Genomic DNA, 68,035 nt, shown 5'->3' with positions numbered 1-68,035 from the left:
AGCACTTTGAAGTTGGCCCCATACAAATAGTCATGAAACTTTTCACTGACCGCCCATTTAAGAGCGAGGAATTCCAACTTATGCACGGGGTAGTTTTTCTCACTTTTAGAGAGACCACGACTGGCGTATGCTACCACTCGGGTTTGGCCATCTTGGACCTGATACAGGGCTGCACCTAAACCGGTCATACTGGCGTCAGTGTGAAGCACATATGGGAGCTGCCAGTTGGAAAACGCAAGCACAGGGGCAGATGTTAATTTCTCGATAATGAGCTCAAATGCTGCATGGCAATCAGCGGTCCATAATGCACCAAGTGGATGTGACTGTTTTCTTGGCCAGGAGTTAGGGCCTTTGTGCCTGGGCGCTAGATCTCCTTTCAACAAATCGTTTAGTGGCCTAACAACCCTGGCATACTCTCTCACAAATCTTCGGTAATACCCTGTGAAACCTAAAAACGACCGAAGCTCTTTGGCTGTTCGAGGCCGGGGCCATTCTTTTACAGCAGCAACTTTGTCAGGATCGGGTTGGATTCCCTCAGCAGATATCACATGCCCTAGGTATTTCACAGAGGTCTGGAAGAATTTGCATTTGGAAGGGGACAGTTTGAGGCCAAAATCAGAGACGCGTTTGAGAACCTTCATTAATCTCTCCTCGTGTTCCTCCAAAGAGCTAGAGAATATTATGAGATCGTCGAGGAAAGCAACAACCTCTTGGAGGTTAATACCTTGCATCACCTTCTCCATGGTTCGCTGGAAGGTTGCTGGAGAGTTGGTCAGGCCTTGGGGCATTCTCCGAAATTGCCATGTTCCAAAGGGTGTTGTGAATGCTGTCTTTGGCCGATCAGAGGGTTCAACCTCCATCTGATAGTACCCACTCTTTAGATCCAGTACAGTGAACCATTTTGAGCCTGACAGCAGGGAGAATGTCTCCTCTATACGGGGTAATGGGTAGGCATCTTTTTTAGTCAAGTTGTTCAGTCTGCGGTAATCCACCACCATCCTCAGATCTCCGTTCTTTTTCCGGACAAGAACAATTGGAGAGGCGTAGGGGCTATGTGATTCCTCTATGATGCCTATGGCCAAAAGGTCTTGGAGATGCCTTTTTAAGTCATTGAAGTCGGCAGGTGAAACACGTCGAGTTCGCTCTTTGAATGGTACATGAGGATCAAGCTCTATGCGATGAGTGACTCCTGCAATGTTACCAACATCTAGATCATGTCTAGAAAACGCATCTGGCACTTCTTTGTTTATTCTAGCCTGTATGTGCTCCCTTAGTTCTGGTGCTATGGGGCTGTCGCTGAAATCAGGATAGAAGATTTCAGCTGCTGAATTGATCTTTTCATTTTGTGCCACCGACAGAGCATGTGTCTGTGGAAGGGCAACATCTGACTGTTTGTTCTGGTCAAAGTGTGAAACGGGCACTGCCCAGTCAATGGGAGAACACTCAGCAATGACTGTTTTGGGGTATAAGGTGATGTCACGCTGAGAAATATTTTTGACAGCAAGCTTAAATTTATTGTGGGATTGAGGCTTTACATCCACTATCTGGTCATAGACGATCAGGCCTCCTGGCGTGGGTATTTCCTCCGTACCACCCACAAGAGCTTGGACTTCACCTTCACCTGGTTTATTGTGACAGATGCCCTTTAAAGTACAAAGCTCGCCACGCTTCAAGCGTATGGGTACTTTGCTGCTGAGCCTTACACGCAGAACTTTGGCGTCTTTTGTTTGGGAGTCAGTCCGGTTGTCACACTCTGCATAAGCCATTAGCCAGCTGGCCTGGATAGGAAGGGTTTCCGGGAACTTAGTTCCGCCTTGTTTAATGCAGTCTTGGATCATTGGACGCAGGACATTAGTACCTACAAGCAAAGAATGCTTGTCATTGTATGACTGATCTGGGCTTACTAAAGCTAGGATGTGAAAACATTGGTTTGTGCCACATTTATCTTTAGGGAACTGCACATCCACTTCAACATAGCCCAAATATGGAACCTTTTGTCCCGCTGCACCTTCAATGTTTAGGGCATCTTTGATAGAGAATAACTGTCGGTGGGAAAGGTAACGGAAATAAAATGACTGGGATATGATTGTTACTTGAGACCCTGTGTCAATTATGCAATTGCATTGGACTCCATCTAACCATGCTTCACTATCACAAGGCTCTCCAACAAGTCCTGCTGGAATCTGAATAGTTGCTGATGCATTTGGGGGTTCATGCATGCACTGGCTCAAAACAGGGGAACTAGTTTGACACTGAGCTCCTGCTTGTCCCACAGCAGGAGCCCTTAACTGTTTAAAGACAGATTTGGCTGGGGGCTTGTCTGTTGGTAGCTTAGTGGACGTTGGGTTTGTCTAGTTTGATGTCTCTCACAAAGTTTCTTCTGCACAAGCACAGCATTAGTTTGGTTTGTGCATTGCGGCATCATATGTGACTCCTCTCCACAATTGTAACAAAACCTGCCTGCTTTAATGAGATTCTCTGCGGGCGCGGCTTGGAGTGGTGGAGCTGTGTTGCTGCCTTTTGCTTTCGGTGAGAACTTTCGTCCTGCTCTATCGTATCTGGGGTGATTGGCATTTTGAGTAGTGACACTTTGCCTTAGCTCAGCCTCTAACAGTCTGATTCTCTCCTCAAGCTGCTCCCTAATGTTAGCATCGCACACCGCTAGGACTTTGTTGCTAGGGGGCTCAGACTCATCAGTAGTTAGGTGTGTCTTAGTATGAACTTTGGTTGTGCTCCCAGCAGTATGTCGCTTTTTCCTCATTTCCTTTAGCTGACTTTCTTTCTCATAATTTCTTATTTTGAACAGCAACTCTGAGAAAGTGGGCGTGCTCTGGGAGTGGTCATTGAGTTGTTCTTTTAGGTGCAATGTGGTTATCATACTGTCTTCCCAGCAGCCTCTTAGGAACTGCTTTAAAAGTTGAGAATCACCATTTTGTTTAACCACACCTTTATTTTCAACTACTTCCTGTAACAGAGTTTGGAGTCGACGCAGGTAGTCGGATGCTTTCTCCCCACTGTCCTGATGGGTCTCTAAGAACTGAATATACAGCTCCTCACCTCCTGTAACGTTACCATAAGCCTTGTCTAGTTCATGGAGATAGTCACTTGGTGGGGCTTGGGCTCCAATAGAGAAAGCCACATTTAAAGCAGGGGTATGAAGGCTATCAAGGAGCATACGTCGCTGCTGTGCCTCTGACAGACTGGAGTCATTTATTACTTGCTTAGCTCTAAGCCGCCACACTTTGTAATCCACCTCTGTGGGAGGTTTAGGAGAATTTCCAGAGAATGGACGCAGTTCTCTTGCAGGTGGAATGAACACCATGGAGTCGTGTTTTACAATATGTTCCACGATTACTCTCTGAACATCTGCAGAGAGGGGGTCAACAAGCAGAGTGTCATTAGGGGCCTGTCTTGGACTGGAAGAATAGCTATCAGCAGTGAAGACAACCGGTCTTGGATTAGGGGTAGACGGTGCTTTAAATGCCGGGGCTTCAAGAGCAGATGCTGGGGTAGAAGTTACTGGGCCCTTGTCTTTATCCCCTTTTCCAGAAATATGATTCACTGCTACTTGATTCAAAGTAATGGGGCTCATGTTGTATGTTAGAGCTAACTCATTTACCTGCTCTCTGAAATTGACTGTCATGTCATTAATAGCACGCGCAAGAGGCACTACATCCTCTGTGGGTGGCTCACTGACTGACTTAGACGGACAGTATTCATCTATCTGCATAACCTTCCAATATGAGTCATCAGCTGGATGCTCGCGGTCTAGAAGCATTGGAGTTAAAGACTCGCTAAACTGACACAGAATGGTATTGGGAAGGCTGTCAATGTGATGCACTCCAACAACATCATCTAGTAATGCAAAAACCCTTTTTACATCTTCCAGTTTAACCTTAGCTGGGACACCCTTAAGCATAACTGTGCACTCTGGGTCAAAACCATACATGTCACAAAACTCCATTTTGTTTTCTCAATTAACCCAACCTTACAATTTTCAGATGATTATACTTTAAAGAGTTTTTATATTTAAGATCAAGTAGACACACTTCAGTCCCTGTTCGGGCGCCAATTTTCGTCTGTAACCAATAAACAGAATTTACTCGGGTTGTGATAGCAGTTTACTATCGGTCCAGTTTTATTTAACATTTGCTGAACTGAAATGCGTCTTACTTGATCACAATGTAGGTCAGGAACAACATAAAACAGTAAACCTCAAATCACATTGAAATGTGATTATATCAATTAGAAAAAAAATAAAAAATAAAAATATTTCCCCTTTTTTTAGGCAGTTAACCATATACTTAAATGTCTGAACAACACCCTGTTATTCAGTACAAAATACCTGAAGGAATGTTACTCGTCTTCTTTAATTAAATGTCTCTTTCTCAGTCCATGAAAACAAAGTGGATACCGAACGGTCTTCTTATAGAACATAGAACAAATCTTGAAGTGTCCTTATATTGTCTTTAGCACCAACAAAAAAAATAACAAAAGAAAGTAAAGTGCTGGCCAGCAATAATATTATAGAGCTCTATATGTGTGTGGTGGTTTAGTAATTTTGCCTGCAATCCTCGGGATATTCAGAAGATGAAGATGGCTCCTCACGATCTCGCTAGCCACAGGAAAGCACTCAGGAAACAGCGGCAGCGTCTCCTCAATGTTCATTCACTCGGCAGAGTTCCTTGCGAACGGTCTTCTAGTGGATAAACGTTGCCGACGGACTTCCGGATATTATCCAAAGAAAACCGAGTACTTTGTACGGTAAATATTTCACTTAAAATTACTTTAACAAGTTTAACTCCAAAATTAAACAGCAAGAGAATCACAGCTTCAACACACGTTGCTTGCAGGCGTTGAAGAAGATATCTACCCGCGAAAACTTCGTCTCCCAGGTAACAATAACAAACACCGTAAAACAGCAATCGTAAAGCTGCCGCAACATAAAGTGGTCGTAACCCTTAAAGAGACACACACCAAAAACAGTGATAATACAGAAAAGCATTAGCTGACTGAAAATATATCTGGGTTACATAACCACCGGACAAATTATAGGCGAATAAGTGATATGTGAGTCACAAGTGATCGCTTTTTTCAGACTGATGTGCATGTTGATGAAAGCTGTTCGACAGGTCTGACGCCGAAACACACGGCACCCGGAAAAGAGCTCAGCCGTAGTGAATGACGGCGCGACTGCCAGGAAGATGGAAGCGTTGCTGCCTCTCGTCAATTGACTGGCATGTTTTAGGGAATTTACAAAGTTACAATACAGTTTCTTCAGCAGTTCAGGAGTTCGATATACAAGGATGTCGGCTTCTGCGATATTTATATTGGACCTCAAAGGAAAGGTGAGTCGCAACCAAAGAATCAACAAGGCGGAGAAGTTGCAATATGTAGCTCTTCGACAGCGTAGCGAAGGACACCTGCTTAGGAACGTACTCAATTTTGTGCGCTTTAAAACACAGATGTTAAATTAGTTATGACTTGCAACGTTGAATACACGTGTAATATGTACACGTGATACACGTAGTGTAATGTGAATGATGACAGTATAGTACTGATTTTCACATCAACGTCACTGCACAATGCACAGTGAATGTTATCGACGTGTTATGAATAGAAACAAAACTTGCCAAACTAGTTACGCCGCACAGGGAGTAGCCTAGCATTCAGTGGATGGTTCCAACAGTTCACAGTTTCTTCCAGACTGCACCTTTTCTGTAAAATACCGTCTTCATTATCATATATTAGACTCTAAATGATTGTTAACCTGTCCAGTCAGCCTTCACTTTGCTCGAGCTTACTTTCATAAATCGTCGTGTAGTAAAATCAAATCACATCCTACTAAATCAAGATCAAACTGCGCCCCCCCCCCCCCCCTCCCTAGGCTGTATCGATCCCAAGCTATTGTAAAGTATGATAATGTTCGTTATTGTGTCTGGTCCTTATTATGTCTGGTCCCATCTGTGTGAGTGTTGATATGCAGATAGGAAAACAGCTCCGTGCCTGTGGGTGTCTGAAGGATGGATTATCCATCCACCCTGGGATTCCTTATCGTGCTGATTAATGACCCATCCCAGCCCTGGAGCAATCCAATACCTCCAGCCTTGGGTCCATTCCCATAACCTGGTCAGGTGACCCTCAGATGATGCTGACTGGACGGTGAAGGCTATACCGTCACACAGGGAAAAGACTTGGTCTAACATGCATAAGTTTGATGTTGATTAATAAGTGCTTTGTGTTGCACCATCCAATAATCGTACGGTATAGTCCAACCGGAGTCATGAATTCATCTACTGAGAGACTCACAATCAGAAGGGATTTTATTCGCCATGAATGTTTGCACAAACAAGGAATTTACTTTGGCATGGAGGTGCATACATTAAACATATAGGAATATTGAAACTTAAATATGTGGACTAACTATACAAAAGGAGCAAAGTCTAGCTAATACTAAGGGGGGTCTAGCTAATACTAAGGGGAATAAAAAATAAAATATAAGAAGCCATAATTTACAATCTAACCTAAAAAAACAGATAGTGCAAGAGAACGATACAATAGTGCAAATTGCAAGTGCAGGGTGTCATTGTGCAGCTTGTGATTTAAAGTGAGTGAGAGTCCTTGGCCATTAAAGTGGCCAACAGCGGATGGGAAGAAACTGTTCTTGTGGCGTGAGGTTTTGGTCTTGATGGACCGCAGCCTTCTGCCGGAGGGGAGTAGCTGAAACAGGGAGTGTCCAGGGTGGGAGGGGTCGGCCACAATCTTCCTCGCTCGCCTCAGGGTCCTCGAGGTGTGCAGATCCTCGAGGGAAGGCAGATTGCAGCCGATCACCTTCTCAGCAGTGCAGATGATACGCTGCAGCCTGCACTTGTCCTTGGCAGTGGCAGCAGCGTACCAGGTGGTGATGGAGGAGGTGAGGATGGACTCAATGATGGCTGTGTAGAAGTGCACCATCATTGTCTTTGGCAGGTTGAATTTCTTCAGCTGCCGCAGGAAGTACATCCTCTGTTGTGCTTTCTTGGTGAGGGAGCTGATGTTCAGTTCCCACTTGAGGTCCTGGGAGAGGATAGTGCCCAGGAAGCGGAAGGACTCCACAGTGTTGACTGGGGAGTCATACAGGGTGATGGGGGTGAGTGGGGCTGTGTTCTTCCTGAAGTCCACAACCATCTCCACTGTCTTAAGAGCATGTCTTAAGTGTTAACAAATACAAAGCCATGTTGATGGTGTCAATGTTGGTGACATTTAAAACCTCAACATTGGAAGATTTCAGAGCACTCCAGAGAACTGTATCGCACAGTTTACTCAGGCTTGTTCTAAATGCATCGATTGTTCACGGATGTTTGCCTCCCATGGAATGACCTGCCTTTAGCCTCAGAGAGATGTTCACTCTCTAGGTCAAACCGTATGCAGGCAAAATTGATTGTAACCCTGGCCTGCGGCTGTGCCTCATTGACCTGTGAGTCCTTTTTCTCCAGCCCCATAATTGCTGCAGAATCTTCTGGAAGAAAATAAACTATTACCTTCCAACCCTCGTTAAAAACGCCCCACACCCGAGAGATAGTGAAGGTGGATCCGGAAAAAACCCAGTCTAATCCCCTCAACGTCTCAGTCAGGATGCTTCGAGTATTAGCATCTCTCTTAGATCTCTGTGGTGTAGGGAAGCCTTACCTCTACCAGTGACTGCTGGGTGTGTGTGTGTGTGTCAGTCTCTCTGTGTGTGTATTCTGTTACTGTGTGTGTGTGTCAGTCTCTCTGTGTGTGTATTATGTTACTGTGTGTGTGTGTCAGTCTCTCTGTGTGTGTATTATGTTACTGTGTGTGTCCTCATTTTAACCTTACGTGTTGACTTATCAGCTGAATACAAATGTCTCGGCAGAAATACAGGTTTTGATGAGAAAGCTGAAGTTGGATGTCAGATGGGTGGTTATATTTAGCAGTCAGTGGAGAACACGCTTGTGAATGAGCATCTTTTCTCTGCCTGTTCAGATGAATGTGATAACAATAGGAGGAGGTGCAGGAACAGTAATTGGTGGTGGCTTGAAATGATTCCATAGTGAAGATTCAGTTAAAGGACCCTTTCGAATCATATTTCAGTTAACTGGATTGAATTCATTCACTCAAAACCAATATGCCATGACCCAATACTGAAGTTTTTTTATGACATGACATTCAATATGAGCATGTTTCCTTCATAGGAGACTTAATAAAGTGTCTGTTGCAAATGTCATGTCAGCAACCTGGATGGATTTAGCGGGAATACTTATCCACAGTGTCACTGACGGCAGTATGAACTCAGGTACCATATTTCTACCCAAAGCAAGTATTAAAAACTCGATCTGGTCACAATACTCCCCAAGCCTCACAACACACCACAGTACAAATGCAATTGTTGCAATGTTTAACCGTGAATAAAGTCTTCATGTCTCAATAAATCAGAAACGACACGATGTAACTAAACATAATTTCCCTTTGTGGCTTTCGGCTACAAATACAAATAGTGTTCTTTAAGATCCTTCAAGCCAGTCTTTGGTTTCACTTTTCCCTTTTGTAGAAACAGAGATTTGTTTCTCTGTCCGTTTCCTTTCCCTGTCTTAGATTAGCTGTGTCTGGCATTTCCCTCTTTCTTTATTTTCCTATTTCCTCTTCTTTGTTGTCCGCGGCCGGCCCGACCTTTTTGCCATGGAGGGCCTTGTGCTACCGGAATGTTCCTCGTCGCGTCTTCAGTGTCTGAGTTCTATCAAGCGTGGGCTTTGATCTCTCTCCTCGCTCCTTCCTGGTCTTGCGAGCGCCACCGACTCTGATCACTGAGTCATCTCTGTTGCTTTTGTTTTGGGGGGCGGCGGGGCGTTTGCAGTGCCCCCCCCCCGACTGTTTTAATTTAAGGGGTCCTCGCATTCACTTGTTTGTGTCGGTGTTTGGATGTTTTGTGAATAGTCAGCCTGCTGGCTAGCTGCAGCTCCAGTCAGGCTGAACACAGTACAGTGCACATCAGTGGAGGGGGGGCAAGCGGGGGCCAGTTGTACTGTTAGAGGGGCCCGTTACATTAAACCTTATTGTCGTCATGCATCTGTGTGTGGTTGTTTCCTGGGCCAGGTGCTGATATGCAGGAACTACATGGGGAACATGGACATGAATGAGATCGACCACTTCATGCCCATCCTGCTGAGGATGGAGGAGGATGCAGACATGTCCCCCCTGGTAGCCCACGGCTCCACCCACTTCCTGTGGATCAAACACAGCAACCTTTACTGTATCCTTCGCCACAGGAAGTCCTGCTGTGACTTCATTGTATGGATTTGAAAAGTGAAAGGAAAAAAAGGTATTTTCTACTTAACTGACTGTTTTCAGTGGTGGCAATGACCAAGAAGAATGCCAATGCTGGTCTGGTGTACTCCTTTCTCTACAAAATAGTGGAGGTTAGTATAACATGATTACACTTCTGTGTGTACACACATACTCACACACACGCTGATCACCTGTTTGTCTGACTGTCTGTAGGTGTTCAAAGAGTACTTCAAGGAGTTGGAGGAGGAGAGTATCCGTGACAACTTTGTGACGGTCTACGAGCTGATGGATGAGATTATGGACTTTGGCTTCCCTCAGACGACAGACAGCAAGATCCTGCAAGAGTGAGTGGCCTCACTTAGCCTGTCAGAACCAGCCACTGTTGCTCGGACTTGTCAATGCTAATGCAGGCTAGCATCTAGCATCCAGACTAGCATTTAGGCTAGCTTTCATACTAGCATTTAGGCTAGCGTCCAGGCTACCATCCAAGCTAGCTGTCAGGTTAACATTTAGGCTAGCGTCCAAGCTAGCTGTCAGACTAGCATCCAGGACACAGGGTTCAGTGGGTTTAGCTTGTTAGCCAGGCGAGCAGCTTGTTAGCCAGGCGAGCAGCTTGTTAGCCAGGCGAGCAGCTTGTTAGCCAGGCGAGCAGCTTGTTAGCCAGGCGAGCAGCTTGTTAGCCAGGCGAGCAGCCTTGTTTTTGTGTTCCCATCAGGACTCCTGGGAAATGTGCCATGTTCCCGGGTAGCTTTATCATGCTCTTAATGAGGGCCGCGCTGCCACGGTAACGCACACTTTATGTCTGCCCAATTACCTATCAGTAATTAGTGTTGCACCTTTAATTGAAGCCCTCATTGCTCAACATGTGATATCGTTCAGTTTTATGACAATCAAATAGCTGGCCGGCGTACTCCGACAAAACCGGCATTGATGAAGATCCGTAGTGAATTGCCTTTGCTCTTAGCATGGATGACTGTTTTTTTCTGTCTTGGTGGCTGAATAGTACTGATAACTGCCAGTCTCCGGCTGACACACACACACACACACGCAGACACACAATGCCACTGTCAGCTGGCTGCACTCCAGACAAACTGAGCTCCTAGTTCCCCAGCCCCCACCCATCCTCAGATTTCTCCAGTCTCTAACTCTCAACCTCCTCCCTTCTCCCCTCCACCTGCTCCACCACTCCACCACTCCACCACTCCACCACTCCACCGCTCCACCGCTCCACCTGCTCCACCACTCCACCACTCCACCACTCCACCACTCCACCACTCCACCACTCCACCTGCTCCACCACTCCACCACTCCACCACTCCACCACTCCACCACTCCACCACTCCACCACTCCACCTGCTCCACCACTCCACCTGCTCCACCACTCCACCACTCCACCACTCCACCACTCCACCACTCCACCACTCCACCACTCCACCACTCCACCTGCTCCACCACTCCACCACTCCACCACTCCACCACTCCACCACTCCACCACTCCACCAGCTCCACCACTCCACCACTCCACCACTCCACCACTCCACCACTCCACCGCTCCACCACTCCACCACTCCACCACTCCCAGCCTTCCCCATTTGGTCAGGCCAAACTTCCCTTGATAGTACAGTGAATGAATGTGCGTGTGTATGCGCATGCTTTGGAAGGTACAATCGAGCTGAGCAGTCAGTTCTCAACCCAGCGCTCTCTGATTCAGTCATCTGCATTTCAATAGCAGGAGAGTAAACAATCATCTCCAGCTTGTTAGTCTTTCATCTGTCCGAGCTGAGAGAGGCAGCGACACGTTGAGATCAGAGATGGGGGGAGGATGTGGGGAGGGGGGGAGGGGGGGGGAGGGGCTGGGTTCAGAATAGAATGCCACATGGTCGCCGTGTCAACGGTCTACCTCTGAAATAGACCCACCTGGTTTCTGCAGCGTCTGTTTTGGGATTGGCTTGTAGGCAGACGGGCACCTTCCGAGCCGACAAGGAGGGAAGGTCTGCAGGCTGCAGCAGGGTCTAGTCTGCAGGCTACAGCAGGTTTTATATGTAGAAGATTGGATCAATCCACCATTACCCCAGGGAGGACTGCTGGGCCTGGGGAGGGGGCAGGAGGGAGGGGGGAAGGGCAGGGGGGAGGGAGGGGGGAAGGGCAGGGGGGAGGGAGGGGGGAAGGGGAGGGGGGAGGGAGGGGGGAAGGGCAGGGGGGAGGGAGGGGGGAGGGAGGGGGGAAGGGCAGGGGGGAGGGAGGGGGGAAGGGCAGGGGGGAGGGAGGGGGGAAGGGCAGGGGGGAGGGAGGGGGGAAGGGCAGGGGGGAGGGAGGGGGGAAGGGCAGGGGGGAGGGAGGGGGGTGTTTACTTGCAAAACAGAGGAAAGATCTATCAAGGGAATACACACAGTTTGTGTGTGCCTGAGTGTGTGTCTGTGCATTGTTGTGTGTTGACACTTGACGACGTGTGGTGCACAGTGTCACCTGTCTGGGAGTCGTGAGGGGCAGGGGTCAGGTGTTCCCTTACTGGAATAACCTGGGTCACGTGTTTGCATAGATGCAACACAAAAGGATCTCAATGTCCCCGTGTCCCCATGGCCAACACACACACACACACACACACACACACACACACACACACAGCAGAATATGCTTATCATATACTGGGTGTAAAGGTGTATTGATTCTAACGGGAGCTTTGATGTTTGACTGATCGGAGATGTGCCTTAACACTGGGATTCCTGTAAGCTTGTTCTAATTACACACACGACCAGCCAGCTGGCTGTGCAAACAGCCCCTGGAAGTCCTTTTTCTCACTCAACACTCTGTATCCTGTCTCACGACACACTATCTCACTTCCTGACTGGGTGCTCTCCTGGTCCCCTAGCAGACACTGTCTCACCTGACTGGGTCCCCTATTAGATCTCAGCCTTAGTCACAAGTCCCGTTGAGCAGGTCAACATGGGTGCTCCTTCGCTATCCTCGCCCTCACACTGCACTCCTCTCCCTTCCTCTCCCTTCCTACCCCTTCCTCCCCCTTCCTCTCCCTTCCTCTCCCTTCCTCTCCCTTCCTCCCCCTTCCTCCCCCTTCCTCCCCCTTCCTCTCCCTTCCTCTCCCTTCCTCCCCCTTCCTCCCCCTTCCTCTCCTGCCAGGTACATTACCCAGCAGGGTCACAAGTTGGAGGTGGGGGCCCCGCGTCCCCCAGCCACCGTCACCAACGCCGTGTCCTGGAGGTCAGAGGGCATCAAATACAGAAAGAATGAGGTGTTCATGGACGTCATCGAGTCGGTTAACCTGCTGGTGAGCTCTGTCTCTCTTTCATTCAGAATACTTACCCTGGTCCTACTCAGTAACTGTTCAATTTAAATCTTTTTTTGTTTGTTGACACAACGCTGATTCGGATGCAACTGTGGGTCATTGCTACTTCCCTATTTGAGCTTCTCAGAACCTCTCTTTCCATCGAGAAGTTGTATTATTCACTGGCATGTTGATTGCTGATAGCACGTCTTTGTAATCAAAACCATGAATTAAAGCAATGGAAATGTAAATATGCCATTTGTTAAGCGTTTACAGGTATGAGACATATTTAGTTTAAAGGACCATTTGTTACACTTTTTGTTGTTGATTTAGTGCGCTGTATGTGTGGAGTATGTTGTCGTGTGTGTAGGCTTTTAATAACTCGCGGGTGACAGGCAGTAAAAAAGACAGATTCAAGTCATGTGAGCTGAGTTTTTATAGAGTATGTCCCTCACTACCTCCGCAAGCTTTAACAAAGGCCAAGTCCACACCGTTGTCCTCGCAAAGGCAAACATTGTCTAAATCCAGCTCAGTGCTAACTTGTAAACACAGTGAGAATGACCAGCCTCAAGTCAACTATTTCCTCCTGGTGGACAACCCTGCGATGTGCTTGGCCCTTAGTGGCCCCGGGCCCTCGCAGGCAGCCTATGAGGCCTGTCGTCGTGGTGAGGTCAACGACGGGTGGAGGCGAGGCCACACCCCTAGCTGTCGTTCCTGGTGGTGACATCACCGTGACATCACCATCCAGACATGCTCTGTAGCTCCTGGCTCGTCAGGACCCAGACCAGGTCTGCCTTCCGTCCCATTCTCACGGCCCCTCCTCCCTTCCCTCTGGATGTGCCATCCCCAACCACCCCTCCCTCACCCCCCCACCCCCCACCCTCCCTCACCACTCCATCACCCCCCCACCCCCCACCCTCACCCCTCCCTCACCCCCCACCCCCCACCCTCACCCCTCCACCCCACCCTCCCTCACCCCCCCACCCCACCCTCCCTCACCCCCCCACCCCACCCACCCCTCCACCCCCCCTCCCTCACCCCCCCACCCTCCCTCACCCCCCCACCCCACCCACCCCTCCATCACCCCCCCACCCCCCACCCTCCCTCACCCCCCCACCCTCCCTCACCCCCCCACCCCACCCACCCCTCCACCCCCCCTCCCTCACCCCTCCACCCCCCCTCCCTCACCCCCCCACCCCACCCACCCCTCCATCACCCCCCCACCCCCCACCCTCCCTCACCCCCCCACCCCACCCACCCCTCCATCACCCCCCCACCCCCCACCCTCCCTCACCCCCCCACCCTCCCTCACCCCCCCACCCCACCCACCCCTCCACCCCCCCTCCCTCACCCCTCCACCCCCCCCACCCTGCAGGTCAGTGCTACGGGCAGCGTGCTCCGCAGTGAGATCGTGGGCAGCATCAAGCTGAAGGTGGTGCTGTCTGGGATGCCTGAGCTCAGGCTGGGTCTCAACGACAAAGTCCTCTTCGAGATCACTGGCAGTGAGTGATTCTGTCTACATAGCTTTGTATCTCTGTATCTCTGTATCTCTCTCTCTCTCTGTGTCTCTCTCTCTGTGTCTCTCTGTCTCTCTCTCTGTCTGTCTGACTCTCTCTCCGTCTGACTCTCTCTCTGTCTCTCTCTCTGTGTCTCTCTGTCTCTCTCTCTGTCTCTCTGTCTGTCTGACTCTCTCTCCGTCTGACTCTCTCTCTGTCTCTCTCTCTGTCTGTCGTTTTTATTCTTACACTGAAACAAAGACAGTTTAAAAACAAACACACTTCCATTGACAGTTCCCCTCCTCCACCTCCTTCCCATCAGTTTCAGTATTCACCCCGCCTCCCCTCCCTCTCCATTTGCTTCTCTTCGTATTTCACCTCTCCCTCCTCCTCTTCTCGTCTGGTTGATAATCTCCTCCCTCCAGGCGAGACCCTCACATGAAAGATGCCCCCTGGACGGCAGCCTGCAGGAATATACAGGAGGAGGGGGGGAGGGGGGGGGGGAGGAGGAGGAGGGGGGGGGCGGGGAGGAGGAGGAGGGGGTTTTAGGAGGGGGGGTGGAGGGGGGAAGGGCAGTCTGGAGAGGTGGGGAAGATATCTGAAAAAATATACACTGACAGACAGATGGACGCAAGACTTAAACGTGCTTTGACTCTGCGGTTGATGGTGAAACCAGTTTTCTTCATGTGGGCTGAGGTCAGGCTGACCATGTGAACACACAGAGAAGGTAAACAGTGACCTCTGCTGGTGTGTGTGTGTGTTCAGGAGAGAAGAGCAAGACTGTGGAGCTGGAGGATGTCAAGTTTCATCAGTGCGTTCGTTTGTCGCGCTTCGAGAATGACCGCACCATCTCCTTCATCCCTCCGGACGGAGAGAGCGAGCTCATGTCCTACCGCCTGAACACCACGGTCAGTCCCCCACACACACACACACACACACACACACACACGCACACACACACACGCACACACACTGAGCTGTGCTGACCTTGCTCTCCCCGCCCGTGACAGGTGAAGCCCCTCATATGGATTGAGAGTGTGATAGAGAGGTTCTCTCACAGCAGAGTTGAGATCAAGGTCAAGGTCAGTCACGCTCCTCCCTGCTGTCTCACAGCCAACCCCTCGACTAGCTTCAATAAGACGCCATCTTTGACGTCCCACCCCTGACCCCTGACCCCCCAGGCCCGCAGCCAGTTCAAGAGCCGCTCCACCGCCAACAACGTGTGCATCCTGGTGCCGGTGCCCAGCGACGCCGACTCGCCCAAGTTCAAGACAAGCACCGGGAGCGCCAAGTGGGTCCCAGAGAAGAACGTGGCGGTGTGGAACATCAAGTCCTTCCCTGTAAGACCTCCGCCTCTCAGACGCCTCTCAGACGCCTCTCAGACGCCTCGCAGACGCCTCGCAGACAGTTTTCAGTCGATGTTCTCCACATGTACTTGTCAGGTTGCGGGTTTCTTGTTTGAGTTTTGTGAGTCATTTGCACGTCACTTCCATGTCTCTCAGGGAGAACAGCGAGGCATGACTCAGGACCAGCTCAGGGTCTGCCGTGCGTCACAGTCTACAGGCGCTCCACTAATTACTGATGAAAGCCGTTACAAAACGCTTGACGTGTGTGCCGGTAGTTTGAGCCCACCTGACAACCCTTTGTTGAACCAGGAAGTTGGCTGGACAGGTGTTTTAGCATGTAGCTGTGCTCAGCCTGACGAGGGTGTAATGGTTAGGTAGATCTCACACTGTTGATCACTTCTTACCATAGCAGGTGTTAAGTTACCATGGAGATGGAAAGATGCTCAGAGGCTTGGAAATGTCAAGGTTGTTGAGAGGCTGTGTGTGTGTGTGTGTGTGTGTGTGTGTGTGTGTGTGTGTGTGTGTGTGTGTGTGTGTGTGTGTGTGTGTGTGTGTGTGTGTGTGTGTGTGTGTGTGTAGGGCGGTAAGGAGTACACGATGAGAGCCCACTTTGGCATGCCGAGTGTGGAGAGTGATGAACTGGAAGGGAAGAGGCCCATCACTGTCAGCTTTGAGATCCCCTATTTCACCGTGTCTGGCATCCAGGTAAGACCACCAGGACTGAACCAGGTGTGTGTGTGATATCCAACTGGATCATGTCTAATGGACCTCTATCATGGCTTCCCAGGTACGCTACTTAAAGATCATTGAGAAGAGTGGTTATCAAGCGTTACCATGGGTACGCTACATCACACAGAGTGGAGGTAAGACACACACACACACTCACACACACACTCACACACACACACACACTCACACACACACACACACACACTCACACACACTGTATACCTACCAAGGTCTGTTCACTTCTGAGTGTGTACAAGGCCTCTGGACAGACGTGTGTCTGGATGTGAGGTCATCCTGATGTCACCCAGCCGTGACCCGGCCCATAAGATCTGTTACATCTGTCAGCATTGAGCCGTGGCTCAGGGACTGAATAATAATACCTTCCAGTGCCACCAGGTTTACTGTTCACTGCTCTGTACGCCAAGGTGCCTATCACCTTTCTGCTCATGCTGAGGGGAGGGAGGGAGCAAGGGAAAAGAGAGAGAGGGAGAGAGAAGGAAATGGGAGAGAGAGAAAGGAGACAAAGGAAGAGAGGGAGAGAGATAAGGGGAAGGAGAGAGGGAATGAGAGGGGGGATGAGAGAGAGGTAAGAGGGAAAGATCAAAAGTGAGGGGTGAAGGAGGGACAGAAAGTAACAGTGCACTCCCTCACACTGGCAGTGTTGACTTATTCAGAAGCAGGCGTTGGAAAGCCACAACAGCATATCCACTGACCCCAATGTGATCTCCAAGACCCCCCCCCCCCCCCCCACCTGCGAGTTTAAGATGCTAAACCTGCTAATGTTGCCTGTAATGGGATTGGCCCAGTACAGGGGGGGAAGGAGGGGCTAGGTGATGATGGATAGAACCCGTGCTCTCGCTAACGCCCTGACATCTCTCCTTCTGGCAGATTATCAGCTTCGGACGAACTAAGGGCAAGCGTGCTGCCAGACAAATGGATCCCCTCTCTGCCTCCCTCCCTCTCTCTCTCTCTCCCTTTCTCCCTCTCCCTCCCTCCCTCTCTCTCTCTCTCCCTTTCTCCCTCTCCCTCCCTCCCTCCCTCTCTCTCCCTCTCCCTCCCTCCCTCTCCCTCCCTCTCCCTCCCTCCCTCCCTCCCTCCCTCCCTCCCTCCCTCCCTCCCTCCCTCCCTCCCTCCCTCCCTCCCTCCCTCCCTCCCTCCCTCCCTCCCTCCCTCCCTCCCTCCCTCTCTCTCTCTCTCCCTTTCTCCCTCTCCCTCCCTCCCTCCCTCCCTCCCTCTCTCCCTCCCTCCCTCTCTCTCTCTCTCCCTTTCTCCCTCTCCCTCCCTCCCTCCCTCTCTCCCTGCCTCCTTTTGGAGGAAGGGACAGCAGAGGACAGGAAAGGGGAACGCAGCAAACTTTCAAACCTCTCCAAGGGAAGATGGGAGGACGGAAGGATAGTGCTGTCACTGCTTGACTCTCTCTCTCTCTGTCTCTCTCCTCAGCACCCAAAAGAAACATTTTATCTGTAGAATATTGAATTCAGTAGGGTAGACTTTTAGGATTGATTACATGTCATCGTAGCTTTGTGATTATTGGGGTTTTTCTCGTGGTATCTGCGTACCAGAACTATGTACAGTAGGTGCTTCTATTGGAACCTCATGTTTTATACAGCCTGATATCAAGCTGATGTTGTATAGTAAAGGTGTGTTTGTGGGGGAGGGGGGGAGGGGGGGGGGTTTAATGTGTTGTCTTGGTTGTCATTTTTCAAAGAGCTGTAAACAGATTCCTCTCTGTGATGAGATAAGCATATCACCGTGGCTACCAGTGGAACGGGTGTGTGTCCCTGAGCTGGAACACAGCCTCCTTCCCCCATGTGTCTGTCAAGTCATGGTTTTTGAAGTTGTGTACGTACCAGGACGTTGTGCACTAGACCAGGAAGTACTGTACTTGGATGGAGTTGAATGGAGTTGACTTTACCAGGACATAGTACTCTACCTAGACTTTGTCTCCTGTACCAGGAAGTAGTTAAGAGGCCAGGCCATGTGTCTGATACCCAAACAGCCATGGTGTCCAGCCATATGCAGGGGCAGGTCTAGGTCATACATTCTGTTATTCTTTCACTTTGAAGGCTAAATCGTAACCTTTCTGACACGGGTGTTTGTCTAAATCCCGCCTCCTTTGTGAATGTGCTGCCTATCAGTTCAGCAGCTTGATCTCTTGCACGATGGAATTCAGGTTGGAGAAAACGGCTCAAGTCAATTTTCCGTGACCACAAATGTTTCTTTTGTAATCAGGCATTGAGGACGCTCCTATTAATGGTAGACAACTGAATTTTATTTTCAGATAGCTTTTTAAATTTTCTCTTTTTTTTCTCTGTGGCTGTAATTATAAGTGTGTGTGTTTTCAATCTTATTCAATTAACACTGCTTGTCAATTGGGAAAGAAAAGGGAAATATTTATAAAAATAAACAACTTTGTACCATATCTTTGAGAATGGATCTTTGGTGAGAGAGGAGGCAGGCCCTCTCTCTCTCTCTCTCTCTCTCTCTCTCTCTCTCTCTCTCTCTCTCTCTCTCTCTCTCTCTCTCTCTCTCTCTCTCTCTCTCTCTCTCTCTCTCTCTCTCTCTCTCTCTCTCTCTCTCTCTCTCTCTCTCTCTCTCTCTCTCTCTCTCTCTCTCTCTCTCTCTCTCTCTCTCTCTCTCTCTCTCTCTCTCTCTCTCTCTCTCTCTCTCTCAGGGCACACATGCTTGCACCACCTGTCTCCATCCCATCATTGAGGGATTACACTTGTACTGGTGCAGTCGCTGAAGATGCCTTGTGTGTGTGTGTGTGCTTGGTACAGAGCAATGCCAGCTCAAGACCATGTGTGTGTGTGGCCCATTGTTCCCCGGCGGGACTGTCCGTCATCGAGCCACAGTGGTTGACTGTGTGACTCGTTTGTTCAGCTTCTCATATGCCTAACCCTGATAAGGTGTGACACACACACACACACTCACGCACACACACACACACACACACAAACACATACTGTTAAGACTTAACCATGGCAACAATGCCATATCCTTCTCTTGGGATTCTTGATTCAATTCAGTGAACGCTGGTGGAGGGCAAGTCAGCTCTGCTGAATGTGAAGTCACAGGACAGTCATAAAAACTACCGCGCAAGGCGACCTGCACTGACAAAGAATTAAAACACAACAAACTCTACAGTAGGAGAGTTTCAGCAGTGCTGAGGAACAGGATGTGAAGGCATGACAAAGACGTGTGTCATTAGATCGACAGGTACTCATTTAGTTTGGTCAAGGGGGGGTACAATTGTGAATGATTCAAGTCACATCATTTGATGGTTTAATCGCTCCATTGAGGACAGTCTACGTGGACATAGAGTAGATTCCATATTGCTGTGTGTCTGGTGATAGCAGGCCAACGTTCATCTGATGGTTCATGCCTGCTAGTGTCGGTGCAGTGGATCTCCCTAGTTCAGTTTATCCAGTAGTGGCAGAAATCACAATGCATCCATATACCGTGAGCCCCGCGTTTGAACTGTAGAAATACAACGAGTAGATCAGACTCTCCTCTCCTCCTCTCGTTGGCTTGTCAGCATTCGCAGTGCCACAGTCATCTTCCCAAGAGATTTAGTACCATGTGGCTTTATGATCAAGCAGCCAAACTCTCCAATCGTCGTCCAAGGTGATGCTTGGTATGGAGCGTGCGTGTTGGTCAGTGCCTCAAATGAGGTTGGCCAGGCTGGAGGTGGTCTCTCTCCGGGCGCGGTGGTTCATGTGACCCGAGATGGTGAAGACCCCCACCATCCTGTCTCTCAGCCTCCGCCCGGGCCTCCGCCCAGGCCTGCTCCCCTCCAGCAGGAACACCACCAGCGCGTACACCCCCGCCCCCGTCACGGCCGCCCCCCCGCCCACCAGCATCACCACCCCAGAGACGTACATGTCGTTGAGGGCCTGGCCTGGCTTGGGCATGTGATTGGCCAGGGCCAGCTTCAGAAGCACCGCCCCGCAGAGGACGAGGGCCAGCCCCGTGCCCAGCACCACCAGGAGGTCTGACAGCCCGCCGCTCTTCAGCACGTCGATCCGCTGCCGGCTGCGGATGCAGTTCATGTCCTGCACGGCCGAGCTGAGCAGCTGTTTGAGCAGCACGGCGAGCGCCAGCAGGCACAGGGCCGTGCCTGCGCCCAGACGCCACTCGCTGGACACGCTGGTGGTGGTGGAGAGGAGGCCCACGCCGCCCAGACCGCAGCCCAGGATCAGCAGCACCGACACGGAGTAGCACAGCAGAGACTTGCCCGGTTCGCGGAACCACCACAGCTCCACTTGCTCGTCAAGGACGCTGCGCTGGATCTGGGCCGGGTCGGCCCCCTGCTGGGCCCCCTGCTGGGCCTCCTGCTGGGCCTCCTGCTGGGCCCCCTGCTGAGGGGGAAAGTCCTCAAGCTCCGGCATCCTCCCAGCCTTACTGGGACACACACACACACACAGTGTGGGAAACCAGAAAGATGCTCAGTGGCTTCAGTGGATCCAGAAGAAACACCCTTCAGTAGATCCCCTCTCTCCTTCAGTAGATCCCCTCTCTCTTCAGTAGATCCCCTCTCTCCTTCAGTAGATCCCCTCTCTCCTTCAGTAGATCCCCTCTCTCCTTCAGTAGATCCCCTCTCTGCTCAGTAGATCCCCTCTCTCTTCAGTAGATCCCCTCTCTCCTTCAGTAGATCCCCTCTCTCCTTCAGTAGATCCCCTCTCTGCTCAGTAGATCCCCTCTCTCCTTCAGTAGATCCCCTCTCTCCTTCAGTAGATCCCCTCTCTGCTCAGTAGATCCCCTCTCTCTTCAGTAGATCACTTTCCTCCTCGGTGGATCCCAGATCTCCTTCTGTGTGGCAGAACCTAACAGAACCAATCCCTGCAGGAGGAGAGAGACAGAGCGCACTGAGTCAGACAGCAACACACACAAAGATGAACACACAGACACACAGACAGCATAGCATATGCATCTCTAAATGCAGTGTGTGTGTGTGTGTGTGTGTGTGGCAGCCTCCGGTCCATCCTCTCTCTGACGTGACGGTATGAAGATAGCGGCGCCGCGCCGCAAATCGTCCTCTCTCTTTCCACGGGGCTCAACTATTAATCCCTTTATCAATGGGCTGTCCCTGTAGTCACGGCGACCCTCAAGGTTACAGCCCACAGACAGCTTGTCTTTAAAAGCCTGTCAGCGCCTTTACTATCAACGTCAGCAGAGCGAGACGCGAGTGCGCACACACACACACACACACACGCAGGTCCTCAGGCCTCGGCGTACACAAACACGCTCCGCACTGCCTCTGGAACAGCGATGTTTTCATCCCGCACAGACATGAGAAGCAGAGCAGGCCTGGCGGAGAACTGAAGGTGACTTCATGACACAGACGATGTGCTGAATATTGGCTGCTCAGGGCAGGTTTTAATTTGTACCTGTGAAGTGTGTGTGTGTGTGTGTGTGAAGCTGTGAGTGAGTATGGCGGTCAGTGTGAAGGTGTGTGTGTAAGTGAGTGTGACTACAATATGTGAGTGTGTGTGAAGGTGTGTGAGTGTTTTGAAGCTCACTAATTAGATCTCAGTGGGCCTGGACGCAGTGTCAGTGATGAGTAACAGAAATAGCACACACACTGAAAGGACAATAACAGCCACACAGGTTCACACTTTCAACACAAGAGTTACTGGTATTAACCAACATTTTCTCCTGACTCATATCGCTCCAAACACATAAAGCACAACACAATCACAGCTCCTCATGCGCTTGCCTTCAGTCTTTATCTCAACAATGCCCTTTCAATAACAGCAGCCAGGGAATCACCCTGCTCTCATAAATAGTTCTCTCATCAGCTGGTGTTTTTGTTCTGCTGTGGGCCGTCCTCCAGTCTCTTGACCTCACAAAATGGCTTCTTCTAAGGAGAAGATAGTCTGTTGGTTATAAACACACGTGCGTCTTCCTCTATGCAGATTCTCTTTTTTTACTGTACTAACGACTCCAGAAGATTAGATGGATTTCTTTCTTTCTGGGTCTGAAGAAAGAAAGAAACAAATACCTCCAAACTCTTCTGCCATTACCTGCTGAGCTCCGAGACTCGATACTCCCTGTCGGTTATTAAGTCCTGCTGAATTCATTTGGCAAGCCATTACTGTCTCATTTAAAGTTGATACGCGCTGGAACACGCTGTTGTGCACTAATCAGAATGTTCAGCAAAAATTGCAGTCTTCAAAGAGAACCCCAGGAAAACAAAAAATGATGGTTTGGTCTTCGTGGTGTCTGTCTTTTCAAACAAGAGACAAAGCAAAAGTTCAGGGTGGAGAAAATTGGATGAACCTGCCTTGACCTCGAAACTGCTTCTGGTTTTGACCCTTGACCCCAGTCAGGACACGCGTGACCCAGGGATAATAAAAACGTCCGAGCTGGCGATGGTCAGGCTCACGGTGGGGCCCACAGGGCTACAGTACATTGCCCTTTTAATAATTCAGAGAGGCCAGCCAAGAGCCAGCAGGGAGAGATGAGCACAGCCCAGAAGGATGGAGTTTCTGTGGGGTTATCAAGCTCAAGTCACACCTCTGGATGGACCTCGTCAGCAGATTCCCAGAGAACCTCCAACAGGCACGGACGAGACGGCTAAAAATAATCTCTGGGATTCGGACTGGCGCTGTCCACTGCCTGCTATGGGCGCTGGGCTCCTGTGTGAACGGGTTTATCCTCTGGACTATGGCAGGATGCTGGGCTGTGCGTTGCCCCGACGACGCCGTTCCCTCCACTTCCTGTTCCTGTCAGGATCTCTCTCTCTGTGCCGGTGGTGCGGTCCCTGCGGGCGAGCAGAGGGGTCGGGGGTGGCACCATCTGCCTCTGTGGTGGGCATCCGTGCCAAGTGCCCCAGGGCCCATCAGGCTGGGGTGAGGAGGGGGAGAGGAGGGAGTCAGCTTCTCCACGCTGGTGTGGAAGACAGGATGGGAGAGTGTGCGAGCAAGATAGAGAGAGAGAGTCTGAATGGTTCTTTATTCACTAGGTGTCTGGGTCCTCGAGGGCTCTGCTCTGCTCTGTCATAGCACGCCGAGGGGACAATGGGCAGAGTCACTGTCAGCCAAGATGAGACCCAGGACGTTTTCTCCAGGCGGGCGGGCAGGGAGGGAGGGGAGTAGGGAGGGGAGGGGGTCGGGTTTGGGCAACTTTTGTTGCATATGTTATTATAGCTTCCACCAGCTGTTTCACTATGCCCGACTTTTCCCCCTTTTCCCTCTCACGTTCCTCCCTCTCTCCCTCTCTCTGTCTCTGTCTGTCACTCTCTCTGTCTCTCTTTCTCTCTCTCTCTCTGTCACTCTCAGATCTCTCACTCCCCATCTCTATCTTTGGCTCCCTTTAAGTATACACATCGACACAGGAGAAAGACAGGCAGACAGGCAGACAGGCAGACAGACAGACAGACAGACAGACAGACAGGCAGGCAGGCAGGCAGGCAGGCAGGCAGGCAGGCAGGCAGGCAGGCAGGTAGCAAGCTTACCTGAGCAAGCAGTTGTTTTCATCTCTCGGCGTCAGGTGAGAGATGACCGGGAGGTGATGTTATCGGGAGGTGATGTTACCGGTCGTCTCACATTGCAGTTTCTCAGACTGCCACCTCTCTTTACCTCGTCACCGGCCTGCCCCAAACCAAACAGCAGACAAAGATCAGATAAACAGCCTCGACCAATGCGCTTTCCGCTTACAGAGCTGTGTCTCTGATCATGTCACACAGCGCCTCATTGGCCTGCTGGTGTGGAAGGCATTGTCCTCATTGGCCTGCTGGTGTGGAAGGCATGATTGTCCTCACTGGTCAGACAGAGCCCACCTTCATCGAGCACAGCTGCAATATTACAACACTAATCAAATCAGCGATTAACATGCACATCCCCTCTGCTCTGCTCTGCTGACGAGAGGAAACTCACTCACCTTTCCCTTTTCCCCCTCCCTGTCCCCCTCATATTGGTTGTGAGGCAGCGTCCCCCTCATATTGGTTGTGAGGCAGCGTCTCCCTCATATTGGTTGTGAGGCAGCGTCTCCCTCATATTGGTTGTGAGGCAGCCTTCAGCATATTCAAATCCCCCAGCCTTGTGAAACAGGAGCCTAGGCCACAACCTGATCTCATCAGGGCAGTCTTCCAGAGGCTTGCTGCTCCCCACAACCACCGCAACCACACCTCCGCACCACACTGCACCCCGCAACCACACCTCCGCACCACACTGCACCCCGCAACCACACCTCCGCACCACACTGCACCCCGCAACCACACCTCCGCACCACACTGCACCCCGCAACCACACCTCCGCACCACACTGCACCCCGCAACCACACCTCCGCACCACACTGCACCCCGCAACTACACCTCCACCTCCGTACCACACTGCACCACGGTGTCTTCACACACACACACACACACACACACACCTCTGTAGACACACTGGAGACGCTGAATGGAACTCAAACTTGAAATCTGAATAACCGGACCCAGAACCTGTAAACTAACTTTACACAGTCCAATTTCCAGAACCTGTGATCGTGTGACTATGCTGAAGTTCCAGCTCAGCTATCGGTTTCACGCTCCTGACTCATGTTCTTTATGATACATTAACAGGGACACCTGGTATCATGTAAGTTTTACTGTTTGGGAGTTGAAGGCCTAAATCTCCTGGTCAAAGGTGAGGGTGTGACAGCTTTCGTCTTCCTGGTTTCAAATAAAAACAAACAAAACAGTATTGTCTTTAAAACAACCCATCCCACCCTGTCTGTCACTAAAAGTGAATATTCATGCCAGTTAAATCCAGTTATGATAAAGGTTTCAAGGAAAACTCAAATCCAATGTGAATGTAGATGCTAGTTTAATGTCTATTAACTGCCACCACAATGAGAAAGTGCTTAATACTTTTTTTGGAGTGAATCTCCGATAAAAGCCTAACATTTGAACAACAAATGGCCACCCATGATGGATGTTGACATCTTTATGGAACGCGTTTTCAATTTTCCACTATAAAAATGTGATAAACTATATAATTTTGAGCTATTCAACATTCACTGTCTACAGAGTTAAAGTGGAAGAGGTACTTCCAGACAACGGACAATTTGTATTCAATGTGTCACAACAGGATGATTCAAACAATCTATTTATTTCAAACCCTACTCCTGGGATATGGCTCACTGTCAGACATGCTATCCAAATTGCTTTCCTACTTTTAAGAGATACAAACCATAACTTATTATTTACATTTGATGAACATTGCTGGGAGGACATCGGTGTTTGTATTAAAGACATTGATTCATAAACATGTCTAGACTGTCGTCCGTGCACACTTTTTTGGTCATTTATTCCGTATAGATATTTGATGAAAGTTAAGGAGAAACTTCCTGTTACGTATGTCTACAGCATCGACAAAAACGCATGTATGGAATTAATGCGCTGACAAGAAAAATATTTTTCGATATAAACATGCTGGTGTTTTTGACTTACCTGTGAGCGCAGATATGCTGGCCGTCGCTTTCTCAAACGTCCGCTCCAGTGTGTGTCCTGGTCGTCTTAGAACGGTATCACCGCCGGAGAGTAATTTCCTAAACATATGCTATCCGATACATGGGAGTAGCAGCATAGCTTAACAGCCGGTCTCGGTTCAATAGTCAATATCCAGGTGCAAGCCCCTCAATTTCTCTCTTGTAATCGGAGTCCGTAAGAACTATCTCACTGCCTCAAAAAAAAACGGTGCGCAGTCTACCGGACTTTAAACGTTGCAGGTGTGGTCACGAATAAGCGACGACGTTTGGATGGCTAGAGAACCTGCACAGCTCGACTATTTATCGAGTCTCATGGGACAACACATTATGTTAGTGGGATAAAGGTTATTCATAAATAAGCTAATTTAATCAAACGCACTGTATGTGTATGTATGTATATTGATACGGTAACGTATCTCTATAGTTGACAGAAAACCTGCCGACACATATTTTACCTGTAAATGAAAAGTCTACAGCGCATTCATCATTGCCAGGCTGACATGTTTTTTAATCGATTTGATCCTGGCTGGCTGCAACAACTTAAATCCCCCCCTAGACTATATCCAGGATTCTAATTAAAAAAACACAATACAAAACGTGAACTCAAGCTGTTATTATTATTTTTGAAACGTGGCAAGTCAGGTTATGTAAATGAATTAAATCTTTACTGCTGAGGTGTGTTGAATACTGTATGTTTGTTATCATCAGTGTAGTGTAGCGCAGGGTCCTGGTTTATATGCTGGTGTCCAGGGAGGGGAGTTTAGCATCGGAGGGTGGTCTGAATGGCTGCGTCCTCATCAACACCTGGATCTCCCTCCTCAGTCTGACGATCTCCAGGCGCTGGAACTGAACGATGTGCTCTCCTTCCTCCTCTGGCTGCAGTCGGGTCACCATGGTGATGGGGTTGACCCTGGGTGACAGGAGGGCTGGGGACACCCAATGACACAGTTACCTGAAATCTGACCCGCCACACAACGCCTATGGCCCAGTCTCCTTGAACAGTGACACCCAGTGGCAAGAAATGTGAATGATCTTTGCAACAAAAGATAAGGATTACAACAAACAAACAAAAAAGGGGCCCAAACTACCTCGCTCTGTGCTCGAGCAGAGAGGTCATGGCTAGAAACCAGGAAGTAAACCAGGAACTAAGAGAGAGGGTTCACCTTTGAGGCTGGAGGTAGCATGGTCCTTGGTCTTCCTGTTGTGGCCCAGCATACTCTCGTAGTTGTGGACCTGAGAGCGAAGCCTGCACAGCTCCATCCTCAAGCTGTTGATGTCACTGATCAACATCACGTTCTCCTGCGCAGCCAATCAATCAATCAATGAACCCACCCAGCCTGGCTTCTTGCCTATTTGCTTCATCCACTGATGCAACTGCCTTGTTTTTAGTGATTCGGTCACCTGCATGATCTTGACGTTGTCGGCACCGTGGACCCTGGCATCGTCGGCCATCTTCCTCTTCAGAGCGGCCACGTTCCTCTCCAGGTGCTCCCGGTGGCGCGCGTGCTCCCTCTCCACCTCTCCGTCTACCCCAACCATGTCCACCTGGAGGGGGGGGGAATGAGCCTCACTGCCCCGGCTGGCGACCCTCCCTCCCCCTCTCTCTCTCTCTCTCTCTCTCTCTCTCTCTCTCTCATCCAGGATCATCTGGGAGGGGGTGAAGCTGTCTGCAGTTGGAAAGGCACCGCGCTGGCTCACAGAACTCTTACGTAGCGGCGGTTTGAGATTTGTTTTCCCTAACTCGCACCGAGGGCAACTCACCTGGTCAAACTGGTGGACGTAGAACTCATACAGGCCCCTGATGCTCCTCTTCAGGGCCTTGGGATCCTGGATGTGGCCCACGCATTTGTGGAGGTCGGTCTTGAACCTGCGCACAAAGGCCTCCCTGTCTCTCACCTGGGGGGGAGGGGGGAGGAGGCGCGAGAGAAGATTCAGGACGGTTTTAGATGTGTTATGTTTGCGGTCCTGGAGTTGGGTTATGTTTTGGTTTGAATGAACACCCTGCGGCTTCAACACACCTTCTGCATCTCCTTGTGCACCTCCTTGTCGGTGGCGGTCAGCTTGAGCTGGAGCTCAGAGATGTCCAGTTCCTGCTTGTTGTTCTTCTTGTGGAAGGAGCTGAGTTCTTCTTCCATCTGCAGAAGGAAACAACTCCAGAATATTGATCCCCAACCCTCTCTCTCCGCCGCACAGACTGATCCGTCCGTAATCTAGGACCTGATCCTCCTCAATCTATACCAACCACTCATTTCCATTTAAATGAACAGGACCCTCATTTAGCACATACAGGTACAAAGCAGCATTTGCTGACAAGGGGATGAACGGAAACTTTTTCTATTTGAGAGTTCAGGAAAGTAAAACTGACACAGTGACTTCTTTTAGTCACAATGGATTTTCCTTTCGTTGCTGCTGAGTAATTGGGACTTTTGGCTGAGGATCTATAAAACGCATCTATTTTCTCCCTGTTTGAGCCTGAGACGGCGAAAGCCTGTAGAGGCGTCTTACTGCCTTCTGACGTTCGTAAGAGTTCACCGTGGGGTCAAAGGTCGGATGGTCACCTCTAGGATCTGATCCTTCATCTCTCTGATGTCGTTCTCTCTGGGTTCAATCTGACCCTTCAGCTCTTTGATCTTGTAGTCCAGAACAAACTTGAACTTCTCCAGTTCCTGATTCTTTTTCTTCAGCTCGTAGATGCTTTTTTCCTGCACAAGAAGAAAGGCCTGGGTTTTCAACGTGTCTGGGATGTGTTAGTTTCGAAATCTCCTCCATCTTATGTTCAGGTAGTGACTCGTGGAATACGACTTGGTTATGCAGTGTAGTTATGTTACAGGGTACCATATGTTGTTTTATAATCCATGTAATTAACAATTTCCAACCTGAGGTCTGCTTTCAGAACTTCTCTAAAGTTCAATAAAGTTTAATGGTTCTTTTATGCAACTAAGGCTTTATATTATATGATATTGACTGAAAGTGGATAGAAATGTCACTTAATGTCGGACAATAAAGATATGGAGAGCCAAATCTAATGTTGAACTTAACTTCAGGCGATGCCTCTAATGTTCAGATGAATTATCATTAGAGACCGCAAAAACTAATCTGACAACAAACCATCTTGGCGGCAGATGTTGTGCCCCCCCCATCCCCCCTCCTCCCCCCCCAGCAGATCTGTATTCATGAAGAAACACGATTCTCATTAGTGCCCTCCTCCTCATGTACAACACTTAGTCAAATCAACGTTTTTGTTCATCCAATAAGCTTTTGTAAAATCCTTCCTTAGTTCTGGAGGTAATCTGACATTTGCACATTAAAGACTGCTATAAATTAGGGTCCGCGCCGCAGAAAGATTGCGCATGGGATGCAAATTCATATAACACTGATGATAAAGTCTGAACTTCCTGTGAGGTGAGCCTGCCTCATCCATCACCCAAAGCTGCTTTGTCGATGAGAGCGTTTCCACATCATGGATAGTAACAGATTTGACACTTGAAACTCAAAACAACACAGCAGCAATCCTCTGATAACAAGACAGAGATATAAATATGCAGAAGGAGGGTCTGCCATGATGGTAACCTTAACTAAGAGAGGGAGGGAGAGAGACATAGGGAGAGAGAGGATGAGAGACAGAGGGAGAAAGAGAGGGGCTGAGAGAAAGAGGATGAGAGTGAGAGAGAGAGAGAAAGAGGGAGAGGATGAGAGACAAAGGTAGGAAGAGAGAGGATGAGGGAATATGGATGAGTGAGGGGGAGATGGAGTAGGTGTCTGAGGCATATACCACAAGCTGGTACTGTGACCATTCATTACAGCGCCCCCTCTCTCAGGGCCAGCACTGGAGACAGCAGGACACCCTAACCCTAACCCTAACCCTAACCCTATCCTGGCCTGCTAGGCACTCGACAGGGCTGGAAATTGTTTCTCTATGACGCGAAAGCAGAGATAGTGAGGTCGGACGTCTTCCTGTTCAAATGTTTAAAGTTGAAATTGTTTTTGTGTCGTTTCAGGTTGTTCTAGCCAACACACACACACAGACACACACACACACACACACCTTGTCCTGGATGGTCTCGTCTCTCTCCCGGATCTCTTTCTTCAGGGCCAGGACATCCTTCTCCAGAACCTTGATGATGCCCTGCAGCTTCTCCAGCTCCAACCTCATCTTCTCTATGTTCACGTTCCTCTCATCTATGTCCTTCTGCAGACTGCTGAACTACAGAGAGGAGAGGAGAGGTGGAGGGAGGAGAGGAGGAGGAAGGAGAGGAGAGGAGGGAGGAGAAGTGGAGGGAGGAGAGGAGGGAGGAGAGGTGGAGGGAGGATATGAGGAGAGGTGGAGGGAGGTGGAGAAGGCAGGAGAGGAGAGGAAGGAGGAGGAGAGAAGGAGGGAGGAGAGGAGGAGGAAGGAGAGGAGAGGAGGGAGGAGAGGTGGAGGGAGGAGAGGAGAGGAGGGAGGAGGAGAGGAGGAGGGAGGAGAGGAGGAGGAAGGAGAGGAGAGGAGGGAGGAGAGGTGGAGGGAGGATATGAGGAGAGGTGGAGGAAGGAGAGGAGAGTAGAGGAGGGAGGAGAGGAGGAGGGAGGATATGAGGAGAGGTGGAGGGAGGTGGAGGAGGCAGGAGAGGAGAGGAAGAGGGAGGGAGGAGAGGTGGAGGGAGGATATGAGGAGAGGTGGAGGGAGAAGAGGAGGAGGAGGGCGGAGATGAGGAGAGGAGAGGTGGAGGGAGGAGAGGATTAGGAGGGAGGAGAGGAGGAAGGAGGAGATGAGGAGGAGAGGTGGAGGGAGGAGATGAGACGAGGAGGGAGGAGAGGAGGAGGGAGGAGAGGAGGAGGGATGAGAGGAGGAGGGAGGTGAGGAGGGAGAAAAAGGAACAGAGAGATACAATGACGAACAAAGGGAAAGAGAGAGGAACAGAGAGAGAGGGAGAGGGAGAGAGAGAAAGAGGAACACAAAGAGATAGGAAGAGAGAGAGAAAGAGGAAGGGAGGGAGGGAGAAACAGAGAGGAGAAAGAGAGGGACAGAGGGAGGGAGTGAGGGAGGAGAGGAGGGTCAGGGTGTGTGAGTGTGGAGATGGCAGCAGCCGGAAGAGAGGCAGCGAGAGACCAAAATGTCATCAGTCAAAGCCATAACTCATTTTGTCACTTACAACATAATGCCTTTAGTATACTGCATGGCTTCCCATAATAGGACCACATTCAATATCCGATCGGGTAGTAACACCGGCCCTAACACATGTAGTGAATGTAAAAATCGGCTCATAGAGCAGAAATCCAATAAAGGCACAACACAGGGAGCCAGCGTAGCACAGAGGATCCAGATCCGGTGAGTTTCCACAGGAATCTGAATGAATATCATCCCTCTAAATTACAGCAATCCATGGCCTATTGAGCTGGGGATGTACTGTGTATCGAGGCTGAGAGGGTGACCAGATGGACGGGCATGCTCCCAGTAAACAGGCCGTATGCTGCGTCTGATGGGCTGTAATCATGATCTACCGTAGCACCGTGGAAGTGCTGACTGTGTGTGTGTGTGTGTGTGTGTGTGGGGGTGCGGGATGGTTGGAGGGCGTTGATGAGAACTTGGGCTCCTTGAGATGGGGTGTGTTTGATGGAGGATAAAACGAGAGGCAGAGTCCGGGGGGAAGGTGGGTGGGTGGAGAAATCATCCCAAAAATCACTCAAATAAATCCCCCATTTCCAAGTTTCAGGTAGAATAAGGGGTCAACTCTCCAGCGAGTCTTTCCCTGAAGGTTCCCGACAGGAAACGATGCGTTAGCGGGCGTGTCATATCCCTGTACCTTCTTCTTCAAGATGCCGTTCTCTCCCTTCATGCGGAGGTTGTCGTCCCTCTCGTCCTTCAGCCAGTGCTCGTAGCGGACGCGCATGTCCTGGATCTCCCTGTCCCCATCCTCCTCGATCTGCTTCCTGGACTCCTCAAACTCACACACCTGCGTACGACACTCCTCCTGAGACTGAAGGGGGAGAAAGGGGAGGTGAGAGAGCGAGAGGAGACAGAGAGAGAGAGGGGGAGATGTGAAGGTAAGAGAAAGACCAAGAGAGAGAAACAGGTCAAAGAGAGAGAGTGAATAGAAGGGACTGAGGCAAACCCTACGTGTCCATATTAGCTTCTATAAACCAAGACGACAGGAGCTCTTCCACGACCATAAAAGGTCAGAGAGACATCCGAGGGCTTTTTTATGAACAGTCGATAATCCTGTTGTTATCTTGTTTATGCCCCTCCCACGCCCCCCCCCCTTCTTCCGAGGTGTCCCTGGGCTGAGCTTGCTGCCTTCGCCTCCCATCCACTGTTAATGACATCACATTCACAGGGATTTAATAAGGTGATTATGCAGGCCCCCCGGTCGCCCGTCGCCCCCGCTCACACGCTCCTCACGCCACCGTTAGCAGTGATGGGGGTTGACGCCGCTTTTCCTGAGCTATACCGCGGACATCCTCCACGGAGAACCTGCAGCTCCCGGATTAATTTGTCTCTTCTCTTCCAATCAGTGTCACAGCAGGGGAGGGAGGGAGGGAGGGGAGGGGGAGAGGGGTAGGGGGGGGAGAGGGAGAGGGAGAGGGAGAGAGGCGAGGAAGGTGCCACTAAACGCCAGACTAGAATACACGTTAGAGAAAGAGGAGTGCATAGGTAGAAGGTAGAGGGTTTAGGGGAGTGGTGGTCTGGATCCCTGGGCTAGTCCAAACACGACAGCCCGCTCGCCAGCCCTGCCCAGCTACGCGGCCCTTCCCTCCCGGCCCTGCCCTGCCCTGCCCTGCCTCGACCCAGCACACCCCACGGTCCAGGACCCTTCCACCCCAGCCAGCCTCCTACCTGTTCCAGCAGCAGCGCCTTCTCCTGCATCTTGCCCTCGTAGTGGAAGGTCAGGTCCTCCAGGGCCTGCAGGTGGCACTTCTCTGTGTTGTGCAGCTGCTCCTGGAAGTCCACCTGCATGCTCTGAGCCTCCGCCTGCAGCTCCTGGTACTTCTGATACTCCTGCATCAGCTTCTGGCTGTTGACAGCCTCTGGGGGAGCCCAGGAAAACAGACAAACGTAGAAAAGGAGAAGCCAGAAACACCGTGGATTGGTCTTAAAGGTGAGGGCTGTTTGATAGGGACGGGAGAGAAGATGGAATAGAGAGCGAGAGAGGGAGCTTTTACCTAAGTCCTGCAGCTCCTTGGAATGTTTGTCCAGCATCTCTGAGGTGTACTGCTGGTGAGCCACTTCCATGTTGCTGTTTTCTGTTCTCAGAACCTGCTCCAGCAGAGTGAGATGAGAGACAGTGAGGGGGGAAGGAGAGAGAGGGGGAGAGAGAGAGGGGGAAAGGGGGGAGGGAGAGTGGGGAGGGAGAGAGGGGGGAGAGAGAGAGGGGGGAGAAAGGAGAGAGGGGGAGAGAGAGAGGGGGAGAGAGAGAGAGGGGGAGAGAGGGGGAGAGAGAGGGGGAGAGAGAGAGGGGGGAAAGGAGAGAGGGGGAGAGGGAGAGGGGGGAGAGAGGGAGAGAGAGGGGGAGAGAGAGGGAGAGAGAGGGAGAGAGAGAGGGGGGAGAGAGAGGGGGGAGAGAGAGGGGGGAGGGGAGATGAAGTGCAAGTGGAAGAGAATAGAAGATTTACATTCAAGTGGTCACCTTCTGTGTCAGACACTTTCAGATCTGATTTCCATGTATTGATCCAGAGGTAACTCTTATCAGGTCTAACTTGGAAAGGAAAGTACACTCAGAGAATTCGATGAGGGGAGAGCGCCCCTGTGAAAGTGAATCTCCTTTGTGGCAGTGAGATGTGCTGAACACAATAAAGGCATGTCCAATCTTCACATGCATAGCGTGAAAACACTTTGGACCCGAGCCATTTCAAATCACTTCCACCCACAACGACATTGGCCCACAGTCTACTGTAGATCTGCACTGCCAATTTAACCAGACTCCATGACAAGTTTATGTGTCCACATATGTTATTTCCACATATGACAATTACATTTAGTCATTTAGCGGACGCTCTTATCCAGAGTGACTTACAATAACCACAGGGACATTCCCCCAAGGCAAGTATGAAGCGCCTTGCCCAAGGACACGCTGTCATTTTGCACGGCCAGGACCGAACCAGCAACCTTCTGATTGGAAGCGTGTTTCCCTAACCGCTCAGCCATCCGACCCCCCCCATATGACAATGCCTTATAGTGTAAGGTTCACGTGTCAAGTGAAGCCCAACCTGGATCTGAGTCTTCATTGACTCTGTCTGGTGGATGAATGAATCATTCAGCTCCTTCAGCTTCTCGTTGTTGTTCATGTCCTTCAGACGGAGCTGGTACTCGTTCTCCATCTTCAGCTCCTCCACGCGAGTCTTCAGCTCCAGCATGTTCTGGTTCTGGGGAGGAGGAGAGAGAGAAGAGATAGGGAACAAGAGGAGAGAGAGAAGAGACAGGGAACAAGAGGAGAGAGAGAAGAGACAGGGAACAAGAGGAGAGAGAGAAGAGACAGGGAACAAGAGGAGAGAGAGAAGAGACAGGGAACAAGAGGAGAGAGAGAAGAGACAGGGAACAAGAGGAGAGAGAGAAGACACAGGGAACAAGAGGAGAAAGAGAAGAGACAGGGAACAAGAGGAGAGAGAGAAGAGATAGGGAACAAGAGGAGAGAGAGAAGAGACAGGGAACAAGAGGAGAGAGAGAAGACACAGGGAACAAGAGGAGAGAGAGAAGACACAGGGAACAAGAGGAGAGAGAGAAGAGACAGGGAACAAGAGGAGAGAGAGAAGAGACAGGGAACAAGAGGAGAGAGAGAAGAGATAGGGAACAAGAGGAGAGAGAGATGTTGGTGGAGAAGAAGGCGGGGATAGATGTTTGTGACTGCTAACTTGTATGTGACTGCTAGCTTGTGTGTGACTGCTAGCTTGTGTGTGACTGCTAGCTTGTGTGTGACTGCTAGCTTGTGTGTGCTGCGTCATGCAGCTCACGAGAGGCGTGAGAGAGAGAACAGCGGAGAGGTTTACCTTCTCCTCCAGATCACACTTGGTGATGAGGATCTCTTCGGCGTACGAGACCTCCTTGTCTCTCTTGAGGCCTCGGCCCTCCTTGTCGATGATCTTCCAGATGACCAGGCATCTGTCCTCAGACACCGTGAGCAGGTACTGGTCATCAAACGTGATCGCCATCTGGAGGCGAGGCGCAGGCGTCACAACTCCATCGTCGTCATAACAACGACAATAATCAGAATCATTTAGCAGTATGTGTGGGGGATTTGAAACTGTGACCTCTCCCTCAAAAGCCCCTTTGAGCCACATCGACCCCCTCATCACCAGCCATCCATAGAGTTAAACAAGCTTAAACCCTGGCCTATGCATGGTTCTACAGGCCTGTAACGCCAGCCTGTGTTCAGCCATTCACTCGCTCAGAGCCAGACCTTGGCGACAGGGGCGGCGTGGGCCTGGTACTCGATCCAGTCCTTGTGGGCCGAGAGGGGGTACTTGATGGCTCGGACAGTGCCCAGGGAGGTGCCCACAAACAGGGTGCGTCCTGAACGAGAGAGAGCGATGGTGGTGTACACCACCTCGTCAGAAGAGACCTCCCGGAGGATCTGGAAGGGGAGGAGAGGAAGACAGAGAGAGAGAGCGAATAAGGTAAGATGATGTCACACCAGGTCCTGGGTTTTAGTTATTTACATGCAAACAAGAGCTGTGCGTCTGCTGTTTGATTTTCAGAGCATGAGGACTCTCATTCTGCCAGGAAAACTTTGTTTGCATGTCGCTTTGAATGAGGATGAACAGGCATATGGCAAAACCACCGTGGTGTAAGGGATTAGCTGGAAGCTCTCACAATTGAGATGTTTATGTTTGTTTGGGGCCTGAATCCCAGCAGCCAAAAATAGCTCCTGTTTAAGTCCAACCGACGAAGTGAATCGACACTTTCACTGGCTGTCAAAACTGACATGTCATTCCGTGAACGGAACTGACGGCTGAATGTAAATTTAATGGACTGCTCAGTCTCGAGTGATTATGCTGGATATGGAAATGCTCTTTCTCTATTTGAAAACTCCCCACAGCGGGAAAAACTGACACCATAAAAAATATATGATTTAAGCTTGATAAATTGGAAATCATCAATATTCTCTCAGAAACATCAGCAGGTCCTCGAGGGACGATCCCTACATGAAAAGACAGAAGAGAATAGCTCATGAAACGTGAGTTGATATCCCACTAAATTATTAACGTTTAAACTCCCTATTGAGAGACCAACATTTATCAGGACTGTCGCTGCTCATCGTTGACAGGGCCGCTAAGTATCATGGGAGATTTATCGGTCTTACCTGACAATCCTGGATCTCTTTCAGCGTACAATCGCCCCCCACGGCGAAGACAGACTTGGCGTCGGGGGACAAGGTCACGCTGGTGTAGCTGCAGGACTTGAGGACACACTCTGCCTCTCTCATGCCGGTCAGCGTGTTCCACTCGTAGACCGCCCCTTCCATCCCACACGACACCAGCCGGCTGTCGTCCACACTCCAGGCAACGCACCGCACCTGCATCACAGAGAAACAGAGCAGAGAAAATCTGTGAGCGTTCTAGAAGGTTCACCAACGGCAATGATGGTGATTCAAACCGAACAGAACCTGATGTTCTAACCTTCCCACTGTGGCCCTTGAGATTCAGGATGTTCTCAGTTGTGGTGGTGGAGTAGATATGGATGATGTTGCAGTTGGCCGCAGCAAACAGGTGTCCCCCATGACTGAAAACACACTGAGCAGAGGAAGGAAAACCGAGAAATCAGCAACACCACTCGCGGACACCCAGTCTCTCCGGTGTTCATATTTATAAATGTTTCATAAAAATATGATTAAAAGGCTCAGTATTGCTGGCAGACCGCTGGAGTAATGTGTGAGTCTGACCTCTCGACAGCCCCTGACGTTGAACTCTTTAAAGGTGCGGATGTCGTCGATGAGCAAGTTCATCAGACGCAGTTTGTCTGAGAAGCCCACCAGGAGAAACAGGCCGGAGGGGTGCAGCGCAATGCTGTACGCCTCCTCCTGGAACTCCTTATACAGCTCCAAGGTGCTGGGGGGAAGACAAAGACAGATGCACCCATCTAAACCAGACACTTGTCAAACAAAGATCAAGCCAATCCGTGACGTGGCCACGTCACATTTCAGAAGAGAAGATTTACAGTCCGATTAAGTAACAACTGTGAAATGAATTCTTACTTTGTCTCAAAGTTCCAGATGCGTACTGATTGGTCGAGGGAGCAGGTGGCAATGATGGGCTTACGGATGCAAATGGACAGGCCAGTGACGGCCGCCGTGTGGAAGGAGGAAGACAGATACTCAAAGTGTGTGTGCTCCACCTAGAGAAGCATACACACACACACACACACCACACACACACACACACACACATGACAAAGTCAGTATGTGGAGCATTAACAACACCACTACCTACACTTGATTCACTTTGACTATAAATAATATGGATCTTAAAAACGATTTACGTCAAGAGATGGATGTTCACAAGGGCCTACCTAAACACTGTGATATGATTTACAAAGTACTTTTTTTCTTTCTTTCTTTCTTTACAATACCTTAAAGAGACAATCAGGGGAAGCGCTCAGATTTTTGCCAATGACTGTCTATTTTAGACGGCCCACCACAGCAAATCCCTCATCTGTGTAACTCACTTGGAAATAAGCCTGATTGTGATTCTGCTATGTAAACAGCAGGGTGTGCGTTGCAGTGACCTTGTTGGTCTCAGTGGAGGACAGGGTGATGCTGTAGAGCTGTCCCTGGTCGGTGCTGGTCACCACCACCTCCTCCGAGGGGCTGATCACCAGAGACACGATCTGCTGCTGCTGGGCCTGGCTGGGCTCCTGGCTGCACGCGTCTGGAGGGATCTGGGTCACACACACACACACACACACAGATACATACACACTATGTTTAGAAGTGTTGGAACCAGCTGGTGCACAGGAACAGATAGGGTTTGTCCTTCTGGTTTCAGACGCTGATGGACAGTAGATCGTGTCACCCTGATCTGTCTGGTTTTCTTGTAGTTGTCCTTGTCGTCTGTTTTCTCAAACATCCACACGGCCCCGGGCCCAGCGGAGCAGGCAAAGCCTTTAGAGTATGCCGTGATCGCCGTGACTCGCGGCAACTGAGGGGCCTTGTCATCGCGTGCGCCCGCGGCACTGCCAACAAATAAATAAACATTATGACACACTTACAAATCTGAACGTTGAAAAGTTTGACGCTATACGGCTTAACCTGTTAGTGGACCTGACGCTCTGCTTACGACAAGCGAGGATTTCTTTTTTTCCCCTTTTCCTCTGCTCACCTTTTGTGCTCACGGAAAGTTGAGGTCTTGGAGATCACGCTCATCTCGCCGCGCAGGTCCCCGGACTCAAACACCATGAGACGGCCGGTGTCCGTGCCGGCGATGACCCGCTCGTCAGACATCCACGCGTGGGACAGGAAGTTGCAGGACTCCAGCTTCTGGGAGGTGGACGGCTTCAGAGCCCCTTCTGCGTAGCGGAAGAGTCGGAAGACGCCACTTCCTGTCACGCAGATCTGAGTGTTGTCAAAAGGATTGAAAGTAACCTGGGAAAACAGAGGCACAACAGGATGTGACATACACGCCCTTAGAAGACTGCTGTTTTGGACAATTGGCCTAACAATGTTCAGTTGAATCATTTCTCAAAAGGCTTGTCAGTGATGTCTCCTCTTCTCCACACCTGGTTGATAGGGTTCCCAGCACTAGTGGTCTTTACCACAGCCAGGACCTTCTGCTTCTCCCACATCCAGTAAAACAGCGTCCAGTCTGGAGATCCAGACTGTCCAATCAGATACTTAGAGTCGCTGGAAAACGCTATGGAGACGAACTCGCGCACAGGGGTGTCTCCCCCTGTCAGCACCTTCCTTTTGCGGTTCTGCTCGTGCTGCAAGTCGTACACGGTGATGGTGGCGCGGTCGGCGCACTCAGACACCGCGAGGTAACGGCGGTTGGCGCTGATGGTCAGGGCGTGCATGCCCTGACTCTTCTCGAGGCCTGAGAGGCAAAGAATCATGCTGAATAAATAAACGGATTTCTGAGTTCTCACGAGATACCTTGAATCTAGCTAAGGTCACTAAATAATAGCGTTTATGTCTATTAAATCAATTTACTGTAAAGATATATGGCAAGTCCAAATAAGATTGATAGATTGTGGATATATCCTACCTGGGATAAACCTCTGACATTTCTGATCAATATTGTAGCGTACACAGTTGTTTCCAGATGGAAAGATGACAGTGTGATCATCTAAATAGCACAGGTTATTGAATACTCCTGGCCGGAGTCCAAACATGTGGTGACACTGGGCAACCACAGACATTTTACATTCCTAGCACGCCAACGCTGGGGAATAAAAAGTGCCCGTGAAGAATTATAAGAAGAAGAAACCACGAAAGCCTTAAATCTTAAATATGTGGCAAACTCAAGCTATGAGAATTGATGTCCAGTAGCCTAGGCTATATTATAAACTACACAACAATTTAGGAAACACATTCTGCTTGACTTTGATCTGCATTTTGCCCTAAACCTTGCTAGTTCTACTGGTATGAGGAATTCGTAGCCCGTCAAGGAGCCAGCGGTTGCTTACCTTGATTTAAAATAAATAAAATAAAACTGACTACAAAACTAACCTAGCTAATTCATTGCATCTTCTATGTTTCTATGTTTTTTCTTGAAGACACTTTCCCCCCTCTGATCATTCTAAATAAGCAGGATAAAAGAACGTTAGACATTCTATCGCTATGGAAAAGCATTTATTTTGTGTCGGGTCTCTAAGGACACAAGGAATAGCTGCAAACGTGCAAAAACAATCGTTTTATAATATTGTGAATGATAAATAATGTGTATGTAATATTTATCTTAATTGCTGCAAATTGTTTGTGTGTTGAGTGTGAAATCGGCAAAACCAGGGGCCAAAAAAGTCCGGCATAGGAACCTAGAAATCTTGCAGTTGTTGTAGCTGACATTATGTTGGGCTGAACGTTTACAATGATCACTTCCTGCACACGTGAAACGCTCCATGTGTGAGAGATCAATTGCAAAGCGTACAACGAGGCAAATAGTCTGCCTCATCCATCCCATAACCTAAAGTTATTTGTCTCTAATGGTTATCATTGATAATAGAATGGATGTTTCTGACGAGGACGTGCAGTTGGGTGAAGAATCTGATGATGAAAACAGCGAAATGTCAGATGGAGCGGTAAGCGATAATAGCTTAGCTATGCTAACAAATAAACTAGATCGTACTGTGCTGCATTTGAACCAACACAAACTTCTAGGTTACCACATGTTATACATAAATGACTTAGCAATATAAGACAGCACGTCAGTTTCAGAAGTACAACTAGCTCAGAGAGTCATCCTTCTTTGTATTATGTTCTATTAGCTTCAAGAAGCGTTCGCGAAAGGCCTGCTTAAACCTGGAATGAACATCACAGTTGACAGACCAAAGAAATTCGTCAGCAATCATGTAAGTTCTCTTTTGATGTTCCATGCTTGGTAGCTTTATTGCATACACTTTGTGTCAAATCAAGGATAACAGAGTTGAGAGCATTTGCTTTCCCTCGCCCCCTCAATGTCTCTAAACACTTTGTTGTATGTTTGCTCAGGAGGGTTTGAAAATGTGCCTCGCCGACTTCCGTAAGAACCTTCCCTGGGTGGAGAGGTTAGACCTGGTCAACCTGCCCGCAGATGACATCATTGCCAAGGCTGAGGGCAAGTTGGCCAATGAGAGCAGTGGAGAGATCAATCCAGACGATGACTTTCAAAGGGAGATGTTTTTGTGAGTGTTAATACAGAATATACCGTGATCCGTTTGGATGTGTGTTGGTGTCTGTTAACGTGTAACTAATATTTATCTCTCATCCAGCTATCGCCAAGCTCAAGCATCTGTTCTTGAAGCACTACCACGTCTAAAGAAACTTAAAATATTCACCAAAAGACCAGAAGACTACTTTGCAGAGATGGCCAAGACGGATCAACAAATGCAGAAGGTAATGCACACTTTCTCTTAAATGAGATAAAGGTGTGAAAACGCACTGATTAAAATATAGGAGATATGTCTTAGTTCTAACCCCATGCTGATGCATCTACAGAGTGAATGGTTGTTTTATGAAATACACATTTTGTTTTCTCTGCAGATCAGGAAGAAGCTTATCAGTAAACAGACCATTTTGGAGAAATCGGAGAAGGCAAAGAAGCTGAGAGAACAGAGGAAGTACGGCAAGAAGGTTGGTCCATTCTCGATTTGCTTTCCCAACCAGATTCCTGTCTTGCTCTGCTCCTTGTCATAGCTCTACCTTTTCACCTCCATACTCTTCCTCTTCCATCACATTAACCCCTTGTCGTTCCAGGTGCAAGTGGAGGTCATTCAGAAGAGACAGAAGGATAAGAAGGCGATGATGACGGCTGTGAAGAAATATCAGAAGGGTGGGTTTGAACATTTCCACGACCTTTGACCCCTGGAGGCTTCAGTGTAAGAGAACGTGTGCTCCTGTAATGTTCATTCACTCTTCTTCTTCCCTTTCGTAGGAATGTCAGACAAACTAGACTTCCTAGAAGGGGATCAGAAGACGCCTAAAGGGGCCGCGAACGCTAAAGGATCCACACAGACGCCTAAAAACGCAGTCAACAAAAAAGGGTAAGAGCCTACACATGCTAGAAGTCCCTATGTGTTCGTGTGTGTTTTGTGTCACGTTATGATAAGCACACACACACACACACACACACACCATTTAGATCAGAATGGGCCAATAACTTGAATTGACATCTTCTCGACAGCCCTAACTCAAAGAACCCTAACTCCAAGAGGAAGCACAAGGACCAGAAGTTTGGCTTTGGAGGAAAGAAGAGCGGGGCCAAATGGAACACCAAGGAGAGCCACAACGACGTGTCAGGGTTCCGTGCCAAGACGGCTCACGGGAGAGGAGGGAAGGGAGGAAGGGGAGGAGCTAAAGGAGGCAAACAGAAACCTAACGTAAGTCACCGAACTCTCCTGTTTTAGTTACCTCAAGAGTGGTTTGAAATGTGCTCTGCAAAACAAGAACAGAGAAGAAACACTTTTTTTTTTGACGTGTTGCTTCTTCTGTGATCCTCAGAAACGACCCGGAAAGAACGTGCGCAAGAAGATGAAGGGAAGGTCTTAGTCGTTCTAGAAGGTTCTAGAGTGCAGTCTGGTGGACCGCTTGGTCTGTGTCCTTAGACTGGGTTTGGATATGCCACAGGGCTTCATACTGACACTGACCACGCTTCATGGAAGCATACTTCAGGTTTCACACAAGCATACATCTCTCATGGAGCATTTGTGACTATGAAGTAAGGGTTTGTCTTTTGACTGGGGGGGGGGGGGGGTTCACCAGCGAGACTGGCGTGCAGGCTGTGCTATGTGGACATTTTGTAATATTATATTTGTTTTGAGTGTCAGTGCAAATTTGGAGAGGAAACCTCCATTCCACCACAAGTTCAATATTGCTCCGGACATTTTTTCTCGTGCTGTTTTATAAGCAAACATGGAATTGGACAAGCAAGAGATAATTATTTTTTTGTTTGCTTTTATTGTTCGTTTTTGGAAAGACAAGGATTCCGTACTTTTGAATATTACTGTAATGACTAGTTTCCAGTAAACATTCTTCTAGTTTAAGGCTTGCTTCAATAGTGGATTTGAGATTTTTATGAATTAAACATTTTGCATTCAGCTCTCTCCTTAACCCTTATGTGGTGTGACATTTTGCAATATTGAACTTCTGTCATTTTTGCCCTTTCCCTTTATCAACATGATTAATATTCAATGAGAAAGGGTTGTATGGATCAGGATAAATATATATATTTTCACACATGGCAACATTAAAATACTTTACACCTGGTGCCAGTGATTTTCACCTGCATCTCCTTTGATAAAGTGTTCCCCAATCAAGCCTCAATGTTTCTGAACATTGATTTTTCCTTTAATCATCAAACATGCTTCACAGCCATATATTCTCAGATATGTCTCCGTTTATGTTGACTGATAAAGTTAGCACTTGTGTGTGATTGCTGTCCGATGACATCTAGCTCAAATTCTGGGTCTGCTCCTTCAGACGCCATGCTGCATCCATGTACTTGGTGATTTCCGTGTTCTGACGTGAAAAGTTCAGCCTTCGATCACTGCGGTCTGTAGCAATCTGATCGTGGATAAGGTCGTTTTGAGGTAAGTGCAGATGTCAGTCAAATACTTGGAATACTGTAGCACATCAATTAAAGTGTAGTATCTTTAGGGAATTTTATATTCGGTATATTTTGCGAATTTATATGACCTTTCACTACACACTTCATACCAGAGGATTGGATATCCATCCGATCTCTTGGCTCTCAGTCTGGGGCTGAGGGTATTTCTTGGTTGGCTCCAAGCACGCATCGTGAATGGCCTTCAGAAAAGCAGCTGGTGTAGATAAAAAATATATTATTTCGGCAGAGGCGGTATGCATTCAGGAAAAACACCGTCAACACGGCACATTGCTGATTACTCACGGTCTTCTTGTACCTCCTCGTGCGTGTTCTTGGACATGGGCTTGTCAGTCAAAACGTGGACTGAAACATGAAACATGACATGCACAGCTTGAGAACTGACGGTGACAGTAATGCAAGGCTACGGTGATTGATGTTTACGCTTTCTTTAAGATGCTTACGTTTCTTGAACGGGTTGATGCTAAATCGTGTGTACAGCTTCTGGCACCTCTGCTCTTTCTTGATGGTTTCGATGTGAATTGAGTTTTGATGGACGATATCCACTGTAGTCTTCTCATGTTTACCCGCCATCCTTGTTTTGTTGTCTAGACTTTGTAACAGTAAATCAAAAACCAAACCCAGACCAAAACGTCCCGTTTTAGCTCTGCAAATTTGTAGCTAGATGACCCCAGGCGTAGGGCTAAGAAGTAGTGAAAGTTTCTAGCGCTAGCTATCAATCGGAAACTTTATTTCAGTCTTGAGGTTGCCTAGCAACCGTAAACATAATGATTGAATGGATTGTACGGCGTGAGCCACAAGAGGGCGCACTCTATCAACTTTTTTCCATATAATTGTTCTTTGTGCAAAATGCATGGTCACCTACCCGTTTTGCTGCACAGCTACCTTTCCGTTTTTAGCTCCAACTTTAATCTAGCACACCGGATTTGAATAATAACCTTCTTAACCTGTTAAATCAGGTTATTTACAACTGGGGTTGGATCCATAAACCTACTGGAAGGTAGCCCTAGCTCTCCAGGTTGAACAAGATTGAACAATTCTAGTCTAGGCACCTGGATGTGATAAGCAAGCCTGTCATTTGCCAAATGACAACCGCCAACCGCCAGACAGTTTATTAAGTCTATTTATTTTAACGCAGATTTTAAAAAATATGTTACAATCAAGCAAATAGCAGCAAGGCTTACTGGATAGACATGTTCACGATTCTTCACATACTCAATTATGTATTTTTATTAAAACTTTATTTGGCACCTTTTAGGGTTTACAGACAGTTGTTTAAAAAGACAGAAGAACACGGTTCATCAAAAAGTTTTGAAATGTGCACACAGGGAGATGATACTTGGAGCGTCTGCTCCTCATTCTGTCCATCTGTGCAAGTGTTTCTTTGTTGCTGAATGTTGATGTAGTCTACAGGGCTAATGGCTATATTCATATTTAATCACGGCTGAAGGAAAACTTCGCGAATGAACAGTCACTGGTGACCTAACCGTGTGGGGTAACAGAGTTGGATCGTAATCGTGCAGAACTGCGCTTCACTTAGCCTGCCATCTGCAAAGACACACACGCACACACACAGTACATTTCCTTTACACAAAAGCATTCTTGTAGATGGCACTTTTCCTTGAGTAAAGCTACTCCTTCGGGAACTCGGGTGTGTTTTCCGAGCAGCTTGAACAATCTCGGGCTGTGGAGTCGGCACTTGCCTCTTCACATAAGGCCTTTTATTTTATTTCTTTTGATTTCATCTCCCCTCCAGCTTCCATTTATTCTTTCCCATCTGGCCTTCTCTGAGGTGATCACTCTGCGAGGCAGTCAGCATCAGAGTCAGCACCGTCTGCCTCGCTTGTCTTCTTGCCAGCAGTCCCTTCGTGCCGTGAGACAGGTTAATAAAGTCTGCCAACCGCTCCTCTTCCTTCCCATTCCATAACCTGATTTAAGAGTTATTGTCTCTGCCGAATAAAAACAGGAGTAATGAAAGAAAGAAGGAGAAAAAAACAACACTTAATAATAGGAAGAGAGGAAATAGCTGGATGTTTCTCTTGTCAGATAAGCTTGAGTGTAGGAAGAGAAGTGTTTGCATATATAAATATATATATATAGGGTGTGAGTGATGCAATGGGGGTTGAGGGCTTGTCTTGTCAGTCTGTTCCCTCCGGCCCATGTCACCACGTCCCTCTATGTTGACCCCCAAGTCAGACACTTCCTCCTGCTTTGCAGTCTGGACTGTGGAACCGCATAAAGGGCAAACTGTCGGTGGAATGTTATGAATAATAATATCCCTGATGGAATAGCACAACTGGATCGATACAACCTATTTTCCTGCGATTCAATCTGTTGAATATTGCAGACAAGCACTGTGGAGGAACGTTTTTTGTTGTCTGCTCTCTTTCAGTTTCCTCCGGATTCCAGTTCAGTATTCAGTCCGCATGTGAGCAACCTCGTTGTCAGGGACCAGGCTAACGCCTTAGCAACGACCTCTGGCCTGGACTAATGAGGCCACAGTTTAATTACAAAGTGTCCTCCAAGCCAGCTAATTAAACATATATATGTCATGTATAATTCAGACATTTTCTGCAAGATTAATCCAACCTTGTACAACATACTCATCCACACTCTTAACATCTAACCCACTTACTTATAAACACTAATGATGCACATTGATAGGCCTGTTTACGTAACAGAAGCAACAGCCAAGGTTTGTAGCCTACTTCAGAGGGAGTTGTGTAATTAAAACCAAACACTGATCCAAACATCTCAATTGATTTATTTGAACATAAACTCTATTTGCAGAGAAAACAAAATGCTTCTTATAGGAGAACGTATTTTCCTTAAAACCTCACAGAGGTTAAATATTTAATTTCACACATGACACAGATGTTGAAAGCTCATTTTAATAATGTACTCTTTATATTTCACCACTGAAATAGAATGTCTGCTTGTGCTGGCAATGACCCGAAATGGAAAATGTGCAAACAAATACTTACTACCACATCAACTAGGAGGACGGAGTATAGTACTGAGAGATATTCCAGTGTCTTAGACAAGTCTGTTCAATTTCAAATACACAGAGCGATCTCTGCATCCACTCTGACCTGACACACAAATGACGACCAACCCTGCCCAGACTCCATCTGGGAACAGCTTCCCCAGGGGGAGCACAGGCAGCACTGTGTGTTGTCGTCTGCAGCCAGGGTCTGGGAGAGCACTGTGTGGTATCCTGGCTGGATCCTGTCCTAGTCAACCAGAACAGGGATCTGGTCACTGTCATGACCGCGTGTCGTCGCCCACACCCACGAGGGCCCCTTATCTGGATCCTTATCGCCTTTGTGGTACAAGGCTGGTAAAGGTGTGTGTGTGTTTGTGTTTGAGTGTGTGTTTATCTGACAGATTGTGATTTTTCAGTCTCCACTTTTCTCCCATGTTTGGAGAAGTGCATGCTGGGATAGCCATCTAGAATACAGCCCGACCCTTGCTCTGGAGCCAGGTAGAGTTTATCTAGTCTCGCTCTCTCTCGCTCTCTCTCGCTCTCTCTCGCTCTCGCTCTCTCTCACATTGTCTTGATGCCCCATCTGGATAGTCTGTTTCACAGGACCCTGTGGAGACATTGTTGCCGTGGGAACCCTGTTCCTTGATCTGATTGGTGGCGTTGTGTCACCTCTGCCGCTTCGCCGAATCTCTCTGTTTAGTCTCTCTGGAGGGAAGAAGACTTTCTCAGGGTGAACACACCGATAAGTATAGACTAGGACAGACAGACTGTTCTGACACTATCTTTGCAAACCAGTTGCTTTCATCTCCATTGGCCAATAGCACCTTCTTCCTCCATGGTGGCGTTTTCATCGCTTAGAGCGTTCTTCCGCTTGCCGTTAGATAGTTACACCGTTTCCCCACTAGAGGGCAGTAGTGGGTGCAGAGCCCAGGTGTGACGAGGTTTCCACAGTGTTAAAAGTGTTATAATCTCATTTGTCTTCATATTTCCTCCAGTTAATATGAGCAGTCCAGTGTATGCATGCAAGTCAATCTGATCCAGTGGCTTCCAGTTGTCTTCTCACGCACAGTGCCCTCCAGGGCGGTCATGTCCAGTGCACCCTTCTCTCCCTCGGAGGAGGGAGGGGAAAGCCCCCTTTCACCCTTTGACCAGTCAAAACAACACAGACACGGTTTTAGATTGCACCTGTGCACACGAGAGCCTGTGGGTCAAAATGACCCTCAACATCATGTTTGTAGACAAAATCTACACAGACACAACACAGTGTGTCCACATCTTGCAGTTAGGTTCATGACCCTAAATGAGGAAAAGTCATTTAATTTCATGGTGAAAAAGAGAAGTTAACTAGTATTTTAGACAACTCTAAAGTGGAAATGGGTAAAATTGACCCACAACAAAATAGGAGGGTTAAATATGTTTGTCTGGCAGAAACCAAATTAATTCCAATCCAGGATATCTTGCCTGAGGCTAACCGGGCAAAAATGATTTCCCTTTTAGAAATACATATTTTTTATCTTCCTTTAAAAAGTGTCTGTGAAGCGCCAACTTACTGAGGGCGTGACGCAACATCAAGCAACGCCTTTTTTATTATTTCACATTACCTTTTATGTGTCAGTTTTCATCCGACTGAGTGAAATGAAGACAGCTTATCATCTGAGTCATAAAAGCAAGAGGTTTTTTCCCCCTTCTTTTATAAAGACTTCCTAGTGGAAATGTGGATTTAATTCAAGAACATTGCTATATGTAGCTTGGCAAAGGGAGATGGTCCATGACTATCCTTTCCATTTTATACGTTAAAATGTGCCTTTCTAACAATTGTTCTCAGACACCACATTATTGGGCTGAACCAGTGAGGAAAGCAAGTTTTCAGTGCGAGTATATTTTGTCTTCCATGAGAAGTTTCACAGGTGGGAATTGAATCCAACCATGGTAAACCCAAACACCTAAGCGCTCAGCTGGAGAGGAACCGTGTGGTTTGGTGAGCTGGATTTGGCTCTTTCAGGAGCAGGCTGGGACGGCTTATCTTGGAGGTGTGGTTCCAGCCTGCCTCGTCCACACCTGAGACGTTGTCATGACACCAGCCCCCCCGCCCAGCCCCCCCCCCCCACCCAGCCCCTCCGCACTTCCCTTCTCCTGAATGAGGAGGGGGGGTCCTGGGTGTGGATGGACTGAGTGCACATTCTGGGACTGAGTGTCCTCTGTTTAGGGAAGGGCTCTCACCTAGCTCAGCGCTCACATTCTCCACAGGTGAGAGGAAGTCAGGCTGGCAGAACGGCTGACAGGAACCCCTAAGAGTGAAGAGGGCGCTTCAGCCTTCAAGTCGCCAGTCTCGTCTGTCAATTATGATGAACGATGGCCAACTCTATAGCAGTTGACGTGTTGATGAATGTCCTGGTTAGTTTTCCGAGGAGCCCAGCTAGGTTCAGGAGAAACGCTTCTCTCTCTGAGTTCCCAGCCAGGTGTGTGAAGAGTTCTCTCCTCCCTAGCATGTTATAACTGCAGACCCCCCAGTGTTAGGGCAAGATGGCTGCTCCTGCGAGACGCCAACGGCTTCGGAACACTGACCCCAGTCCTCCCCTGACCCCCCCCCAGTCCTCCCCTGACCCCCCCCCAGTCCTCCCCTGACCCCCCCCAGTCCTCCCCTGACCCCCCCCCAGTCCACCCCTGACCCCCCCCCAGTCCTCCCCTGACCCCCCCCCCAGTCCTCCCCTGACCCCTCCCCCCTCCTGTGTTGACTGTGTTTGCTCAGCGTCGGCAAGGGCCTAACTTTCTCTCTCTCTTTCTGAGGCGTGTGTGTGTGTGTGTGTGTGCTCGTGTGGGTGGTAGAGGTGGGGGTTGCGTTACTGTGTGTGGGTTTTTTTCAAGTGGGGTCATCTTGGGTTTAAAGTTAGGTTTTAGATGGTGGGGGGCGGGGGGTGTCAGTGTGAAGGCTGTGTATGTGGAGTTCTGAGACAAGTTCGTCTGCTGGTGATCTGCATGCCAGTGACAGGTGAAGTGGATCCTCTTCAGCCTCTCTCCCTCTCATTTAGTCAGACAAGTCCTCTGGCATGGTGATCCAACCAGACCCTCCCCAATGAGACGCCTTCGTGTCAGGCTTCAGGTTGTCGAACATCACGCGTCACCTCTGACAGCTGTTGGCTTCAAGTCTGATGGGGGGGGGGGGAAGAAGGGAGAACCCCTCCATCTGCACTCCTCATCTCTCCATCTGCCGACTCTCTCCATCATCGTTTTCTCTCTGACTGGACTTGTTCACCTTGGCTCTGAGGGCGCGGTGAGGCATCTTTCTCAATAACAGACGGAGAGACAGTGAAGTGCCCTACAGAGGAGCCGACAAAACTAGAAAACACAAGATGAAAACAAAGGGCGTTCGGTCCAACAGCGTATCGATAAAGCGTCTGACTCCGGAGAAAGATGAGACCTACCTCTGCTGTTTGATTGGGTTTTCTCCTGTGCAGATTAAATGGAGATTGATGTTCTTATTAAGTCCAGACCCTTTCCCAGATAACTCATTAAACGACAGTGTTCTGTGTGTGAGCCTTACAGGGCTTAGTGTGGCTTCTCAAAATTGGGCTTGTCCATCACGAATTATCAATAAATAATCCTAAAAGTAGAGAAAGAAAGAGAAAGAGAAAGGGGGGGGGGTTAAGAGTGGAATTCTAGAGGCACTTCATGTTGTCAAAAGTTTGTTCACTCTCTTTCGCTTTGTTTAGTTTAACTGACGCTTCTCAAAGGAAGCCAGAATTGATTGATGATGAGGATGGATAACCTGAGAGGTGATCACCTCGTGTGCCTGGCGCTGTCATCTTCACACGCCCCTCCAGGTCTGACACGGTTTCTCACCCACACGTTCGGCTTTGTGCTCTGTGACTCCGTCACTCCGACACCCACATGTCTAAACCACCGAGCACAGACAAACGCACTGTCATCTCCCATCAGTCACAGGAACTGGCTTCTCACACAAACTCATAGCGAGCTGGAAAAAGTTTTTCCTGGTGGATGTGTTTAACTAAAGTTTGTGTTGTGTAATGTCTTGCTGGTGTGTGTAGGCAGATGTGTGTGTGTGTGTGTGAGAGAGAGAGGTGAGAGGTAAAACAGGGTTATTCTGTTAGTTCAGCTTTCCCATCTTAACCCCCATAGTCAGAGAAGAAGAGAAGCTGCTGACTGACCCTGTTCCTCACAGCTCAAGGATCCGCTGGTGCGACAACGCTCAGCGCGCACACACACACACACATAGACCCACACACATGCGCACACACACACACACACACATACACACACCAGGTAGGCTTCACATGAAGCCTTGGTTTGCTGCCAGCTCTTGTGATGCCTTGGCGACTGCCAACAACCAATCATCACCCTTTTCACCTGCCTGTGGCTTGGCAGTTCATCATTTTACTGCTCTGCTGTAAAAGTGTCAGAAAATGAGTAGCTGGCAATGAACCCTGAATGGAGTGAACTGTGATGCTGGCATCAGTGGTGGCCAGATACACTTTGTTTCACTGCGACACACACACATTACATTTAGTCATTTAACAGACGCTCTTATCCAGAGCGACTTACACTAAGTACAGGGACATTCCCCCGAGACAAGTAGGGTGAAGGACACAACGTCATTTGGCACGGCGGGGAATCGATCTGGCAACCTTCTGATTACTAGCCCAATTCTCTAACCGTTCAGCCACCTGACTCACACACACATGCGTGAACAGTGGGGCAACCAGCCATACATTACCAGCTGGCTCTGTGATAAGTTCAGTTCAAGGTAGATCAAGTTCTTTAATAGGTTTCATCCTATCCTGGGTCATCATGTGCCTTGAGGGCCTATGTCCTCTGCTGTGTGCGGTCCTCCGTGGTGTGTGTGTGTGTGGGGGGGCTGGCAGGATGTGGACGAGGGATGGCGAGGCTGCTGGCCCTCTGCTGGCCCTCTGCTGGCCCTCTGGTGGCCCTCACGCGGCCCTCTGCTGGCCCTCTGCTGGCCCTCTGGTGGCCCTCACGCGGCCCTCTGGTTGCCCTCTGCTGGCCCTCTGCTGGCCCTCTGGTTGCCCTCTGCTGGCCCTCTGCTGGCCCTCTGGTGGCCCTCTGCTGGCCCTCTGGTGGCCCTCTGGTGGCCCTCTGGTGGCCCTCTGGTGGGTTAGGGTTAGGGCAGTGATGAGCCGATCGCAAACCGAGGTGGCGACTGCAGAAGAAGAGAAATAACGAGGGGAACTGACATGCACAAACTCCACTCCTCTCCTTGGACCTGGAGGGGAGGGAGGGAGGGAGGGAGGGAGGGAGGGAGGGAGGGAGGGAGGGAGGGAGGGAGGGAGGGAGGGAGGGAGGGAGGGAGGGAGGGAGGGAGGGAGGGAGGGAGGGAGGGAGGGAGGGAGGGAGGGAGGGAGCGGATGGGGGATGGAGGGAGGGGGGTGGGTGCACGCCCAGCGGAGGCTGCCAACCCCATCAGCCCCTGTCACTCCTCGCCAGCCTTTTAGGGCTCAGGTTACCTCCTCCACTTAGCTCAAGAGCTGCTGATGTCCAGACATGAGTTCTGCCACGTTCTGCCTCTTAGCAGCGCTGTGTGTCCTGTGTCCACACACTCACACACACTCACACACACTCTCACTCACACACACTCTCACTGACTCACACACATGACAGATTGTTGACCCGCAAGATGTTTGTGCTGCCCCCCTGGAAGAAGGAACACATCTCACCACACACCCACCCCTTCAGACCCCAGCTCCACACACACACACACAAACACCCCTTCAGACCCCAGCTCCACACACACACACACACACACACACAACCCTTCAGATGTCAGATCTGATGTACCCAGGGATCGCTCGACGCCTCCCCCCATTCCTTCTCCCGTTCCCTGTTTTCTCCTCACGTACATTGTGTCTGTCTCCCCCTCTCCCCCCTCTCTCCCCCTCTCCGCTGCCTCTCTCCCTCTCTCCCCCTCTCCCTCTCTCTCTCTCTCTCTCTCTCTCTCTCTCTCTCTCTCTCTCTCTCTCTCTCTCTCTCTCTCTCTCTCTCTCTCTCTCTCTCTCTCTCTCTCTCTCTCTCTCTCTCTCTCTCTCCATTGAACCAGATTGGCCAACACCTCTCCAGTGAGTTTGTGCAGTAGAACTCCAAGACTAACACATTCTAATGTGTCCCAGCTTAACTGGCCGATCCCAGCTGATTGTCTCCATCCAGCTTGGGAGGAGGCCCTGCCATCCTCCAGAGTGGTAGAACACACACACACACACACATCTACAACCATAAACACACACACACACACACACCTATAGACACACACACACACACACACACTGTGTGCACTGTGTGCCACTAATGAGCGAGGCGTGTTGTAATGTTGGAGCTGTGAAGGAGAAGCGTGTGTTGGTGCTAAGGAACAACATGACATAAACATATGGCTTCATTAATTACAGTCATTACCATCAAATCCCATGTCTGTGTAATTCACCCTGCTGCTTGGATTCCTGCTTATGCAGCTGGGAGTGGACATAGGATCAAGTGTGCCCGTGTGTGTGCCCGTTGGTGTTTGTGAGAGTTTGTTTGCATGTGTGCAGTTGTGAGGTGGTGTGTGTGTGTGTGTAGTTGTGAGGTGGTGTGTGTGTGTGTGCAGTTGTGAGGTGGTGTGTGTGTGTGTGCAGTTGTGAGGTGGTGTGTGTGTGTGCTTGGTTCTAGCGTGGGAGAGACAGTGTGTGTGTGTGTGTGGAGACAGACAACAGGGTTTGACCCAGAGACAAAGAAATACCATTAGACTCATCCCAACCAGCCCAGGGGGAGGAAGACTGCAGCGCACAGGTCCCACAATGCCACTCAGATAGAGAAGAAGCAATGACAACGTGGGAGGGGGGCGTCAAGGCTGACACGCAGTCTGACACCCAGGTGCCGGGGGAGGGGGAGGGGGGAGAGGGAGAGGAGAGAGAGGGGAGAGAGAGGGGGAGTACGCGTGCGTGTCAGAGAGGGGGATGAGGGAGAAAGAGGGGCAGGGTCGCCATAAAATGATCACTCAACCAGCAGCTAACGTGTATAAGACCCTCGCATATGAAATTTGATTGTAGTTCAGATATGTGTCTTTTTTCCTTAAACATGAGAACCTCTAGATCGTTTGGAACGGAGTGTAGAACCAGATTGTTTGGAACGGAGTGAGAACCAGATTCTCTTCTGGTGGTTTCCAGGAAAGAAAAGGAAAAACACTTAGTCGCAACACAATCCTTCGATCGTTGCAGAATGTCTGTTCATTGGTGCGTCAACCGCTAATGGTGAACAGTACTTGTTAACGTCATACTTGTTTTTGTCAGCTATCCATCCACAACTTACAATACCCACACATTGTTTTAGAAGCACGAGTTCCATAAATCAGTCTGCACTGCAGCATTTTCTCATTTGTGATTCAACCTGCTATTTTGGGCAACCTGATTCACACAGTTTTGGGCGAAATGGTATTTTAGCTGACATGTCAACGACTCGCCAGCAACAGTGATTGAGTGGCTGGAAGCATATTGTGTGTGTGCTGTGCTGTGTGTGTGTGTGTGTGTGCTGAGTGTGTGTGTGTGTGTGTGTGCTGTGTGTGTGTGCTGTGTGTGTGTGCTCTGTAAAAACGGACTGGGAAAGGCTATCCCTCACCGTGATTGATAAATAATAGTGTTGAGTCCAGAGTCTTCACTCAGCGCATTGATGAGGGAGATGTGACGGCTGGAGAGAAAAACCATGAACACATTTTTCCAGTCCTTTCCACTCCACGCCGTCCAGCCGTCCAACATGACAACACTCTCCATTGATAGCTTGTCCATCTGCGTCAATGGAGAGTTTGCAGTTAAAATTAGATGAATAATTTTATCATCTTAGGATACTTTGTTCATGTAACTAATAAATGACCATACAGGAATTGGAACAACAAGCTTTTAGGAGACCTGACAATAATGGATACTTGTTGTGTACTCAAGAGCCTACAGCAGTTTTTACAGTTGTGTGTGTGTGTGTGGTGTGTGTGTGGTGTGTGTGTGGTGTGTGTGTGGTGTGTGTGTGTGGTGTGTGTGTGGTGTGTGTGTGGTGTTGGGGACAGGAGGGGCCTACATGCACCCTGTGACGGAGTGAGAATATAAGAACTCAGTGTGGAGAGGTTGTGTGGACGTGTGTGAACATCCGCCCTCGTCTGTCCTGACTCCCACAGCAGGCAGCAGTCTCACCTGAGCTCCTGTTCAAAAGCTGCACATGGGGGTTGTGTGTGTGCGTGCAGTTCAAACTGACGTTTTACCCGTCATGCCCTCAGGACCACGTCATCAAACCACAGCCAGATGATCATGTGATCAGACCGGTGTGAGGCCTGCTCTGCTCTGACTGAGGCCCTGCCCTGACACCCTCAACCACTCTGTTGTCAATTCCCATTGGCTTACAGCCAAGACTAACAACACCTCCCTTATTCTTTTTTTTTTAACACACATACAAAGCAACCCCCCCCCCCCACACACACACACACACACACACACACACGCACACTGAGTAGAGAAACAGCGCATACCTCTGCCCCTTGTGCAAAGGGACACCCAGTGACTAAACCCAACTCCTTCAGTGCTTTGTCTCCCCGCTCATCTGTCTATCATCAAGGCCTTCAAGAGGAGCTGTTGCCACAACAGAGCTGGAGGCGGAGTAAGACATTCAGAGACTCCTCTTACAGGGGCTTTCTAGCTGGTTCTAAGACCGGTCCCACTGCTCTGAGGAGAGGGATGTGACTGGAACTGAACTGCCAAGGCCCTGCTCCTGCACTGTGGGAAAGAGGATGTCGCTTGATTTGTTCTGTTAATTCCTGTCGCTTAGCTGTGTTTGTTAGATGGGGAATCTTGTTTTTCTAGTGGGTGTATAATGGTTGCCTGGGGAGACTCCTTGTTGGAGAAGTACCGTCCTTAAGGTTTTCACCCTGATTTTGATCTAGTTGACCCGATTCTAAAAACGACATGGTTGGTTTGTGAATCATGTCAGTCAAAACTTGGCTTGTAGGGAAAACTGTAGACGCTAGTTCTCAGGAGTCAGGGTTAGTGAGTCCTCAGGAGTCAGGATTAGTGAGTCCTGCTCTTAAATAAGAGATGATACCATGGCCGGTTTTATTATCCAACAAATTACATTTATTCAAGTTCACACCCTCTCAGTCCTGTCCACTTAGCACGATCTGTCTTCAAATATCTTCTCCAGAGCCGGAAAACCAGGGGTGAGGGCACTGAGGCTGTATTAACACGACACGACACCTTCTGTTGTCAGACTGCATCCACATGTTCCCCCCCTCTCCCTCGCTTGTTCCCTGTCGCGTGAAATCTGACACACGCAGACGTAAATGTCACGTAGCTCGCTGTTCCGAGCACCTCTGATTAACCCTCGCCTTGTCCCACCTGTCGCGGCGCATCCCCGCGTCTGCGTCGATCTGAGCGTCTTGACGCCATCTGCAACGTCCCGCTGGAACACTTTCATCTTCCATATCAAACAGTTGGCAACGCACCAGCGGGAGTAACCCGATGAGGTATGGGCAGTGAGAGGAGCCGGTAGACCTGAAGTGGCAGTGTGCCTCTCGTGATTGGGAAGGTCGGAAAGATGACTGGTCTAATCTGAGCGTGATGCTGATCACCCAGTAAGACCCTAACCCCCTGACCACTAGGACCACTGGTCAGGTTTGTCCTGGTCTGTTGGCTGACCTGGGTCATTTTGGTTAGCCTTGCTCAGCCTGCCCTGCCCTCCCCTGGCCGGCCCAGTTCTACCATGGTCTGAGAACCAGAACCAGCCTTCTGCCCTCCAGGGTGTGCCCTGTGCCCGGGGCCCTGTGCCTGGGGCCATGGTACTGTGTGAACCGCAGACTGCCTCGCTTGTGATTTATCACCTGTTTGGCCGAGGAGACGCGCAAGTGTTTCCTGGTCTGGCGTGCGGAGAGAGCATCTGGAGCAGGGGGTTAATTGAGGGCGATTAAGGTGATTAATAGGCATGTTTGAAGTGAAAACACAAAACAGAACGGCTTCTGTTACTGACCAAATATTTCGGGAGGGGAAAAACCGACCTTGGTGGGTGGAGGAGGGGGGGGGGGTGGCTGGAGGAGGAGTTTGGGGGGGGATGCTGGAGGAGGAGGGGGGAGGGTGGAGGAGGAGGGGGGAGGGTAGAGGAGGAGGGGGGGTGGTGAGCTGGGCTCTCAGGAAATCAAAAAAAGGACAAATGAAATCATGTTGTTTGTGTGTGTGCGTGCGTGCGTGCGTGTGTGCTTGCGTGTGTGAGGCCAGCAGAGCATGTTCCACACCCACAGGTGTGGAAGGGAAGGTGGGAGAGCCTGTTCAACTGATGGCAGCAGGGACATGAATCTGTGTGTGTGCGCTGGGGGGGAAAGGGTAATATTGACTTGAGACTCGCTGCTATAAAGAGCTTCTGTTTCTACAGCACTCCATTCTACACGCCCCAGCTTCATCTGGCTGTGACGTGTGTGTGTGTGTGTGTGTGTGTGTGTGTGTGTGTGTGGGGGGGATTTCCTGAAGGCATTACTCATGATCATTACTCAAGTACAGAAAATTTGGTATCTATTAATACGTTTGGACGTTTATAATTCCAATTGTAGGGTAATAACATTAATCAAAATTATACAGTACAAATCATACAAAATGCTTTTGCATTTGGCATTGCATAATTATATATTTTATTACAGGCACCTTAGTGTTGCAACATCCCTTTTCCCATCAAAGTGAAGTGTCATCATAAAACATGCCGATTTACGGGTGTAATCATGTGCTATAGATTGTACCTATTTTTACTGTTTCATTAATCACGTTAGAAGCCTGTTTATGCAGTATCAAGTAACCATACACTAGGACAGGTGATTTATTGAGTCCTAAGACTCGGATGTGGTCTTCCAATCGGAGCGTGGACAAAGACCGGGGGAGAGTCTCATGTAAGTTCATAGCTGACGCACGGAAGATTCTAGTCCCATCACGGCAGATTCTAGAACGGTCAGAGAGTAACAAGCAGAACCTGAGGTGCCAAGACAGACTGGCTCATCCTGTCTGGTGGTTAGAACAGTGTTTTGAAATAGACAGCCCCCCCTTTCTCCTTCTCCCTCTCTCCTTTGATCCTTGGGAACGGCCATAACACATGCAGGAGAGGAACTTGAGACTTGTAATTGCAGTCTTTTATTGGTGCTATGTATCGTCACGGCTATTTGAGTCAATTGTTTCTTGGCTATCCTCTGTTTGGCCCTCTCCCTGGCGACCCTCCCTCCCTCCATTTTTTTGTGTGGAGGAGGAAGGGGGTGTTTATTAAGGAAGATTGAATGGATTTGAAACCCGTTGCTGATCTTGGCAAGTGAAAGCCAGCAGTGGCACCAGCTGTTTTCTCAAATCACACCGTCTCACGCCTCTCCTCCGTCGCTGTTGACACGCTGACCTGCCATTCTCTCTGCCTTACCCCATAGCTAGCTAGCTAGGGAACCTGCCATTCCCACCCCATAGCTAGCTAGCTAGGGAACCTGCCATTCCCACCCCATAGCTAGCTAGCCATCGTAGCCCTTCCAGGTTACCTGCCCACCAAGCTAGTGCAAGCTACCTAGAAGCCATGTGTTCTGTCCTGCAAGCTGTTATTAATTTCAGGTCTCGGACCCTTAAATTGAAATGTTTTGAGTTTTAAATGTCAATAACCTCATTTTCACCCCCTCCTTTATGAGGAAGCTCTCAGGCATAATCAATCACTCTTAAGAAGGTGCCAACAGCGTTAGCATACAACGTTTACGCTCACAGACCCCAATAACATTGTGGACGATCGACTTTCCTGAAGTGGGAATATGGTTGGGCTGGATGGTGTGGGTTACTTTGGAGCAGAATCAGAACCAGGCAGGGTAAATACCAAGCTCAAGGTTCGCAGGATGGGGAGGGAGCAAGGGCTATTTTCATCTACAATATAGCTACCACCCTCTGCCCACAAAGTTCCTGAACTTGACTGGCATGTGCTGTCCTCCGGCACAGGGGTGAGGGGGTTGGAGACGGGGGTGGGCAGTAGGAAGGTTACGCTGAGATCCACAAAGTGGATTAGGGGTTTCCTAAGACTGAAGACTGAAGTGCATATCATCATCACCAACACTGCTGAATGACAACTCAGCACTTCCCTCAAATGGAAGTTGAGAGAGAGAGAGAGAGAGAGAGAGAGAGAGAGAGAGAGAGAGAGAGAGAGAGAGAGAGAGAGAGAGAGAGAGAGAGAGAGAGAGAGAGAGAGAGAGAGAGAGAGAGAGAGAGAGAGAGAGAGAGAGAGAGAGAGAGAGAGAGAGAGAGAGAGGGAGAGGGAGAGGGAGAGGGAGAGGGAGAGGGAGAGGGGGAGGGGGAGGGGGGGGAGGGGGAGGGGGAGGGGAGGGGGAGGGGGAGGGGGAGGGGGAGGGGGAGGGGGAGGGGGAGGGGGAGGGGGGGGAGGGGGAGGGGGAGGGGGAGGGGGAGGGGGAGGGGGAGAGGGAGGGAGGGAGGGAGGGAGGGGGAGAGGGAGGGAGGGAGGGAGGGAGGGAGGGAGGGAGGGAGGGAGGGGGAGAGAGGGGGAGAGAGGGGGAGAGAGAGGGAGGGGGAGGGGGAGGGGGAGGGGGAGAGAGAGGGAGAGGGAGAGGGAGGGAGGGAGGGAGGGAGGGAGGGAGGGAGGGAGGGAGGGAGGGAGGGAGGGAGGGAGGGAGGGAGGGAGGGAGGGAGGGAGGGAGGGAGGGAGGGAGGGAGGGAGGGGGAGAGAGGGGGAGAGAGGGGGAGAGAGGGAGAGAGAGTGAGAAGTTGTGGTTTGGTTTCTAATATTGCAGAGGTAGTTCTCTTGTGGCCAAGCAGCTGTTGCCATAGGAAGGTAACAGGATCTTGGTACAGCTGCAACCGCGGGCATCGGACGCTGTTAGCTTGGCCTGGAACTGGCACCCAGGGAAGTTCCACACCCCCCCCCCCCCCACACACACACACACACACACACACACACACACACACACACACACACACCCCCCCACACACACACACACACACCCACAGACATACTGGAATGGAAATACCCAGGCATGGGGGATGTGGGCAGCAGAGAGAGAGAACTCTACCCTGCCTGTTTCAAAGATGTTTTGAAAGCTGTGAAATGGCTCGCTCACCGGAGCCCAGTGTGTGTAACAGAGGCTGTCTTTTACTCTTAACTTCTTGAGTTTGGGGCTGCTTTGAGCGAGGGGTTCCCTAGACCCAAACACAAACAGGGTCAATTAGGAAAGTCTAAGAGGAAAGCCCAGAACTTCTCTGAGGTCCTTCCACTGTGAGCTCGGTTGTCTCGACGGATACAGAAAATCATTGCGTGATCAAATCGCTCGCGAGGCAGTTGGGCGTGGCAGCTCTACCGACTGGCTTGGGAGGGACAGTGAAGTCAAGTGCCACATTCACGAAGGTCGTTTTTACTGGGATCAGTAGGAGAGGTTCTCCCTCCAAAGTGCCAGCCCTCCCTAACCGTCACGCTGTCCCTAGTTGGCTGGCCGGCTGGGTGGAGGAGGAAAGGGCCAAGGAGAAGGGTGAACAGGGGTGGTGTAACCCAAAACCAGAGTGGTAGTCTGGGCAGAGCGTGGCGGAGGGGACCCAGAGCAGATGGCAGTGGGATCAAAGCCTCAGCTCCCGTCCCCCTCACCCCCTTCACCCCCCTCACCCCCCCCCCCCCCCCAACACATACCGAACGTTGATACTGAACATTGACACTTAACGTTGCTGTTAGGGTAAGGTAGCTCCAATGTCTAGATTACACTAGTCTGGATAGCTGTCTTACGCTAGGGGCAAGAGGGGAGGTAGAGACAGGTAGAGAGAGAGAGGGGAGGTAGAGAGAGGTAGAGAGAGAGAGGGGAGGTAGAGAGAGGTAGAGAGAGAGAGGGAGATACGGCGGTCGGACAGAAGTTACAGACACCTGTTGGTGGAGGGGTTGGAGAGAGAAGGAGAGTGTGTGTGTGTGTGTGTGCTATAATAACGTTCAGTCTCCTCCCCGGTTTGAACGATGTTTGGTGAGAGAAGCACCGAAAGCTGCAGGGCCAAAACAAAACAAGCTTTATGGCCCCTCACCCCCCCCACCCCCCCCACCCCCCTCTGATGGCTCAGAAATGAATATGTCTGCGATGGAAATCAGGTGGGCGGACAAATGCAGAAAAGTCAGAGGTGGGCTGACAAAAGACGAGGTTAAAGTGGTTTTGTGTCGCTGCTGCACGTCAGACGAGGTGGCTAAGCCCTTTAGCTGTTCTGTCAGCATGCTGCACCCCACCCAGCCCTGCGCACACACACACACACTCTTACACACACGCACACACACACACCGCTCCACCAGCAAATCCACAAAGGGAAACTGTTAATAAACGAGGCGATAGCAGGCCCGTTTTCTGGTTCAGACCTTTCCAAAGAGCGGAGAACAATATAACTAATCTGTCTGTCCCACACAATCCAGCCAAAAGAGACAAGACTTGCATTTAGAGCGAGGTCACCAGCTATTAAGCTGTTGCGAGCCGCTCTAAAGATGCTCTAAATGGAATGAACAGGATGAATGAATTGTCCCCCTACCGGCCAGGCAAACGTTTTTTTATTATTAATTTAAATCCCTGTATTAGTCTTCAAACAAGTCATTATCTCCCTTTGTGAGTGATGTTCGTCTTTTGTCACCAGGATGAAAATAGTCATTTCAATCCTTTACGAGGTTTTAATAACGCAAAATCCACGCCGATAGGAAGTACAATAAGGAAGCCCGCGCTGCTCCAGGTCTAGGTGCGCGAGCCCGGCCTTTTGTGCTGAGGCAGGAGGAAAGCCTATCTGCATTCCGAGATGCGACGAGATAGCGTCAGACAAAGGCGGGATCTGTGCGCTATCAAACCATGTTGACGCCACGAGGTCCAGAGTTGTCTAAACTATCTGCCGTTCAAATCGGCGAGATAACCACCGAGAACAGAAGGAAAGAAGGATGGGGAAAAAACGAAACGGAGAGGGATACGGATCTGATGCGGGTCCAAACAGACCCGCCGAGCGTCAAGGTTGAAGTACGGTGAAGAACAATGTTGCCTTGGCAACAATGGCCTATCTCCCGGTGCTATATTACCCAGCATGCCTCTGCCTGGCTGGGTATTGAGTGGATGCAGTAACATACACCGCCTGTGTCTTATCAGACAGGAATAATAACGTTTGATATTCCATTCCATTATCTATATTTTTTCCCAGAAATATAGGCCTACATAATAATTCATTTCTGTACACGCTTGAAATATTGCTAGGAATCCTCTATCATATTGCAAATATAAGTAGTAAATACATATTTTAAATGCAGTATGTCTTATTTTGAAGTGGATACAAAATACAATGGCAAATGTGTTTTGAAAGATGTGTCAACCTTGAAACATATTTTTCTGCTTAAGGAAACAAGCAACCTTTAGTGTGTCTGCAGGCCATCTATCCCCTTGTTGTTAGTTTTCTTTTCAAGAAATGAGAAGTAAAAAGAAAAAACGTTGTTGTGCTATCCCTACAAGAGAGAGACAGAGAGACAGAGAGAGAGCAGTTCAGACAGACCATAAGTTTTGTCCCTTTTGATTTCAAAGGTAAAAGAACTGGGCACCAGTTTCAGATCTCAACTTACACTTTGTCATCAGTACCATGTATGAGAAGAGACCGCTCTCTGAAAACACTGAACGAGGAGAGCAGTGCGTGAATACATGTCGGTCTTTCTTTGATATTTAAAGTTGGAATTCTGCTTGGATCAGGGAATTAAATAATGTATTTGTAAGTGTGATTTAAGATAAATAAAAAGCACAGTCTGAGGTTAGCAAAAGTATATATTAACAGATGTTCAAAGAATAGCATTTGTCAAAGTCACAGAATACAGAAAATAACCAAATGTATTACTTATGATCACAAATTGTACAAAAAGGTGAAATATTGGAAACTAATTTGGACATTCTCCTCAAATATTCTACAAAACATGATATTGAAATAACCAGTTTGTGACAAAGGCTGGCCCAGGATTTCACATGCGACCACAGCAAATAGTTTAGTTCATGTCTGAGGCCTCGGACTCCTCTGAAAGTGTCCTGTGCACAACGGGCGGCTCGCTCCTAAACCAGGCTGCCTGGTTCACGTCCCAGTTAGCCTCAAGCTCTCAACAGGGACTCCACAGAGAAGGGGAAGGGCTTCCCAGCCTGTCTCTTGGTAGAGCCGGGCTGAGCGTGGCTCTGGCTGACCCCTGCTTCCCACCCCCTGCCCGGGCCTGGGCCGGACCAGGCACCTGGGTCTGTCTGGAGCCTCTGTCCCCGGTCTGGGCTCCTGGAGCTGGCTGTGAGGCCCTCCCTCTGCTGGGGCTGTGGTGGAGGCATGCGGGTGGACTCAGGGCTGGGCTCCCTCTCTTCACAGTGGCCCCAGCTCTCCAGTGACCCCTCCCTTGTGCTCTTTACATGGCTCCGGGCCCTTGACTGCACCAGGAAGGCCCCATAGCTGTCCTGGGGCGACGTGGTCTTCAGGATCTCCTCTGTGCAGCACTGGAAGTCACACTCATACAGCACTGGGCCTGGTTTGTATTTGTATGCGGGCGGGTACAGGGCAGCCCCTGGGTCCTTCGGGGGACAGCAGTGAGGGGGGGGCATTCCCACCAAGGAGGGGTGAAGCAGGCGGAGGCCTGGCAGGTGGTCCACCTCTCTCTGTCTGAACTCTCTCTCCAGCATCACACTCTCCAGCTCCTTATCTGCAAACGCTCGTCTCTTTCTCATGCGGGTGCTGAGGCTGGGGTACTGGGCTCTCCTGGGCCAGGCGGCTTCCTCCGCCACAGGGGGCTTAAACCCTGAGTGGGCGCAATAGGTATGTCATTTAGGTGGCTTTCAATTTGCCCAAAAATGTTTTTTCAAAATAAAGACATGTTTTGAAAGAACGTGTGGATTTCCTAGTTTGTTGTGATACACTAAGTTCAATTTATAAAGTAGGACTGGGCTGTCATTATGCTGTTTTGATTGTGTTTAAGTAATGGATCTCTTTCTCAGAAGGGAGCTAGACAAGAGATTAAAAAGGTTGTCTCCTAACCCTAGTAAACACAAATTGTAATTGCATGCGATCATTTGCATAATTTTAATTACCAAAAATAAAATACAAACAGTTGTGCTCCCCACTGACAGCGCGTGCAGGCACTCTAGCTGCTGAACCTGTGCTGTTTGGTGGAGTTTAGCGGTCTGGCGGGAGCGCAGATGGGCTAATGAGAACGGTGTTAATGAGCTCTTACCCTCCAGGATTGTCTTCGCTAGAATACTCGGTGTTCTGGCGCTGCGCTGATACGCCGTCCTCCGGAACGGACCTGCGCACCTCAAGCTTTTTTTACCCTGTAGAAATGACCGACCTTTCATCACATTTACATGGCAAATATGGCATTATTTGTCAGCCTTTTAAGATAAGGCGATGATGTGCTCCGGCTGTAGATTAGTTTATTAAACAAATGCTATGTTAATGTTTTAGTTTTAAGATTAAATGGATTAGACAGTAAAAAAACAAACAATACTAGCCAAATTGATCAATACAGTAATACTCTTAGAGAAACGTGACTTAACTTTTTAAGTTATTTCAAGAGTGAATGCCCTACACTTTCACAATTTCTTTGGTGCAGGGTAGAAGGCAAGTGGCAACAATAGGCTACACTTAACTTTACATTAAGAAAATAGATTCTATTCGTTCCATTCCAACGTTCCCTTCTATTCTCTAACACACAAAACATTTAACTTTCTGCATTTACAGATGTTTTGGTGAACACAAAACACGGACGGCCCTCGCGCTCACCTCTGAAGCCTGTTGCCTCCGCAGGGCTACTTGTGCAGCCATCACGCGCTGTCTCTCTACCACGAGCAGACAGTTCGCGCACTGACAGTCACGCCAGCGACAGAAGCGCTTGTGGCCTTTGAGACAAGACACGACACCGTGGTTTCTACAACGGGCACATTTGGGGCTGCGGGTCATCTTCCTCTGCGCCGGTGGTTGCTCCCGCGCCCCCTTGTCTCCACACTCCCCGCTGCCACGAGACTCCTCGGGCAGGCATCCGTCAAGAGCTTCCACGTCAATCTCCTCATCGAATTCGTGTTTTAGCGCATTTACTTTTTCTTTTTCTACCTGTAGGCCTCTTTCCAGTTGAGCGGACATCTATGAGAAATGCCTTCCACGCTGTTGCGGTGTGGTGTGTTTCACCACTTAAAAGCTAACGGTCACCAACACATCAATGTCAGCCTTGCCTATATACTCAAACTCTTTCCGTGGAAACTTTTAAACGCCGGTCAGACTTTTGAAACATTAAGCTCCCAGCTGCTCTTCTGAAGTCTGGTTGAGTTGTGTCCGTGAACGGAGAAGTTGCGCTGCTTTACGCGCGGGACTGACGGTGTTTGGGGAATGTCCCTTCTCAGCTTAGACAGCCTCTACCTGTGGAGTCCACCTTTCAACTTTGCTCTCATCTTTCAGACCTCGAATTTATCGCACCTCCCATCCTTGCAAATCTTCATCCACCTTCGACGTCACATATGGACATTTTAAAAACAAACGCGCGGTCACCTACATTATCATATTATCACCCAATTTAACTTTAACAAAATTATATATTATTATTATTAAACACCAAGGACATATTTGGCTAAACTGAAATACATGTGTCTTACACTTAGTGCAGTATTATTAATTACCCATGTAATATGTTTCTGGTTTATTAAACCAAAGTGGGTTTACAATGTTAGAAGCAGCGTGGGTTATACACGCCTGCGCCCTCGGGAGATGAGCTCGAGCTTCAGCTTAGAGAGCATACATCACACGCGAGCCTGGGGGAAACGGAAACCAATTACCTTTTCTTATTACCTGGAAGTCATCTCTATCCCCTTGTAGCTCTTCAAAAGGCTTCTAAATAATTCAGGCTTTGCTTGAATGGACTCCAGGATGTGCGTAAAAATCGTACAAGGCACATTACTGGGAGAAAGGGGGTTAACAATCTTTTGTAACGTCATGACCCCTTTTTCCGTTGATGTATTTCGTATTTAACCAATATCCTATTATAGGATAGTCTAAAGGGCGTTTGCAAGCTGTTGCTGCAAGTTATACACCATTAGACCAAGACAAACATAATCCTCTGATTCATAAAGTTTACCACTGTCGTTGCTAATCTCAAGTCAAATGTGGGTCGCCCACCGAATCAGGGATGACTCAAAGACATTCCTCTCATCTTTGTCTCCTTGTGTTTAGCGAACAGGCTTGACTGTCAGAAGAGGAGAGAGCACAGTAGGCGCAGAGCAAAAGTCAGTAATTCACTGACCTTCAAGAAATTATAGTTTGAAAGGTTCGTCGAGACCGGAAGCTGTTGCAGTTTGTTCTTCAATCATACACGCTATCCTGTGACCTCATCAAACCACTGGAGCAGAGGTGGTGGTAGAAAGTGTTTGAGGACAAGTGGCTGTGATTTCTCAAAGATGATATGGGAGGTCTGCCCCCTACTGGCGAGAGCGTGCAAGTACCCTCCACCCAGTCATACTGCAGTGTGGGCCTTGTAACTGCTGATCCATTAAACTGAAGAATATGCTTCTCAAAGCACCGACTTTGAACACTCAATATTGACAGAGCAAGTAGCTTGTAAGCACAAAGTCATTCATGCCAAAAAACCTGGGCCTAAGAACAGGACTGCATGACTCAGTCGAACATGAGCTCTGATGACTTGCTGTTTGCCAGAGTATCCGCTGCCTCCTTTATCTCGGCACAGACTGAGTCCTGGAGGTGCTGCTGATTGCTCTTACAGAAAAGGGAGACTTCATTCGAAAGCGACAGATACTCTCTCCGCTCCGTCAACCAGTCTTGAGTAAAGAACCTCCTCTGAGTGATGGACAGAACAGGCCTCTAATGGATGAGGGACAGTCTAGGTTCAGATCGTCACAGCCTGAGGTTGGAGTCATTGTCTGTGTCTCCTGACAGAGAGAGCTTCCATCTCGCTACCAGGGGTGTGGGGGGGGGGGGGTGAAGAGCTTCCATCTCGCTACCAGGGGTGTGGGGGGGGGGGGGGGTGAAGAGCTTCCATCTCGCTACCAGGGGTGTGGGGGGGGGGGGGTGAAGAGCTTCCATCTCGCTACCAGGGGTGTGGGGGGGGGGGGGTGAAGAGCTTCCATCTCGCTACCAGGGGTGTGGGGGGGGGGGGGTGAAGAGCTTCCATCTCGCTACCAGGGGTGTGGGGGGGGGGGTGAAGAGCTTCCATCTCGCTACCAGGGGTGTGGGGGGGGGGGGGGTGAAGAGCTTCCATCTCGCTACCAGGGGTGTGGGGGGGGGGGGGTGAAGAGCTTCCATCTCGCTACCAGGGGTGTGGGGGGGGGGGGGTGAAGAGCTTCCATCTCGCTACCAGGGGTGTGGGGGGGGGGGGTGAAGAGCTTCCATCTCGCTACCAGGGGTGTGGGGGGGGGGGTGAAGAGCTTCCATCTCGCTACCAGGGGTGTGGGGGGGGGGGGGTGAAGAGCTTCCATCTCGCTACCAGGGGTGTGGGGGGGGGGGGTGAAGAGCTTCCATCTCGCTACCAGGGGTGTGGGGGGGGGGGTGAAGAGCTTCCATCTCGCTACCAGGGGTGTGGGGGGGGGGGGGGGTGAAGAGCTTCCATCTCGCTACCAGGGGTGTGGGGGGGGGGGGGTGAAGAGCTTCCATCTCGCTACCACCAGGGGTGTGGGGGGGGGGGGGTGAAGAGCTTCCATCTCGCTACCAGGGGTGTGGGGGGGGGGGGGGGTGAAGAGCTTCCATCTCGCTACCAGGGGTGTGGGGGGGGGGGGGGGGGGGTGAAGAGCTTCCATCTCGCTACCAGGGGTGTGGGGGGGGGGTGAAGAGCTTCCATCTCGCTACCAGGGGTGTGGGGGGGGGGGTGAAGAGCTTCCATCTCGCTACCAGGGGTGTGGGGGGGGGGGGGGGTGAAGAGCTTCCATCTCGCTACCAGGGGTGTGGGGGGGGGGGGGTGAAGAGCTTCCATCTCGCTACCAGGGGTGTGGGGGGGGGGGGGGGTGAAGAGCTTCCATCTCGCTACCAGGGGTGTGGGGGGGGGGGGGGTGAAGAGCTTCCATCTCGCTACCAGGGGTGTGGGGGGGGGGGGGGTGAAGAGCTTCCATCTCGCTACCAGGGGTGTGGGGGGGGGGGGGGGGTGAAGAGCTTCCATCTCGCTACCAGGGGTGTGGGGGGGGGGGGTGAAGAGCTTCCATCTCGCTACCAGGGGTGTGGGGGGGGGGGGGGGTGAAGAGCTTCCATCTCGCTACCAGGGGTGTGGGGGGGGGGGGGGGGGTGAAGAGCTTCCATCTCGCTACCAGGGGTGTGGGGGGGGGGGGGGGTGAAGAGCTTCCATCTCGCTACCAGGGGTGTGGGGGGGGGGGGGGTGAAGAGCTTCCATCTCGCTACCAGGGGTGTGGGGGGGGGGGGGGGGGGGTGAAGAGCTTCCATCTCGCTACCAGGGGTGTGGGGGGGGGGGGGTGAAGAGCTTCCATCTCGCTACCAGGGGTGTGGGGGGGGGGGGGGGTGAAGAGCTTCCATCTCGCTACCAGGGGTGTGGGGGGGGGGGGGGTGAAGAGCTTCCATCTCGCTACCAGGGGTGTGGGGGGGGGGGGTGAAGAGCTTCCATCTCGCTACCAGGGGTGTGGGGGGGGGGGTGAAGAGCTTCCATCTCGCTACCAGGGGTGTGGGGGGGGGGGGTGAAGAGCTTCCATCTCGCTACCAGGGGTGTGGGGGGGGGGGGGGTGAAGAGCTTCCATCTCTATTCATGTTGTTCTTCATGCTCACATGTTTCTGGGAGATTCTGCTGGTCTTTGTCAGCTCCCTTTGGTGCTTTTCACCGGCTCTGTTTTCTGGGGGTTTTCTGTCTGTCTGTCTGTCTGTCTGTTTATCTGTCTGTCTGTCTGTCTGTCTGTTTATCTGTCTGTCTGTCTGTCTGTCTGTCTGTTTATCTGTCTGTCTGTTTATCTGTCTGTCTGTCTGTCTGTTTATCTGTCTGTCTGTATGTTTATCTTAACAGCTCCCTCCCTCCCTCCCTCCCTCCCTCCCTCCCTCCCTCCCTCCCTCCCTCCCTCCCTCCCTCCCTCCCTCCCTCCCTCCCTCCCTCCCTCCCTCCCTCCCTCCCTCCCTCCCTCCCTCCCTCCCTACCTCCCTCCCTACCTCCTTGCTTCTTTTGACTCTCTCATTCCCTTTCAAGACGCGTGCCTTCTAGTCCGTCTGATTAGAAGACACAATGAGTGTTCCATGTGTTTATT

The 68,035-nt window shown here is 49.8% G+C and overlaps 6 protein-coding genes across 9 annotated transcripts; 2 read left to right on the top strand and 4 right to left on the bottom strand.

Moving 5' to 3' along the window:
- Positions 1-5,185: 5,185 nt before the first annotated feature.
- Positions 5,186-17,169, top strand: ap1m3 (adaptor related protein complex 1 subunit mu 3). 2 transcript variants are annotated; one of them, XM_084692723.1, is made up of 12 exons: positions 5,186-5,348; positions 9,094-9,250; positions 9,349-9,416; positions 9,499-9,629; positions 12,421-12,568; positions 13,941-14,067; positions 14,827-14,969; positions 15,072-15,143; positions 15,243-15,401; positions 15,987-16,112; positions 16,195-16,270; positions 17,025-17,169. In XM_084692723.1, the coding sequence occupies exons 1-12, from the start codon at positions 5,307-5,309 to the stop codon at positions 17,045-17,047; spliced, it is 1,272 nt and encodes a 423-aa protein (XP_084548849.1). In that variant the 5' UTR covers positions 5,186-5,306; the 3' UTR covers positions 17,048-17,169. The 2 variants fall into 2 exon arrangements, with proteins under 2 accessions (XP_084548849.1, XP_084548848.1); XM_084692722.1 differs by lacking the exons at positions 16,195-16,270; positions 17,025-17,169 and having other exon boundaries at positions 15,243-16,058.
- Positions 17,170-19,109: 1,940 nt separating this feature from the next.
- tmem125a (transmembrane protein 125a) lies at positions 19,110-20,527 on the bottom strand. Its single transcript, XM_084692322.1, has one exon. It carries the CDS (start codon positions 20,525-20,527, stop codon positions 19,802-19,804), a length of 726 nt encoding a protein of 241 aa, XP_084548448.1. The 3' UTR covers positions 19,110-19,801.
- A 5,612-nt stretch (positions 20,528-26,139) lies between these two features.
- On the bottom strand, positions 26,140-39,349 carry LOC146221437 (cilia- and flagella-associated protein 57-like). 2 transcript variants are annotated; one of them, XM_084692800.1, is made up of 23 exons: positions 39,202-39,348; positions 38,781-38,957; positions 38,296-38,609; positions 37,899-38,161; positions 37,593-37,752; positions 37,306-37,458; positions 36,776-36,915; positions 36,464-36,629; positions 36,201-36,314; positions 35,885-36,097; positions 34,982-35,155; positions 34,572-34,733; positions 33,795-33,950; positions 32,751-32,844; positions 32,425-32,615; positions 31,394-31,567; positions 29,656-29,814; positions 28,169-28,312; positions 27,629-27,745; positions 27,372-27,506; positions 27,012-27,155; positions 26,774-26,909; positions 26,140-26,536 (listed from the first exon to the last, which is right to left on the bottom strand). In XM_084692800.1, exons 2-23 carry the CDS (start codon positions 38,932-38,934, stop codon positions 26,343-26,345), a joined length of 3,657 nt encoding a protein of 1,218 aa, XP_084548926.1. In that variant the 5' UTR covers positions 38,935-38,957; positions 39,202-39,348; the 3' UTR covers positions 26,140-26,342. The 2 variants fall into 2 exon arrangements, with proteins under 2 accessions (XP_084548926.1, XP_084548927.1); XM_084692801.1 differs by lacking the exons at positions 26,140-26,536; positions 26,774-26,909 and having other exon boundaries at positions 27,155-27,277; positions 39,202-39,349.
- Positions 39,350-39,378: 29 nt separating this feature from the next.
- ebna1bp2 (EBNA1 binding protein 2) lies at positions 39,379-42,306 on the top strand. Of its 2 annotated transcripts, XM_084692804.1 has the most exons (10): positions 39,379-39,457; positions 39,738-39,813; positions 40,000-40,083; positions 40,223-40,395; positions 40,483-40,606; positions 40,754-40,843; positions 40,967-41,042; positions 41,145-41,253; positions 41,394-41,589; positions 41,711-42,306. In XM_084692804.1, the coding sequence occupies exons 1-10, from the start codon at positions 39,444-39,446 to the stop codon at positions 41,756-41,758; spliced, it is 990 nt and encodes a 329-aa protein (XP_084548930.1). In that variant the 5' UTR covers positions 39,379-39,443; the 3' UTR covers positions 41,759-42,306. The 2 variants fall into 2 exon arrangements, with proteins under 2 accessions (XP_084548930.1, XP_084548928.1); XM_084692802.1 differs by lacking the exon at positions 39,379-39,457 and having other exon boundaries at positions 39,477-39,813.
- On the bottom strand, positions 42,147-43,602 carry cfap144 (cilia and flagella associated protein 144). Its single transcript, XM_084692805.1, has 4 exons — positions 43,277-43,602; positions 43,119-43,178; positions 42,926-43,029; positions 42,147-42,772 (listed from the first exon to the last, which is right to left on the bottom strand). Exons 1-4 carry the CDS (start codon positions 43,404-43,406, stop codon positions 42,659-42,661), a joined length of 408 nt encoding a protein of 135 aa, XP_084548931.1. The 5' UTR covers positions 43,407-43,602; the 3' UTR covers positions 42,147-42,658.
- Positions 43,603-61,593: 17,991 nt separating this feature from the next.
- On the bottom strand, positions 61,594-64,162 carry dmrt2b (doublesex and mab-3 related transcription factor 2b). The gene is made up of 3 exons (XM_084692816.1): positions 63,585-64,162; positions 63,037-63,133; positions 61,594-62,604 (listed from the first exon to the last, which is right to left on the bottom strand). Exons 1-3 carry the CDS (start codon positions 63,939-63,941, stop codon positions 61,922-61,924), a joined length of 1,137 nt encoding a protein of 378 aa, XP_084548942.1. The 5' UTR covers positions 63,942-64,162; the 3' UTR covers positions 61,594-61,921.
- Positions 64,163-68,035: the final 3,873 nt, after the last annotated feature.

Source organism: Hypomesus nipponensis, chromosome 26 (assembly GCF_054491055.1).
Source record: "Hypomesus nipponensis isolate SF chromosome 26, ASM5449105v1, whole genome shotgun sequence".
Taxonomy (NCBI): Eukaryota; Metazoa; Chordata; class Actinopteri; order Osmeriformes; family Osmeridae; genus Hypomesus; species Hypomesus nipponensis.
The sequence above is the reverse complement of the archived record's forward strand: the minus strand, read 5'-3'. Positions and strand labels throughout refer to the sequence as shown.

Excerpts from the sequence above, each read along its gene's own strand:
- ap1m3 (XM_084692722.1), top strand. The coding sequence starts at position 5,307 with ATGTCGGCTTCTGCGATATTTATATTGGACCTCAAAGGAAAG. Across the intron at positions 9,251-9,348 it reads CAAACACAGCAACCTTTACT|TGGTGGCAATGACCAAGAAG; the intron begins GTATCCTTCGCC and ends GACTGTTTTCAG. Across the intron at positions 9,417-9,498 it reads TTCTCTACAAAATAGTGGAG|GTGTTCAAAGAGTACTTCAA; the intron begins GTTAGTATAACA and ends GACTGTCTGTAG.
- tmem125a (XM_084692322.1), bottom strand. The coding sequence starts at position 20,527 with ATGCCGGAGCTTGAGGACTTTCCCCCTCAGCAGGGGGCCCAGCAGGAG.
- LOC146221437 (XM_084692800.1), bottom strand. The coding sequence starts at position 38,934 with ATGTCTGTGGTTGCCCAGTGTCACCACATGTTTGGACTCCGGCCAGGA. Across the intron at positions 36,315-36,463 it reads ACGTCAGGGGCTGTCGAGAG|TGTGTTTTCAGTCATGGGGG; the intron begins GTCAGACTCACA and ends TCCTCTGCTCAG. Across the intron at positions 36,098-36,200 it reads TCAAGGGCCACAGTGGGAAG|GTGCGGTGCGTTGCCTGGAG; the intron begins GTTAGAACATCA and ends TCTGTGATGCAG.
- ebna1bp2 (XM_084692802.1), top strand. The coding sequence starts at position 39,718 with ATGGTTATCATTGATAATAGAATGGATGTTTCTGACGAGGACGTGCAG. Across the intron at positions 39,814-39,999 it reads GCGAAATGTCAGATGGAGCG|CTTCAAGAAGCGTTCGCGAA; the intron begins GTAAGCGATAAT and ends ATGTTCTATTAG. Across the intron at positions 40,396-40,482 it reads TTTCAAAGGGAGATGTTTTT|CTATCGCCAAGCTCAAGCAT; the intron begins GTGAGTGTTAAT and ends TCTCTCATCCAG.
- cfap144 (XM_084692805.1), bottom strand. The coding sequence starts at position 43,406 with ATGGCGGGTAAACATGAGAAGACTACAGTGGATATCGTCCATCAAAAC. Across the intron at positions 43,179-43,276 it reads CATCAACCCGTTCAAGAAAC|TCCACGTTTTGACTGACAAG; the intron begins GTAAGCATCTTA and ends TTCATGTTTCAG. Across the intron at positions 43,030-43,118 it reads CGAGGAGGTACAAGAAGACC|CTGCTTTTCTGAAGGCCATT; the intron begins GTGAGTAATCAG and ends TATCTACACCAG.
- dmrt2b (XM_084692816.1), bottom strand. The coding sequence starts at position 63,941 with ATGTCCGCTCAACTGGAAAGAGGCCTACAGGTAGAAAAAGAAAAAGTA. Across the intron at positions 63,134-63,584 it reads GGAGGCAACAGGCTTCAGAG|GGTAAAAAAAGCTTGAGGTG; the intron begins GTGAGCGCGAGG and ends TCATTTCTACAG. Across the intron at positions 62,605-63,036 it reads AGCGAAGACAATCCTGGAGG|GGTTTAAGCCCCCTGTGGCG; the intron begins GTAAGAGCTCAT and ends GCGCCCACTCAG.